The sequence below is a fragment of the Sarcophilus harrisii genome, chromosome 3 (genome assembly GCF_902635505.1).
Source record: "Sarcophilus harrisii chromosome 3, mSarHar1.11, whole genome shotgun sequence".
NCBI lineage: Eukaryota > Metazoa > Chordata > Mammalia > Dasyuromorphia > Dasyuridae > Sarcophilus > Sarcophilus harrisii.
Window position 1 is genome coordinate 282558038 of NC_045428.1, and position 72089 is coordinate 282630126.

The window sequence follows — 72089 nt, forward strand, 5'->3', positions numbered from 1 at the left end:
CTGTTGAAAGAAGGTTTGAACTCCCGATCTTTCTGACTCCACACGCAACACTCTACCTGCTGTGATATATACATGTCAAAAGGATTTCCAGAGATGAATTTATTTCCTAAGAAGCACAGTTGTGGCAAGGCTGCCCATCAACTGCAGACCCACTTAAAGTATTAGGAGACTAAATAGGGCAAATAAGTATCTAATTAGTTTATCACTTCAGATCACTAGCGTGCTCACATCTGTCTATCTCCCTATTTCTTTAACATAATCATTTGAAATGAGATCAGACTGAGCATAGGATGAAGTCAGAGAAAGAGGCAGAAAAACAGACACAGAAACAGACACAGAAAAAAGAGACAGAGACAGAGACAGAGAAAGAGAAGGAGGGAGAAGGAAGGAGAAAGGAGTAGAGACAGAGATAGGGACAGACATACAGAGACAGAGATATTTTATCTATTTCAACTAGACTGAGAAAAGAATTTTATTTTGGTGATTTTATCAATCCAAATTGCCCAGTGTACCAGAGATATAGATTTATAGTAGGAACTCTATTATTCTGCAGCTAGAGAACTTCCGCATGATTATATCCTTCAAGAAGTTTCAGTAAATAATAACTGTAATTCTTTCCCAGTTGGCCTATTCTATAAGTTTCTCACCAACTCTATTAGAACTTGGGCATGGATTACCCTAAGAACTATGAGTCATAATGTCATGTTTTTAGAAGAGTGGGAAAATGAAATGAGAGAAGACTGGATTTATAGATATGTGAATCGTCAGCATAGAGGTGATAAATAAATCCATGGAAGCTGATGAAATTAGAGAGAGGTGAAAGGCCATGAGCAAGTCTTCATGCACATGCCAAGTAGGTAAAGTATAGGTAAAGATGCAGCAAAGGACACTGAAAAGAACAATTATATAGTTTTTTTTTTCTTTTTTTCCCATCTGTAAATCTTTTGGGGATATAAGCCCAGTAGTGACACTGCTGGATCAAAGGATATGCACAATTTGATAAATTCTTGAGCATAGTTCCAAATCACTCTCCACAATGGCTGGATGTATTCAAAATATCACCAACGATGTATCAGTGTCCTAGTTTTCCCACATCCCCTCCAACATTCTGCATTATCTTTCTTTCCCTGTCATTCTAGCTAATCTGAGAAGTATGTAGTGGTATCTCAGAGTTATCTTAATTTGCATTTCTCTGATTAATAATGACTTGGAGCATCTTTTCATATGGCTACAAATAGTTTCAATTTCTTCATCTCAAAGTTATTCATATCCTTTGACCATTTATCAATTGGAGAATGGCTTGATTTCTTATAAATTAGAGTCAATTCTATATATATATATATATATATATATTGAAATGAGGTCTTTATCGGAACCTTTGATTATAAAAATGTTTTTCCCAGTTTATTGTTTCCCCTCTAATATTGTACGCATTAGTTTTTGTTTATCAAATTTTTCTATTTTGTGATCAATAATGATCTCTAGTTTTTCTTTGGTCACAAATTACTTCCTCCTCCACAAGTCTGAGAGGTAAACTATCCTATGTCCTTCTAATTTATTTATAATCTCATTCCTTATACCTAGATCATGAATCCATTTTGACCTTATCTTGTTGTACAGTGTTAAGTGTGAGTCAATGCCCAGTTTCTGCCATACGAATTTCCAGTTTTTCCAGCAGTTTTTGTCAAACAGTGAATTCTTATCCCAAAAGCTGGGGTCTTTGGGTTTGTCAAACACTAGATTATTAAAGTTATTGATTGTTTTGTCCTTTGAACTTAACCTATTCCACTAATCAACTAGTTTATTGCTTAGTCAATACGAAATGGTTTTGGTAATCACTGCTTTATAATATACTTTTAGATCTGGAGCAGCAAGGCCACCTTCATTTGATTTTTTTTTTCACTAGTTCCCTTGAAAATCTTGAATTTTTGTTCTTCCAGATGACTTTTGTTGTTATTTTTTCTAGGTCATTAAAATAGTTTTTTGGGAGTCTGGTTGATATAGCACTAAATAAATACATTAGTTTATGTAGTATTGTCATCTTTATTATATTTGCTCGCTCTATCCAAGAGCACTTAATATTTTTCCACTAGTTAGATCTGACTTTATTTGTATGGAAAGTGTTTTGTAGTTTTGCTCATAATTCCTGACTTTCCCTTGGCAGATAGATTCCCAAATATTTTATACTATCAGCAGTTACTTTAAATGGAATTTCTCTTGGTAACTCTGTTGTATTTTGTTAGTTATATATATGAATGCTGATGACATGTAGGTTTATTTTGTATCCTGCAACTTTGCTAAAGGTGTGGATTATTTCTAATAGCTTTTTAGTAGAATCTCTGGGATTCTCTAAGTATACCATCATATCATCTGCAAAGAGTGGTAATTTGGTTTCCTCATTACCTCCTCTAATTCCTTTAATCTCTTTCTCAACTCTTACTGCTGAAGCTAGCATTTCCAATTCAATATTGAATAGTAATGGTGATAGTGGGCAACCTTATTTCACTCCTGATCTTACTGAGAATGATTCCAGTTTATCCCCATTACATATGATACTTACTGATGGTTTTGAATGGATGCTACTCATTATTTTAAGGAAAAGTCCATTTATTCTTATACTCTCAAGAGTTTTTAATAGAAATGGATTTTGGATTTTATCAAATGCTTTTTCTGCATCTATTGAGATGATCATATGGTTTTTGTTAATTTGGTTATTGATATAGTCAATTATACTAATAGTTTTCCTATTATTGAACCAGCCCTGCATTCCTGGTATAAATCCTTCTTGGTCATGGTGTATTATCCTGGGAATGATTTTCTGTAATCTTTTTGCTAATATTTTAAGATTTTAGCATCTGAATAAGAAATACCTTCTTATTAGTAAGTTCATTTCAAATCATTTCAAGAACAAGACTTTCTCCATGGGAACTTAGCCTTTCTTTAACCCTATGAGACCGGGAACATGCCACATGTGTTTGGCTTCACCTCTACAATCCCAGGAACTAGCCACTCCTTGGGACACAATGGATGCTAGTGAGGGTTGGCCCCCTCCCTGACATTCTACATTTATCAAGTCATATCTTGGAAGCCCATCGGGCATTTCCTTCTCTGATACTTAACTTTCTATATATAAGCAAGTTAGCTCTGTGCTTTCTTTGTTTTCAAGCCCTATAAATTCAGTCCCATTTTAATCCTCATTGGGCTTCACCCATGGAGAGACTATTCTGCCTGGGCTAACACTTTTCCCGATCAAGCTGTGCTCCTAGATCGGTGATGTATATTACCCCCCCCCTCCTATTTTAATCATAGTTTTCCTTATTCTTTGTCTTTTATGTATTATTTACTGTATTGGTTGTTATTGTAGGCAATCTATTCCATGTATTGTATAATTAAATTTTACTTTCACTTTAATTGAGTTAAAATTTTACTTTCAATTTAATTGAGTTAAAAAAAAAGTGTCATTCATAGGAGCGTTCCGAACCTATCCTTAAATTAACAGAACAGCATCAATATTTATTAGGGAGATTGGTCTATAATTTTCTTTCTCTATTTTCAGCCTACCTGGTTTAGGTATCAGGACCATGTCTGTGTCATAAAAGGAATTTGGTAGGAGTCCTTCATTCCTATTTTTTTCAAATAGTTTATATAACATTGGAGTTAATTCTTCTTTAAATGTTTGGTAGAATTCAGATGTAAATCCCGGTCCTAAGGATTTTTTCTTAGGGAGTTGATTAATAACTTGTTCTATTTCTTTTTCCAAAATGGGACTTTCTAAGCAATTTACTTCCTCCTCTGTTAATTTGGGAAGCCTATATATTTTTTAAATTTATTTATTTATTTGTTTATTTTTTTTTTATAACTTTTTATTGACAGAATCCATGCCAGGGTAATTTTTTTACAACATTATCCCTTGCACTCACTTCTGTTCCGATTTTTCACTCCCACCCTTTACCCCCTCCCCTAGATGGCAAGCAGTCCTATATATGTTGAATATGTCCTAGTATATCCAAGATATAATGTATGTGTGCAGATCTAAACAGTTTTCTTGTTGCACAGGGAGAATTGGATTCAGAGGGTAAAAATAACCCGGGAAGAAAAACAAAAATGCAAAGTTTACATTCATTTCCCAGTGTTTTTTCTTTGGGTGTAGCTGCTTCTGTCCAGCATTGATCAATTGAAACTGAATTAGGTCTCTTTGTCAAAGAAATCCACTTCCATCAGATTACATCTTCATACAGTATCATTGTAGAAGTATATAATGATCTGGTTCTGCTCATTTCACTTAGCATCAGTTCATGTAAGTCTCTCCAAGCTTCTCTGTATTCATCCTGCTGGTCATTTCTTACAGAACAATAATATTCCATAACATTCATATACCACAATTTACCCAACCATTCTCCAATTGATGGGCATCCATTCATTTTCCAGTTTCTGGCTACTACAAACAGGGCTGCCACAAACATTTTGGCACATACAGGTCCCTTTCCCTTCTTTAGTATCTCCTTGGGGTATAAGCCCAGTAGTAGCACTGCTGGGTCAAAGGGTATGCACCGTCTGATAACTTTTTGGGCATAATTCTAGATTGCTCTCCAGAATGGTTGGATTTGTTCCCAACTCCACCAACAATGTATCAGTGTCCCAGTTTTCCCGCATCCCCTCCAACAATCATCATTATTTTTTCCTGTCATCTTAGCCAATCTGACGGGTGTGTAGTGGTATCTCAGAGTTGTCTTAATTTGCATTTCTCTGATTAATAATGATTTAGAACACTCTTTCATATGAGTGGTAATAGTTCCAATTTCATCATCTGAAAATTGTCTGTTCATATCCTTTGACCATTTGTCAATTGGAGAATGGCTTGGTTTCTTATAAATTAGAGTCAGTTCTCTATATATTTTGGAAATGAGAAGCCTATATTTTTGGAGGTAGTCATCCATTTCACTTAAGTTATCAAATTTATTGGCATAAAATTGAGCAAAGTAAGTCCTAATTGTTGTTCTAATTTCCTCTTCATTGGTGGAAAGTTCTCCCTTTTCATTTTTAAGACTAACAATTTGATTTTCCTCTTTCCTTTTTCTAATCAGATTTACTAAAGGTTTATTTTATTTTTTTTTATAAAACCAACTCTTTGTTTTCTTTATTAGTTCAATAGTTTTTTATTTTAATTTTATCAATTTCTCCTTTAAATTTTAGAATTTCAAGTTTAGTATTTGATTGGTTTTTTTTTTTTAATTTGTCTTTTTCTAGGTTTTTAAGTTGTAAGCCCAATTCACTGATTTTCTCTTTTTTAAATTTTATTCAAGTAAGCCTCAATAGATATAAAATTTCCCCTTATTACCATTTTGGCTTACACCACAAATTTTGGTATGTTGTCTCATTGTTATCATTCTCTTGGGTGAAATTATTAATTGTGTCTATGATTTTCTGTTTCACCCATTCATTCTTTAGGATAAGATTATTTAGTTTCAAATTATTTTAGGTCTATTTATTTCCAGCTTTTTTGTTGAATGTAGTTTTTATTGTATCCTGATCTGAAAAGAATGCATTTACTATGTCTGCCTTTCTGCATTTAATTTTGAGGTCTTTATGTACTAATATATGTTCAATTTTTGTATAGGTTCCCACTGCTGAGAAGAAAGTGTACTTCTTTCTGTCTTTGTTCAATTTTTTTTTACGAAGATCTATCATACATAACTTTTCTAATATACTATTTTCCTCTTTAACTTCTTCTTTATTTGTTTTATGGTTTGATTTACCTAATTCTGAGAATGCAAGGTTGATCTCTCCCACGCTCAAAGTTTTGCTGTCTATTTCTTTTTGCAACTCTCAACTTCTCCTTTAGGAAGTTAGATACTATACCACTTGTTGCATATATGTTTAATATTGATATTGATTCATTATCTATGCTACCCTTTAGTAAGATATAGTTTCCTTCCTTATCTCTTTTAATTAGATCACCTTTTGCTTTTTCTTGATCTGAGATAAGGATGGCTATCCCTGCTTTTTTGACTTCACCTGAAACATAATACATTCTGCTCCAGCATTTTACCTTTACTCTGTATGTATCTCCCTGCTTTAAATGTGTTTCTTGTAAACAACATATTATAGGATTCTGACTTTTGATCCAGTCTGCTATCCACCTCTGCTTTATCAGAGAGTTCATCCCATTCACATTTATGCTTAAAATTACTAATTCTGTATTTCATGCCATCTTATTATCCCCAGATTATGCTTTTCTTTTTCTTACCCTCCTTTCCCCCTCCCTAGTATTACACTTGTGTGCAACACTTGCCTCACACAGCTCTCCCTCTTTAGAATCCCTCCCACCCCCTTTGACTCCCGTCCCTTTTCTTATACTTTTCCTTTATTACTCTTTTCCCTTTTGCTTGCTCACTTTTTAATGAGGTGAAAGAAGTTTTTGTGTAAACCAAATATGTCAATTATTTTCTCTTTGGGCCAGATATGATGAGAGTAAGATTCACACAATGTTCTTCCACCTCCCTAAATTCCCTCAGATATGATAGATTTCCTTTGCCTTTTTATGGGATGTAGTTTCTCTCTTTTTATCTCTCCTTTTCCCTTTTTCTGATATTATCCCCTTTCCATTTCTACTTCCCTTTTTTATATATTATCAGTAAAATCAAATTATATGTGCACTCTTTATATATGTCCATAACAGAAATACAGTTCTCAAGAGTTCTTTTTACCTTTTTCTGTTTCTCTTGAGTCCTATAGGTGGAGGTCAAATTTTTTTCTTTAGCTCTGTTTTTTTTTCATTAGAAACAAATGGAATTCACCTGTTTCATTAAATGTCCATCTTTTTCCCTGGAAGAAAATGCTCAGCTTAGCTGGATAGTTTATTCTTGGCTGCATTCTAAGTTCTTTTGTCTTTTGCAATATCAGATTCCAGGACCTTTGATCCTTTAATATGGAATCAGCTAGATCTTGAGTAATCCTTCTTGTAACTCCTCAGTATTTGAATTGTTTTTTCCCCCCCCAGCTACTTGTAATAATTTTTTTCCTTAGTCTGATAGTTCTGAAACTTAGCCACAATATTCCTTGGAGTTTTTATTTTAGGGTTCCTTTCAGAAGATGTTCAATGAATTCTTTCAATGACTATTTTGCCTTCTGAGTCTATTACATCTTTGCAGTTCTCTTTGATGATTTCTTGTAAAATAGTTTGTAGGCTCTTTTTTTACCATAATTTTCAAGAAGTTCAATAATCCTCAAATTATCTCTCTTAGATCTATTTTCCAGGTCTGTTGTTTTGTCAAGGACATATTGAACATTTTTTTTCTATTTTTTTCATTTTTTTGGGCTTTGCTTGACTGATTCTTGATGTCTCAACAAATCATTCATTTCTATTTGTTCATTTTTGATTTTTAATGAGTTATTTTCTTCATTTGCTTTTTTTAAATGAGTTGTTTTGCTCTATGGAATTTTTTTTTTTTTCCATTTCACTTATTTTTTTTTTTTAACTGAGTTACTTTCTTTTTCCAATTCACAAATCCTACTTTTCTGGGAGTTCTTTACCTTTTCCAATTCACATTTCAGGAAATTGTTTTCTTTTTCCACTTTATCAAATTTTTCTTTTAGTGAATTATATATCTCTTACTGAGTTTCTCTTTCCTTTCCCCATTTTTCTTTTTACTCTTTTTTAACATCCTTTATAATTTCTTGTAGGAGAGCCTTGTTTGGGGACCAGATTACATCCCCCTTTGGGGCTTTGTCTGGAAACTGTCTGCTATTAGTCTCCTTGGGGTTGAAAACCAGCTCTCTTTTTGTATAGAAGCTATTGATAGAGTATGCTTGGCTTTTTTTATTTTTTTTTAAAGACCTTAGGGTCTGCCTTCAGGGCAAGGAGATTACCAGCTTCCTATACAGAACAATGATAGATAGATGGACAGCAGTTGTCCTGAAAATGGATTGCTAAGAGCGGTGGAGCTACAGAAGTGATCTGGGAATAGTTCCACATCAGAAGTGTCTCTGCCCTGGGAAGCACAGCCATGCTGTGGAAGTTCTGTTGCCCCAGCCAGAACCCTCCTGCCATGCAGATTTGTGGCTGTCTTGGGCAGAGCCCTGTGCTGCAGAATGTAACTGTACAGCTGTGCTGTGGTCTTGCTGAGTCACTTCTGGTGCTGGCTGAGTGTAGCCAGATCCTGTTAGTTTCTGGTGTCTTTTGGGGTATATGCTACTTTTGGTTTTAACTTTTCTGCTGATCTACTGCTTTGAAACTAAAGCTAAGCAACCAACTTATGGTAGATTCCTCCCTGCAAATTTTCCACCTGCAGAGACCATCCCTACCCCTGTTTGCTCAGTGTGCTTGCCTCTGTGTTATACCTCCCTGCTTGTATTGTTCTTCTCCTGCTGATCAGGGCAAACCTTTTCTGGAGATCTTCCAGATTATCTTCAGCTGGTAATCTGTTGTACTCCGAATACTTGTGGATTTCGCTAGTCAAGCACTATTTCTGAGGCTGAGTTTATTAATTAGTAGTGAGAATAGAAAGGAAGTTTAGAATAAAGAGTGTGTCTTCTCCAGCATCATGGCTTCGCCCCTCCATTTTGGGATTTCTTTCAGCAGGTGATCAATGAATTCTTTCAAAGGCTATTTTACTCTCTGGTTCTAGGACATTTGGGTATGTTTCCTCCATGATTTCCTGAAAGTTAATGTCTAGGCTCTTTTTGCCATCATGGTTTTCAGAAAGTCCAATAATTTTAAAAATTTCTAGACTTATTTTCCATGTCAGTTGTTTTTCCAATGAGGTATTTGACATTTTCTTCTATTTTTTATTTTTTGGTTTTGTTTGACTAATTCTTGAAGTCTCAATAAGTCTTCACTTCCATTTGTTCAAATCTATTTTTTAGTGAATTATTTTCTTTTTTAAAATCTCTTTTTGCATTTGGCCAATTGAACTTTTAAATGAAGTGTTTTTTTCATTGCATTGTTTCCATTTCACAGATTTTGTTTTTAAATGAATTGGTATCTTTTACATATCTGTTTTGTAAGGATATATATGTATAATTGTATTTTAACAAGTCTATTTTTAAAGAGTTTTCTTTAGATAATTTCTAGTTTTCTTTTTCCATACGCTCTTGCAAAGATCTCATTCCCCATTTTTCTTCTAAATCTCTTTTAAGATCCTTTTTGAATTCTTCTAAGAGGCCCTTGTGAAATGGGTACCAACTCATATCACCCTTTGGAGCTTCATTAGGAGCTTATTTGCCTTTGGAATTCTCAGAGTTCGAGGTCTGTTCTTCTCTTTCTCCATAAAAACTGTCCATGGTCAGAGTTCTTGTTGCTTTATTGCTTTTTTTGTTAAGGTTGAGGTCTGCTCTTAAGGCAAAGGGGCAACTATCCCACAAATATTAAGTGACTTAATCTACTGTTGATCTGAGGAACACTAGGAGGAGCTCAGATAGAGACATGCCTACTCTCTGCCATTTGGGCTTCACCCCCAGGATGTAAAATTTTTAACTTTTAAAAGACACAGTTGTTTTTTTTTTCTTTCCTCATTGCTTTTTTATGTTTCTCTTGAGTTGTGTATTTGAAGATCAAATTTTCTGTACCATTCTGTTTTTTTCACCAGAAATTAATGAAATTCACCTGTTTCATGGGATGTCCATATTTTTCCCTGAAAGATAATGCTTAATTTTTCTGGATAATTGATTATGAACTGCAGTCCAAGCTCCTTTGCCCTTATCATATCATGTTCTTGTCATTTCAGTCCTTTAAAATGGAAGCTGCTAGGTCTTGGGGTAATTCTGATTGTTGCTCCTCAATATTTGAATTGTTTCTTTCTGGCTGCTTATAATAGTTTCTCCTTGATCTGATAATTCTGAAATTTAATTATGATATTCCTTGCAGTTTTCTTTTTGAAGTCTGTTTCAGGAGGTGACTGATAAATTCTTTCAATGGCTATTTTATTCTGTGGTTCTAGGATATCAAAACAGTTTCTTTGATTATTTCCTGAAAGAAATGGTCTAGGCTCTATTTTTCATCATTTTAAATAATTTTTAAATTTTTTAAATAATTAAAAATTTTAAATTGAATTTTTAAATTAATTTAATGAATTAATTTTAATTATTTTTTAATTAAAAGTTTTAAATAATTCCAGTCATTCTTAGATTGTCTCTCCTAAATCTATTTTCCAGGTCAGTTGTTTGTCCAAGGAGATATTTTACCTTTTCTTCTATTTTTTTTTCCATTTTTCTTTATTACTTGGTTTTATTTGACTGATTCTTTTCTTGATATCTCATTGAATCATTTACTTGCATTTGCTCAATTTTTATTTTTAGTGAATTATTTTCTTCAGTTACCTTTTTAATCTCCTTTTTCATTTGGCCAATTGAACTTTTAAATGAGTTGTTTTGTTAATTGGGTTTTTTTTTTCCATTTCACAAATTCTGTTTTTTGACAAGTTGGTTTCTTTTTCCATTTCATAAAATCTATTTTGTTAGGAGTTATATGCTTTTCCCATTTCTTTAAATCTATTTTAAGGAGTTTTTTTTTAAATAACTTGTTACCTTTTCTAAACCCTCCTGCAAATTTTACAATTCCCTTACCCATTTTTCTTTCAACTCTCCTATAAGATCCATTTTGAATTCCTCAAAGAGAGCCTTGTGAGTGTGAGACCAACTTATATTATCCTTTGAGGTTTCAATTAGAGATGAATTGTCTTTAGAATCCTTAGGGTTTTAGGTCTGTCCTTCTCTGTCTCCATAAAGCTTTGGTCAGAGTTCTTTATGCTTTATTGCTCATATTTAAAGATTGAGGTTTGCTCTTAGGGCAAATGGCAGAGGTAACAGTGACTTCACACTGTTCTGGGGCTGATGCTGCTGACTTCTTTCCTATACTGGCTGGGTGTGGTCAATTCGCAAGTTATTCTGGAGTTGAGGTGCTCACTATTTGACTTTTGTATTTTCATTGCATGTCTCACAGCTAATCTGCTGATCCACTGGATTCTGAGCTAGGATAAGAACAGTCAACACTGCTGTCACAGTAGATTCACTTGGTTCTCTGACAACACAACACACTGGATCCTTGTGTTCAGCTGCCTCCCCCTGTGCTGATTGGAACAGGCTTTTTCTAAAGTTTTTTTTTTCCCCAAAAAATATCTTCTGCTGGACATTTGTTACACTCCAAATATTTGTGGGTTTTGTCATTCTAAAGCCAGTTCAGAAGTATGATCTTTTGTTGATCAGAAGGAAGCCAAGAAGAGCTCAGAAAAAGACCTCTCTACTTTCTACCATCTTGGCTCCAGCCCTCAAATAAATTCTCATTCCAATAACTTAAGCCTTATATCTGTCAAATACAAGATCTCTACATTTATTTACTGCTATTAATAATATGTCCACTTTGTTCCACTGATGTATTCTTTATGCCTTTCTCAATGCCAGATAGTTTTGAAAATTAAAAGCTTATACTATAGTCTAAGATCTGGTACTTTTAAACCTCCTTCTTTAACTTTTTAAATTGTTTTTTAATTTAGCAAATTTATATTCTAGATTTTTTGTTCTTCCAAGTGTATTTTGTTGTTTGTTTTTTGTTATTTAATTGAAATGACATTGAAGATATAAATTAGTTTAGTCAAAATAGTAATTTTTTATTTTATTAGTCCTGTCTTCCTATGTATATCTTTCCAATTATTTGATTTGATTTTTTTTAAGGAGAGAGAGAGAAAAACAGAGAGAGAGAGAGAGAGAGAGAGAGAGAGAGATTTTGTTTCTATAACTCATAGGTTTGTTTTGACGGGTACACTCCCAGATATTTTATAATTTCTAGAATTATTTTAAATAGGATATCTCTTATCTTGTCTTGCAGGGTTTTGTGTATGAGATATAGGAATGCATATGATTTAAGTGAATCTACTTTATATATTGCTACTTTGTTAAAATTAATAATTGTTTCAACTAACATTTTGGTTGTCTTTGGGATTTTTCAAGTATATTATCTGCAATAAAGATACATTTTTATTCTCATCTTCTATTATAAATCCCATTACTTCTTTTTCCTCTCTTATTGTTGTTGCTAGAATTTATAAGACAAAATTGAATAATATTGATAATGGGGGACATCCTTGTTTCATATCCGATCATACTAGAAAGGCTTCTAGCTCATTATCATTACAAATCATTCTTGCTAATGGTTTTAGATTTTTTTATCAATTTGAGGAAAAAAACAATTTATACTAACACTTTCAAGTGTTTTTAATGATAGTCAGTGTTGTAATTTATCAAAAACTTTTCCTGGATATATTGCTATAATTACATAATTTCTTTTTAAAATCTTTTTATTCATATTATCACTTATTCTCTGACTTCAAGTAAAACTCTCTCGAGCTCCCAGGAAAAACTCTCCCAAGAAACCTCTCTCAAGTAACTAACTCCAGTAACTAAGTCCAAGCTCTAAGAGCTTCCTGTTATATATGATCTCCCAAAGGTTAACTCCGCCTTCTGGAGGGAGAGGGGTTCTGGGTTATCTCCCAGAGTGCTCTCTGGCCCTAAGGGAGGTGTGAATTCGGTGTTTCTTTCTAAACCCTGAACTCTCCCAAACATGTGAACTCCATTGAGTACTTAGATACTTATGAGCTCTCTAAAGGTGTGAACACAAGCATTGTTTCTATTATTCCACTTAGTACCTTGTTTCAAGTTCTGTCCCAAAATATCTCTTTCTAAGATCAAATCAACTCCAATGGCTTAAGAGTTTGTTAAGATTCCAACTACTTATGTCAATAGTTTTCTTTACGTTAAAAGATCCTTAAAATACTGATATAAATCCCATTTGGTCATAATGTACAATCTTGTAATCTTTTAGCATTATTTTATATAATATTTTTGCATCATACATTGTGACTTGTCTATAATTTTCTTTTTCTGTTTTTTACTGTACTTTTGCTTTTTATATATTTTTTGATTTATTTTGTTTTAATTTTAGTTTTACAGTGCTTTTTGTATAGTGCTTTACTAAATGGAAAGACTGTCAAAAGAACAACATAATTTCAACTTTAGGAATATTAGATTCTATTTTCTCTTTGTATTTCCTTCTTCATTGAGTCCTTGTCTCTATTGCCATTGGGGACAAATAAAATATAACTTGGAGTATAGATATCTTATCCCCTAGCCATCAGAAAGGTCCATTCTGGATAATGTCAAAGATTCTAATCACCATTTCCTATTTAAAAAACTTCTCCACATTCAGCAGTCCCCTGTATATTTATCTTCCTTTATTATATAGGTTTCTTCAGAAAACTTTTTTGTGCATGTATTTGTATTCCTAGCATTTAGTACAGTGCCCGGCATTTTCTATGTGCTTATAAATGCTTTTTCATTAATTTGTTGCTTAGTATACCTTTTATCTTTCCTCTCATGATCACCATACTTAGGAATGAGATCAGATTTGACTAGACAATGACATTAGCTCAACATGTCAGTCAATCACAGTCTCACCAGAACAAAGCTCGGCCCTGTGTTTATATTTCTTTATCTTATTCACACTGCTTAGTACATCATCTCTTATACTGAACTCCCTAAAAGTCTTAATGCAGTTTTAACCTTTATGACACAAGATCTTAATGTGTTAAGATCTTTGAGACATAAAAAACACCAAACTTTTTTCTACTCCTCTTTAGAAAAAAAAAAAAAGAAAATCAATGTCGAAATTATAGATACAAAGAAAAAAATTGACCCTTTTCAGCCTTTTCATGTTATATTCCATTCAGATATATGTCTCATGGCAATTTCATTAACTTTATTAAAAAGTACCCTAATGCCAATTCCTATTAAATTATAATTCTGTATATTCCTCAGCTTTTTTTCTTCTTCTGTGTCTGTGCCCTTCTTCTCATTGCTGTTTTTTCATCTGTAGAGTTTGTGTTTGTATCTGGAAATGCCCATCATGTGGGTAGATTGCAATAGTGACAATTAACAAGATCTTACATGTTTAAGCCTTCAAAGCAACATAGTTATTGGGCTTAAAGGGAATCAAAAAATGGGCCAATGTTTTTATAAACATCAAAAGTTGCTTGGAACTGCTTTTATGTTCTTAAATGTCTACATTGTGAAATTGCTGTCTTGCATAATGTAGACACTTAAGAAATATGTGTTGAATTGACATGAATTAGATTTGTGTATTAAATGTTCTTATAACCCATAATGATCTTTATCTCTTTTATGTATAATACTACCATAGCTTCTGAACTATGAAGAACCTTAAGCTGTACAAAGTTAGGGGAAATGAGTAGAGGCAGAAGCTTATCTTGAACCAATGTCACCATTACATATTGTCATTAAATAACTATAAACAGCCTTTACTCATTAGACAAGTGACTCCAGGGAACCAAATCATTTATTATAATGTTTTTTGTTTGTTTATATGTTTGTTTGAGAATGAGTCATATTGTAGCAATATAGTACAGGAAAGAAGTCTAGATTTGGAGCCAGAGTATCCAGAGAAAAAGCCTATCTCTGATACTAACTTTATAATCTTGGGCAAGTCATTTATTTCCTATGTTTCTCAGCTTTTCTTTTTAAAAAGAGGAAGTTGGACTTTCCAAGTCCCTCCCATATCTATAACCAGAATTCCCTATTATTTTCCTCATCAAACAAATGAAGCTTGATTTAAGATACTTGGGCAGGGGTGCTTGTTGATGGTTCCCCAAGATTATCAAAGCCATGGGCTCTGTTTTGATCTTATATTAAGGGGATCTGTAGGAACAAGAAAGAGAAAGACATTGTTCTAGTGGATTCTAGTGGTGCTGAAAAGAGACCAAATGGATAGACAGATGAGCTTGAAGAAGGCAGCGTAGACATAATCAGGCTATAGTCTGCAATAAAACTACATCATTGATTAAAGCTATACAGAAAATAAAAAATAGTAATTCCCTCTAATATTTACCTTTCTCCTTCACACGGGAGAAGCTTAACATCTTTGCTATTTATTCATTTCTACTTCTGACTAGGGTTTCTTTTAGATTTTTTTTGAAAGAAGTAGCCAGAGTTTTTGGGAGTTTTTTCTGAAGGTACAGTCTCTTTTCTACAAAGTAAAAATGTGATAAAAACTCCGGGGCATATTTATTACATTTTATGAAGGTACTGTTACAGATATGAAAGGAGTAAGAGGTAGTAGAGGAGGAATTATCTTTTCAGAGGCAAGAGACATTGTCCTGGAAAGCTTGGCTTCTAAGCAAGTAGAACTAAATAGCAACAGTGCCAAAGTAATGCTATTTTCCATTAGCATTACAGAAGCATACAGGACAAAAAATTCAAATATATCGCTTATATTGTTTTCCTTTCCATTGTATAAAATAAATCATAATCTCAAAAAATTGGCAGCCTAGGAGTTTTCTTTATACTACTCTTTGGGTGGATCTTTTAGTAGATCTTTTCACTCAGCCCATCAATTCATGACCCCTTCAAAAGAAGGAGGGAGAGAGAGAGAGAGAGAGAGAGAGAGAGAGAGAGAGAGAGAGGAGGGAAGAAGAAAGGGAGGAAGCGAGGGAGAGAGGGAGAGAGGGAGGGAGAGAGGTAGAGAGGGAAGGAGGAAGAGAGAGAAGAGGTGAAGAATATGGGGGAGAGAAACAGAAACAGAGAGACAGAGACACAGATAGACAGTGACAAAAAAATAAAACTACTTGGATTTATAGAGTTAGTGGCAGTAAAAGTCAGGATTCAAACTTGGCTATTCAGATGTGGAACCAGTGATTTTTAGTTTTTCCTTTATGTTTGTTCTCCTCATTATATTATGTAGCCTTTCTTTACATGCACAGACTATGAAAACTGGAATAACTAAATAATATTATGTCAATTCCTTGCTTTTATGTAAACATTCAAGAAACTGACCCATTGACTAAAAGTAACTTCTACAAGATCATATTATAATCATGGTGCCAAAATTTAAAAAAAAAAACCCTCATTTGTAGGCAAAGTTCTTATCTTAGCCATACCTGATTCAGCTTTAATAAACAATTGTGGAAGTAAACAGAATTTGGGGTGCCTTCACCTTCAGACTGAAAGAAGCCCTTTCTGAATTAGTATTATTTTAAAAAATGATAGTATCCCTGGAGATAGTAGACAAAGATTGAGAAAAGAAGACTTTTGATGAAAATAATTCTCAAAGTTAAAGTAAAAGACCAACACTGAACATAAAAGACTGAAAAGGGGGTGAAAAAGCAACTACAAAAATATCATCAAAGATGAGGAATGCCATTAAAGAAAATATCATCAAAGGGGAGAATAGAGATTAATGTAAAGAAAGGAAGACATCATCAAAAGGGAGAAGATGTGCTGCAAAAGGTAAATTCAGTTCACAACAAATGACTGAAGGAAGTCCAAAAACAACTATCAACAGAGGAGTGAAGCAGTAAAAGCCAATAGGCTATTTTAGAATTTGCATTAAAATTAAAATCAGTCACCAGAAAGGAAGAAATGCCCAATATAAAGTAAAGGAGCAGCATCAGTGGAAAGTGAAAAGGGAAGACAACAACGACAGGAAAAATGAAAAATGGGCCTTGGTTAAGGAAATAAAAGAAAGTTTTATTTTATTTTTATTTATTTATTAGAAAATGTTCAATAGAGCAGTTATAATTTATAAACAAATAAAAGAAACAGATATAATGGTGTAGTAGGAGGAATGTTCATAATACAGAATAGTAATGGCATGTTTGTATGTGTATGTGAATATGTATTTTTGTGGTTTTAAAGACAAACCAAAAACGTCTAACTCTCTCTCTGTCATCTTTCTCATCTCGTTCTCATCTCTCTCCTTCTCCTCCTCTTTTTTCCTTTTGCTCCTTCTCCTGTTTCTTCTTCTTCTTCTTATAATAATAATAATAATTATTATTATATAATACTACCAGTCATTCTTTATATCAGTAACACTCACAGAATAGTCGACAAAGTTAATCATTCCTTATAAATGGCATTCTTTATTTTATCAAAGTCTTTTTGATATGAATCAGATCTATAACTAGGCTATGAGGCCTGTCTTTGATATTTCACTTTCAAAAAATTATGTTAACAAAGGCCAACTTTATTAACAAGTTCATTTTTGCGTGTGAGCCTAATAAACATTAACTTATTGGATATTAGAGAAACAATTGGTATAAATTTCTGTATTTAGGAGTCAAAAAGTAGCCCTTTTCAGTGGGTACAAACTCAGAGGAGAAGGTACCAGGCATATCTGCCAAAGACAAACTAACAAATAAAAAAGCAAGTCACTCATTGAAGAGAAAAATTGGCAAATGCATGCAAGTGAAATAAGCATTTGGAATGCAAGGTTTGATGAATATTGAAAACAATCTTTGCATGTATTTTGAAAAATAAAAAGCTATTATTATTATTTAAAAATAAATATTTCATTGCTTAATTAAAAATGCTGTATGATATATGTTCTACTTAACTGCTGTCTTCTTAAATCAAAAACAGTGCCCTTGTCTTTCAAAAACTTGTCATGTTAACTAGACAAGATAATTACAACATGTAGTAGATACATGCAAACCTTAATGGTTCAGTTTGCTTGATGGAGCTAGGGGAGAAAGGTGCTTTGAGTTAAAGGCATGAAATATGACAACAAATAATGACTAATTACATTGAACTCAAAACTAACATCAGTCTCATAGTTCTATCCAATATCTGTTTTTGTCTTAATCAGGGAGGACTGAGAGTAGATACCATTCTAAAGAGAGCACTTAGACATAATTTTTGATGTCTCACATAAAATTACTTTTTATAGAATATGATAGGGATGAATTTGAAACATATGGATAATATTACTTGTATGTTATAATAAATACCCAGAAAAGAAGAGAGGAAACTCCCTGTCAAAATTAATTTGGGCTTTGCTAAACCACAAAATGCTGAAAAATAATTCCAGATGTTAGAGCAGCAAGGATATGTCACCAGATTTCCCATTTCCAAGTTGTCAAAATTTCTCTTCTGGATTAGCAATATCCATCAATAGAGTTTAATCCCTACTCTTCCTGACATTCTTTACTATTATTGATTTTATTCCTTTAGTAATGATGAACATCTACCATTAGTTAATATTTTATTTAAATTTCTTGCTCATTGTGGAAGACAAGAAATTCAACACATTGTTTCTATTCAATAAAACTGTCATTTGGTATTGAACACCAAGACCATTAGTATTTTACTCTCCTTTTGTTTTTCTTAGTTCAGTTCTTAGAATCCTCATTTCTCACTTAGTTGAGATTGGAATCCCAGAAAAGGAAATGCCTCAACCACTTATAAAATATTTATTTTGGATTTGGCTAAAATGTAGCTTGATGAATTATGAAATAATCTTTCTTTTTAGTCCCTCTCACTATGCATTTTTCACTTCAGTTTTTAATGGAACTACATGGTCTTCACTTAGGTAAAGTGGGAGAGGACAGAATCTTGTTTATAGCCTGTGAATACATTTTCATGTTCGAAGTAGTAAATGGAACATCCAAGCTCAGAAAATGTTTAGTCTTCTTAAAAAGTTGTCATGCCAAAAGACTACCATATTTAGCTGATCAACCATAGGATTGAAAATCCAACAGAGAAATCAATTTAAAATCCCACAAGGTTATTTGAATGGCAGCTAGGTGGTGCAGTGGAGTCTAAGATATGGAATCAGGAAGATTCATTTTCTTGAATTTAAATCTGGCCTCAGACACTTATTAACTGTGTGAGCCCAGGCAAGTCTCTTAACCCTATTTGCCACTGTTTCTTCATCTGTAAATGAAGTCACAAAGGATATGGCAAATTGCTCCAGTACCTTTGTTAAGAAAACTCCAAATTGTGATCATGAAGAGTCAGACACAGCTGAAAATCAAATACCACCAACGACAACAATAATGATATTGAGCCTTTGAGTGTTATGGAAAAATAAAAAAGTTCTCAGAAATATGGAATATAAAATTTGAATTAGGCTGAGAAAAGAAAAAGGGAATATAAGAGGAAGGGAATGTAGGACAGAAAAGCAAGAATATCAAAGAAAGAAGAAATGGAAGAATCTAGTAATTAAATATGGAAGTCAGTTTGAATTTTTTTTTTTTTGCATGACTATAGAGAATTTTGATTACTTAGTCCGAAAAATGCTTGTTTTATCCTTTGACTTTCTGACAATTGGAGAATGTATATATCCATACATATCCATATTTACAATAGTGTCCAGAGTCACACACTAGTAAGGCTTTAGGGTCAGATCTGAAACAAGGTCTTCCTCACTTCAGGCACAAGGTTCTGTCCACTGTGCCACCAGATTCTTTTGTCACTTCTAAGGACAAATGAGATAACATTCATAAAAACTGTTTAACAAAAAGTGTGATACATAATAGGTACTATATAAATGTTTATTCCCTAATCTTTAGGCAGGAGCAGTGAGGCAAAGAAAAAAATGACCCACCTATGTGTTCAATTCCCCAGATTGTATCAGGTCTATTCTGAATCATAGGTAATATTTATAAACTATGAGACAATGTTGCAAATCATAAATTTAGAGATAACAAGAATTTCAAAGTAATACAAGAAAGCTCTTTACAGGCTGGTAAATTGACAAAATGTTCAGGTTTGCTGAAAATGTAAGGCCCTTTAATCATACCTGGCATTTAAATGATACTTAAAATACATTATATTACTTTTTATTATAGCTTTTTATTAACAGAACATATGCATGGATAATTTTTCAACATTGACCTTTGCAAACATTTCTGTTCCAACTTTTTCCCTTCCTTCCCTCCACCCCCATCCCTAAATGGCAGGCAGTATCATACATGTTAAACATGTTAAAGTATATCTTAAATACAATATATGTGTACATATTTATACAGTTTTCTTGTTGCACAAGAAAAATCGGATTTAGAAAGGTAAAAATAACCTGGGAAGAAAAACAAAAATTTAAGCAGTCCACACTTGTTTCCCAGAGTTCTTTCACTGAGTATAGCTGGTTCTGTTCATCACTGATCAATTGGAACTGAATTGGATCCTCTCATTGCTGAAGATAGCCACTTCCATCAGAATCGATCCTCATATAGTATTGTTATTCCTGTGTATAATGATCTCCTGGTTCTGCTCATTTCACTCAGCATCAGTTCATGTAGGTCTCTCCAAGCCTCTCTATAATCATCCTTCTGGTCATTTCTTACAGAACAATAATATTCCATAACATTCATATACCATAATTTACTCAGTCATTCTCCAATTGATGGGCATCCATTCAATTTCCAGTTTCTAGCCACTACAAAAAGGGCTGCCACAAACATTTTTGAACATACAGGTCCCTTTCCCTTCTTTAATATCTCTTTGGAATATAAGCCCAGTAGTAACACAGCTGGATCAAAGGGTATGCACAGTTTGATAACGTTTTGAGCATAGTTCCATACTGCTCACCAACAATGCATCAGTGTCCCATTTTTCCCACATTCCCTCCAACATTCGTCAATATCTATCCCTGTCATTCTAGCCAATTTGACAGATGTGTAGTGGTATCTCAGAGTTGTCTTAATTTGCATTTCTTTGATCAGTAATGATTTGGAACACCTTCTCATATGAGTAGAAATAGTTTCAATTTCATCATCTGAACAAGAGAGATTTCTAAGAGAGACTAATTAAAAAACATTTCCCTTTTAACAAAATTCAAAATAGAATTTTAGTTTTTATCTATTAGGATTGGCATTTTAGATACAAATCAATTTCCTTTCCCATGTTAATTAGAAAGACTAGTTAACTAGATGGCATTGTGGAGAGCTAACTAAATTTAGAATCATTAGATATGAATTCAAATCATTCTTCAGATATTTCCAGGATTGTTAGAAGGACTAAATGAGATAACGTTTATAAGGGGCTTAAAATGGTTTGTGGTATGTAGTAAGTGCCTAAAAAAATCTTTTTTTAATATTACCAATGAAGTCTAATGAGAAGATATAGAAACAGAAATTCTATTTAAAATAAATGCAGACAGTATAAAATAGTCAGGAATTTACCATCAAGATAAACACAGAAATAATATGAATTATTTTTCATGTTTTTGCTGAAATACACATCTAAATAATTGGAGAAATATTATTAATAGCTAGACCAAAACAATATAACAAAATGACAATTCTATCTAAATTAATTTACTTATTCAATGTCATATCAAGCAAACTAACCCCCAAAATTATAGAGCTAAAAATGAATAACAAAATTGATCTGGAAGAATCAATGGAAAATAAAATGTTAAGGAAAGTGGAATAGCGCTACCAGATCTCAAACTATATTACCAAGTGGTAATCATGAAAACAATCTGGTACTGGCTGAGAAATTGAGTGGTGAATCAGTGAAATAGATTGGGCACATAATACATAATAATATATTACCATAGTAAGTTAGTGATTGATAAATCCAAAGAACCAAGCTTTTGAGAAAAGAACAACAAATTACAAAACTTTTTGGAAAAACTGGAAAGCAATTTTGTAATAGGTACAGACCAATATCTTACACTGTATATAAAGATAAGTTCAAAATGGGGACAGGATTTAGACATAAAAATGTCATCAACAAATTAGGGAAGCATGGAAATATTTACCCATAAGATATATGAATAGGGGAAGGATTTATGTGCAAATAAGAAATAGGATCAAACTCTCAATGTATAGTTTTGGTTACATTAAATTTAAAAAGTTTTACACATATATAAATACACACTGCAAATATTAAAGAGCTATATAGATGCTAACTATTATACTTTAACATCACATTAACTTTCACTCAGTAGAACCAATGGTATTTGTTTTTCTAAAGGCTCTCCAAGTAGACAACTTGGCAAATAGATCTATTTATTAAATAACTAGTGACCTAGAAACAATAGACTTTCCTGCCAATGATCAATTCCCAGAGCTATCCATTCTCTTTATGGGCTTTTGGAAATCTATGAAACTCGTTTTTCTTAGCCACAACTTGTCTGAATACATAGGTCATATCACAAAAACTTACAGGGAATTTTAATTAAAATGAAGTCAGATTAGTCTCAATGATATAACTAAGTCCTTGATTATTTTTTTTTTCTTATAGGACACTCCTTTGTAGTTATGGGAGCAACTAGGCAAAATGATCTCTACTAAAGATGATGGTAAGTTGGGAGAAAGGGTGGAGAAATGATAAAGGATTTTTTAAAAATCTTTTGAAAATAGAAAGCACATTATTGAAGCTCACATGCATTGTAAAGTCAGATTCAAGACAGATGTCTCAGAAAAGTGGATTGTTTGACATGGTGTAACACCTTTTTAAAAAGCTGCCTGACAATTCCAGTAGACTTGGGATGGAAAATGAAATCCAAATTCTGAAAGAGAATTATGGAGACTGAATGTGGCAATTCATATAGTATTTTAACCTTTTTGTCTGACTCTTTCTCGTGTTTTTTTTTCCCCTTTTGTTCTGATTTTTCTTGCATAACATGACAAATATGGAAATATATTGGAAGACTTGTATATATTTAACCTATATCAGAATGCTTGCTGTCTTGGGGAGTAGGGACATGAAGGAAAAAAACTGAAACACAAAGTCTTACAAAATTGAATATTTAAAGCTTATCAACATGTATTTTGAAAAATAAAATACTATTTAAAATTTAAAAAATAAATAAAATAAAAAGCTTCCTGACCAAGACAGCATTTTCTCACCTCCTCCTAAGGAAAACAGGGTCAGCCAAGAAACTATTTAATTTAAATCAATTTCTGTGGAATAGAAGAGTTCATTTGACTGACTCTTACTATGATGAGGCCAGCGCTCAGACAAATGTCCAAAATATGTACCTGTAAATTAGAAATCATTTTTATAGATCAGGAAAGAAGGTATTTAATTATACAGAACAAATCATCTTTGTTCTAATGATTTTTAAAACTATCACTTTCTAAGCAGCTGCCTTATATATAATAATAGCTTAGTTTCCTTGACACATTCCCTACTCCCTTTACTTAAAAAAAATAACAAAAGGCTGATCTCTCTGTCTGTTGACATGTTCATTAAGATAATTTCTTTTCTTCAGAACCCTTTTTCCTCTGCTGATTTGGGGTTTCCCATTACATACCACCCAATTACATCTCAACACTACATTTCTTTCATCCCTAATATATTTGGTTCATCTTTGTCAGTTTTATTGTTTAAGAATTCTCAGTGTTTCAGTGGCAGCTGTTCTATCTAAAAAGAGAAAAAGGAAAAATTAGGCTTCTTTCGAATTATGTTTATCTGCCATTTTAAGTCTCATCCTGAATGACCTGAGTTAGTCTTGGTAATAGAGAAGACTGACAACTGCACAAAGTAAGAGGATAGTGTTTGCAGTATAAGCAAACTACGACTGAGTCGGAATTTATAGATTTTTCAAATGTAGGATATATGTGGGGAATAGGGGGGAAGGAGATTAGGAGAAAGTATAATCAAATATAATCAACAAGCAAAAAAGGAAGAAAAGTTTGGTTCCTTTGCTCTTCCTCTCTTTTTTTTACCTAGCTATACTTCTCTCTTCCTTCTTTATCCTTATTTATTTCCTCTTTTCACCTCCATATTCTGTTCTTCCTGCACCTCGCCTATCTTTTCTTTCTCTACTCTTCTTCTGCATTCTTCCATATTCCCTCTTTATCTGCCTTTACCTTCAATCTTTCTCCCTTAGTCTTCTCTCCTTCTCTCCCCTCCTATCTCATCTTTTTCCTTTCCATTTCTTCTCTCTTTTTTCTTTTCTCCCCTCTCTGTTCCTTCTGCTTTCTCCTTACCCACTCTCACCTCTTTTGTTCCCAATCTTATTTTTCCTTCTCCTTCTGTCTCCCTTTTTCTCTCCCTTTTCATTCTGCCTCCTTATCCTTTTTCCTTAGCTTCTCTCTTTCTTTCCTTCTCTCTCTCTTCTCACTTTCTTCTCATCCTATCTTCATGTCTTTTCTCTTACTGTTTTTCATTCCCCTTCTATAAATTTTCAGCATTCAGCAATGGTTGAACAATGACATAATCTCAGTATATAACATAATAGCAAGCTGGTAGAGAACTCATAGAATGAACGTTTAGACTTTTATGACTGGAATTGAGTTAACAGTGTCCAAAATAAAATTATCTATCCTGCCATAAGTGCCAAATCTGTTCTGGGATGCTTCTTCTATATTGAGTATCAACTGTAAGATCATCTTTCATCTATTGCTATTCCTATGGCCAAAGAAATATTTCTCAAAGAGAGATTTCTAGACACAGATTATATCTCTCCTCAGTCAGATGATATCCTATTTAATTCTATTTTCAGCAAAACTTCCTAATGCCAAAGAGAACCTCAAATTTCCTGAAAAGGGAAACAATCTAAGGGTTTAAACAAGTCAATGTTTAATTGACTTTATCCTCTGATAAATTTAGTCTAGCAAAGATGGAAAAACAAAAGTAACCTTGATTCTATTTTTATGATCATTGACCCCCATGAGAACAAATAGTAGTTGTCTATTATTGTTATTGCTAGCTTTTGTCTTTTATATTTCCAGAATTTCTTCTAATATCCCTGTTCCTCACCATGGCCAGAGAGCCATCACATGTGGAAAATAGTATTAGGGAGAGAGAAAGAAAGAGAGAGAGAGAGAGAGAGAGAGAGAGAGAGAGAGAGAGAGAGTTCAAAACAATATACTAAAAAACTTTTAAAATATATACAGTATTCCATACTTTAGCATTTATTTTCTTTATCTTTTTTCCTTCCTTCCTTCCTTCCTTCCTTCCTTCCTTCCTTCCTTCCTTCCTTCCTTCCTTCCTTCTTTCTTCCTTCCTTCCTCCCTCCCTTCCTTTTGTTACTAGTGCCTTACAAATTAGGGATAGAGACTAAACATGTCATTTCATTGCTACTGAAACTCCTACATGAGGAAACTTCTTCTACTAAAACAGAACAGAAGCTTCCCTGTAATTTATAATCTTAGAGAATTGCCTAAGACATGAAGAGATGAAATGATTTGTCCAGAGCCACACAGTATGTATATATCAGAAGTGCAATGTGATCAGAGTGCATCTTGGTTCCAAGGTCAACTTTCTGTCCACTATTTACAAAACTGCCTTTGCTGCCTTATACATAGTAGGCACTTAATAAATATTTATTGAATTGAATTCAAACATTCATTTTGTGCTTCCCACACAGAATAATTGGTCATAAATCTTCTAGTGATAAAAAGTAAATAGGAGATAGCAGTTGGTCTTTAGGAATTTAGTTAATAGCCTCTGTCTCTGTCATAGAAACCTAAGAAAGGCTTAGGACTCAGAGGATTTTCAGGGACATTACTTCAGCCAATCCTGATCACATATCTTATTTTTGAAAAGTTTGTGATAATTTATCAGATTAATCCTTATGAGATGAGAGTTCCTCTCATCCTCCTACCATCTGAGAAATTAAAAACAAATACCTCAACCGATAGTTACATAATCTGGCAAAACAGATTCCCTATTAGAAATAACTGGGGTGGGGGGAATGTATATCTTTCTGTATTTTAAGTTCATCACTTAGTCAGGAGGTGAATAGTAAGTTTCATCTTCATTCTTATTTATGATTTAGAATTGCATTGTTTAGATCTTTAAAATCTATCAAAGTTATTTTTCTCTATAATCTTGTGAACATGTTTTCCTGGTTCTTACTTTACTTTGCATCAGTTCATAAAATGTCTTCCCAGTTTCTTCTGAAATACTTATTTCATCATTTCTTCTGGAATAAAAAACATTCCACTATATTCATATACTCCATTAATCACACAATCCAACCCAGTTGGTAAAAAATGTGCTGAGCACTAGAGCAGGGCAAAATCCTGCCACAAAAAGGAAAGCCTTGAGTCACACATACCATTTTGCCTGATTGCCCTTCCCATGGAGAGTGAGATTAGCAGAGATCAACAAAGAAAAGGAGGGGAACATGCCCTCAGCTCTATACCACTGTCAGTATGTTGAGGCCACTTTCACAAACTTTTTTTTTCTTAAAATTCACTAGTTATATTGACTCTCAGTACTTTCCCTTAACTATGGTGATTATTATAGCTCTGGTAAGCAAGGGTCATGTAATTAAGCTATAATACTCTTCCCCTTACCAGCTGTTCTCCACAATCTGGGGATAGAAGGGAGTATCTCCCATTTACATTTCCATTGCTCACCTAGCTATGCTTTTCTCTGTCACTCTATTGACAACAGTGGGAGAGATAGGGCAAATACAGAAATAACTCTAATTCAAGATAAAATATGGAGCATTTAAGATGTTACAACAAAATTTTATATGGGGTCCCTCCATTGAAGAAGAAATCAAATCCAAAAGAGGTATTTAGGAAAGGTAAGAGATGAATCCTAAAGAGGGATAGGATTTTTACACCCAAAAGAGAAAATTGATATAGCATGAACAGAGATAAAAAGAAGAGTTAAAATTTATTTAGATATATGGAGTACTGAGTGGTAACAGTATGAGTCTAGATCATGGTGGGCTTTAAGGACCAGACTAAAGAGTTTATATTTAAGCAATTTTATAATTATATAAGTTTATATGTAAGCAATAAGGAAGCTTTGCACAGACTTTCTGAATCATTTATTTTATATTGTTTTCTATAAAAATATGGTTAATTTGAGGTAAGCAGGAAATTTTGCACCAAATTTTATACCTGATACTAGGAATGCATAAAGTGCTTAAGTTGGATTTTACCTGTGGCATAATATTTAGTATAGTATTAGGGGAAATAAAGAAATTTATCCTATGTTAACAAAAGGTTTCTATGTTGCTCAAAGCCTAGCTATTGCTGGATAGAGTGATGACTAGAGAGTCTAGTAAGGGATAGTCCATAGGAAGAGTGACCCAGATTAATGCAGCTACTGCCAAATTTAGGGTCATTTGGGAAGGCTATGTGGAAAGGAGGGGAAAGAAACATATTTTGAGACAATGCTATCAGAATCCTCTAATTTTCTCCATCTTTGGGCAAAACTCCAGCTATCTCTAGAGCCTAGTTAAGGCTCTGGAAGAATAACAGAAAAGAAGTCATGCTATTAAACACCATTTAGTAGAGGTGGCTTAGAAACCAGTATTCTTAATCAACAGGTGTGGTCTTCTAGGTCTGTTCTTACATGATTTACTGGCAGCTATTCAAATTACTCATAGTCTGCACCTGTGAGTATCAAAATGCCTTCTCTCATGAGTGGTGGGGAGTTTTTTGATAGTTTTTTTTTCTGTTTATACATTTTATTTTAAGTTGTTTTCCTTATGCACCCAACAACCTAGCAGTCCTTTGGAGAACACTCTCATTAATGTCAAATTTGCAAAAGCTGTTCTGAGAATAAAGCCTATACAACATTTGCATTCAACGTCAAAATACATCCTTATCTCTTCCCCTACTTCCATCATCATCTAACCTGCTTCCAAAACACATTCAAACTCCTAGAAATTCTGGAGAAGCATGCTTTCTATTTTGCTATAGTTCAAACACAGGAAGATAATAACAGAAAATATTTTCCCACACACTATCACCTATGAGAAAAAAGGTGCCCCAAATGGCATACCCAAGTACCAGAAGGTTAATTCTATCTGAAGTCCTCCAGCTAAGGATTTAATCTCTGCAGATAAGAAGGAAGAATCACTAGAGCAGATGAATTGATGCTTTAAAATCCATGACACCAGCCACAGTATTTTTAAAATCTTCCCTCTGCTATTGAATAATTTTCTGTCTTGGTTAACCTGCTCTCAGTTCTGGGACCTTTCCATGACATTGCAAAGAAGCATGAGCCCAGAGCAGGGTTGCGGTCAGGTTAACCATGACAAGGACACTAAAAATATAGAATTTATTTTTTATGAGCACAGATCCTTAATTTTACTTTTCATCTATGACCTCAAAGAAGCAAACTACAGCTCCATAGAGTGAGAGATAATACAAAGTTTAGGTATTTTTGATATCTAATACAAACTAGATTAATTATGGCAGAATTTATCTTTAGAGCCTCTAGATAAAACTGATCATTATAGTTTTTCTATTTTTCTTTCTTTCCTTTTTTTTTTTTTTTTTTTAAATTCTGGTGATCCCACAACTTAAAAAAAAATGTATTTGGTTTCTGACAATGTTTGAATTCCACTTGAAAACAGCTTCAGGCAAATTCATCTGTTACATAAACTGAAAGATTTTCAGGTCTTGTCATCAATGAAATATGACACCAGGGTCGTGGCACCATGTCATGTACCCAGGTTTTTGCTCACTTTTAAGTCCCTACAATTGGACAGGTGCTCCCAATTCAACAGGTGATCCAATTAGCAAGAGACATGACTGCCTTTCCTTGTTGTGGGTAGTTCCCTACACAAGCCATTCAATTAACTCATTCCTAAACAAACAAGATAATTATAACTAACTTCTGTAGAGGATTTAGCCATCACCTTTTATCTAAGAGTTGTTTCCCCCAGGAGCTTTGCAGATAGTGTGAGAGCATGTAGTTACATATCATCTTGTCTGTCTGCCTTTCACTCCTAAATCTGTGGGTTTGATATGTTATAGCTGCTCATTATAAAATACATCTGAAAACACCTAATCCCATCTTAAAACCATTAAACTCAAGTGACCCTTTTGACCAAATTCATATACAAAGAGCTCTCCCAATTAGAAACAAAAGTTCCATTAATACTGAGACATTAATGGAGCAAGCAGGTCAGTGTGGTCATTAGTGACACATAGTTTCTCTCTAGTCAAATGGCATCCAGACAAAGGGAAAATTGTCTTTTTTTCTTGCAGGGTTGCAGGGAAAACTAAATGAAATCACTTTCATTCTAATCCTTCTAAGTTCCCTAAAACATTTTAAGTAAGGGGTGAATACATCAGAACCAGTGGGCAATGGCTTTTGGCAATCATCATGGGATCCAAAGTAGACAAATGATCTTTGAAAGCCAAGTAAAGTGCTTTCTCACTAATCTATATGTTTTTTTTTCCTATTTTTTCCACCAATCTATATGTAAGGAGGAAAGAAGTTAGAATGATTATATGATAAAAATGAAAGGTTCGTGCTCAGGATTCCTGAAGATGTAGGTATAAGTGCCTGGAGAGACTGACAGGGAACAAGAAATGCAAACTTCATATATGCTAAGTGCATAAGGATTTACTAAGAGTCTGCTGTACATTGTAAGCACCATGCTAAGCTTTTTTATAAATATTATCTCATTGATCCTCACAACAACCTTGGGCTTATGTGTTAGTGTTATCCCCATTTTTCAGATGAGGAAGCTGAGACAAAATAGAGCATTAATTGGTAAATGACTGAGGGCAACATTTAACTTAGATCTTCCAAACCCAGCACTTATATTTTATTGCTTTATGAAATAGAGAAACTCAGCTACTACTGTAATTAACTATGATCTCATTGCACCTAGAAGTGTTTTTTTTTTTAATTAATTTAGAAAAGTGAAGAGTTTACAAAACATTCTTTAAAGAATCTTTCTCAAGCAACTGAAACTGGATAATATAGGAAGGAACAAATGGCAATTGTGTCTGGTTGTTTGTTCCATTCTTCCTTTTGATGAGAAATAGTGACCAAGTAGAACCTGCAAACTCATTGAATTTAAGGAGTTTTCTAACAGCATGCACATTTTCTATTGTTCAAGGCTACTTTGTAAATATTTACTATTTGAGGGTCTTTGTAATGTGTGATACCTGCAACACTGATAGTGTTTTGTTGTTGATGGTAATGATTTTTTTAGCTGTGTGGACTGAGATTTTACTTGTTCAAAATCTCTTCCCTTTTTAAAAATCTGAGAACTGTGGTTTTCTGCTAATTTGCATACCTAGGTTACACATTGGGATACAGTATCTTAGCATCCCAAGCTGACTCACAGGGCCCACTACCTCCCTATGACCTCAATAAAACTCCATTCAGCTGATACAAAGAAAGGATTTTAAATCATATCCTTAATTCCCTAAACTAGAAAGTTCTAACCTCTCTCCATTTCTCTCCTACATAATCTATAGAAAAAAAATGTGAAGGAATTCTTTCTTTTTTTTTTTTTTTATTTTATTTTTTTTTTTTAATTTAATAGCCTTTTATTTACAGGATATATACATGGGTAACTTTACAGCATTAACAATTGCTTAAAATCTCTTGTTCAATTTTCACCTCTTACCCCCCACCTCCCTAAATGGCAGGATGACCAGTAGATGTTAAATTATTAAAATATAACTTAGATACATAATAAGTATACATGACCAAAACATTATTTTGCTGTACAAAAAGAATCAGACTCTGAATTATTGTAACAATTAGCTTGTGAAGGAAATCAAAAATGCAGGTTGTGCATAAATATAGGGATTGAATTCAATGAATGGTTTTAGATCATCCCCAGAGTTCTTTTCTGGGTATAGCTGGTTCAGTTCATTACTGCTCCATTAGAAATGATTTGGTTGATCTTGTTGCTGAGGATGGCCCTGATCCATCAGAACTGGTCATCATCTAGTATTGTTGTAAGTAGATAATGATCTCCTGGTCCTGCTCATTTCACTCACATCAGTTCTGTAAGTCTCTCCAGGCCTTTCTGAAATCATCCTGTTGGTCATTTCTTACAGAACATGTAATATTCCATAATTTTCATATACCACAATTTATTCAGCCATTTCTCCAACTGATGGACATCCATTCAGTTTCCAGTTTCTAGCCACTACAAAAAGGGCTGCTACAAACATTCGTGCACATACAGGTCCCTTTCCTTCTTTATAATTTCTTTGGGATATAATCCCAGTAGTAACACTCTGGATCAAAGGGTATGCACGTTTGATAACTTTTGAGCATAGTTCCAAACTACTCTCCAAAATGGTTGGATTCGTTCACAACTCCACCAACAATGAATCAATGTCCCAGTTTTCCCACTCCCTCCAACAATCATCATTATTTTTCCTGTCATTTTAGCCAATCTGACAGGTGTGTAGTGGTATCTTAGAGTTGTCTTAATTTGCATTTCTCTGATTAATATGACTTGAGCATCTTTTCATATGACTAGAAATAGTTTCAATTTCTTCATCTGAGAATTGTCTGTTCATATCCTTTGACCATTTTCAATTGGAGAATGGCTTGATTTTTATAAATTAGAGTTAATTCTCTATATATTTTGGAAATGAGGCGCTTTATCAGAACCTTTGACTGTAAAATATTTTTCCCAGTTTATTGCTTCCCTTCAATCTTGTCTGCATTAGATTTGTTTGTACAAAAACTTTTCAGTTTGGTATAATCAAAATTTTCTATTTTTTGTGGTCAGTAATGATCTCTAGTTCTGCTTTTGGTCATAAAGACCTTCCCTTCTCACAGGTCTGAGATGTAAACTATCCTATGTTCCTCTAATTTATTAATGATTTCATTCTTTATGCCTAGGTCATGAACCATTTTGACCTTTATCTTGGTGTCGGCGTTAAGTATGGATCAATCCTTAGTTTCTGCCATATTAGTTTCCAATTTTCCCAGCAATTTTTATCAAACAGTAAGTTCTTATCCCAAAAGCTGGGATCTTTGGGTTTGTCAAAGACTAGGTTGCTATATTTGTTGACTGTTTTATCCCTTGAACCTACTCTATTCCACTGATCAACTAATCTATTCCTTAGCCAATACCAAATAGTTTTGGTAACTGCTGCTCTATAATATAATTTTAGATCTGGTACAGCTAAGCCACCATCATTTGATTTTTTTCATTAATTCCCTTGAAGATTCTTGACCTTTTGTTTTCCATATGAACTTTGTTGTTATTTTTCTAGGTCATTAAAATAGTTTTTGGGAGTCTGATTGGTATACGCTAAATAAATAGATTAGTTTAGGTAATATTGTCATCTTTATTATATTTGCTCGCCCTATCCAAGAGCATTTAATATTTTTCCAATTGGTTAGATCAGACTTAATTTGTGTGAAAAGTGGTCTGTAATTTTGCTCATAAAGTTTCTGATTTTCCCTTGGCAGATAGATTCCTAAATATTTTATATTATCAGTAGTTACCTTTAAATGGAATTTCTCTTTGTAACTCTGACTGTTGGATTTTTGTTAGTGATATATAAGAATGCTGGATGACTTATGTGGGTTTAATTTTTAATCAGCAACTTTGCTAAAGTTGTGGATTATTTCTAATAACTTTTTAGTAGAATCTCTGGGGTTCTCTAGGTATACTCATCATGTCATCGGCAAAGAGTGATAATTTGGCTTCCTCATTTGCCTATTCTTATTCCTTTAATCTCTTTCTCAGCTCTTATTGCTATAGCTAGCGTTTCTAATACAATATTAAATGGTAACGTGTGATAGTTGGGCACCTTGTTTCACTCCAGATCTTATTGGGAATGGTTGCAGTTTGTCTCCATTACATATGATGCTTACTGATGGTTTTAAATAGATGCTGCTGATTATTTTAAGGAAAAGTCCATTTTTCCTATACTCTCAAGTGTTTTTAATAGGAATGGATGTTGGATTTTATCAAATGCTTTTTCTGCATCTATTGAGATGATCATATGGTTTTGTTAATTTGGTTATTAACATGGCCAATTATATTGATAGTTTTCCTAATATTGAACCAGCCCTGCATTCCTGGTATAAATCCTACTTGATCATAGTGTATTATCTTGAGATGATTTTCTGTAGTCTTTTGCTAATATCTTATTTAAGATTTTAGCATCAATATTCATTAGGGAGATTGGTTCTATAATTTTTCTTTCTCTGTTTTCAGCCTACCTGGTTTAGGTATCAGTACCATGTCTGTGTCATAGAAGGAATTTGGTAGGACTCCTTTCATTTCCCTATTTTATCAAATAATTTATATAGCATTGGGCCAATTGTTCTTTAAATGTTTGGTAAAATTCACATGTAAATCCATCTGGTCCTGGGGATTTTTTCTTAGGGAGTTGTTTAATTGCCTGTTCTATTTCTTTTTCTGAAATGGGACTATTCAAGACAATTTACTTCCTCCTCTGTTAGTCTGGGAAGTCTATATTTTTGGAGGTAGTCATCCATTTCACTTAGGTTATCAAATTTATTGGCATAAAGTTGAGCAAAATAACTCCTTATTTTTCCATTCCTCTTCCTTGGTGGAAAGTTCTCCCTTTTCATTTTTAAGACTACTAATTTCATTTTCCTCCTCCTTTTTCTAATCAGATTTACAAAGGCTTATCTATTTTATTGGCTTTTCATAGAACCAACTCTTAGTTTTATTAATTTAGTTCAATATATTTTTTACTTTCAATATTTTTAATTTCTCCTTTTAATTTTAGAATTTCAATTTAGTATTTGATTGGGGTTTTAATTTGGTCTTTTTAGTTTTTTAGTTGCAAGCCCAATTCATTATCTTTTCTTTCTCTGTTTTATTCAAGTAAGCCTCTAAGGATATAAAATTCCTCTTATTACCGCTTTGGCTGCATCCCACAAATTTTGGTATGATGTCTCATCATTGTCATTATCTTGAGTGAAATTATTAATTGTATCTATAATTTGCTGCTTCACCCAATCATTCTTTAAGATGAGATTGTTTAGTTTCCAATTACTTTTTGGTCTATTTCCTAATTTTTGTTGAATGTAGTTTTATTGCATCATGATCTGAAAAAAGCATTTACTATTTCTGCTTTCTTGCATTTAATTTTGAGGTCTTTATGTCCTAATATATGGTCAATTTTTGAATAGGTTCCATGAACTGCTGAGAAGAAAGTATATTCCCTTCATCTCCATTCAATTTTCTCCAAAGATCCAACATACCTAATTTTCAATATTCTGTTTACTTCTTTAATTTCTTTCTTATTTGTTTTGCGGTTTGATTTGTCTAATTCTGAGAGTGCAAGGTTGAGATCTCCTACTATTACAGTTTTGTTGTCTATTTCTTCTTGCAACTCTCTTAACTTCTCCTTTAGGAAGCTGAGGTGCCATACCATTGGTGCATATATGTTTAATATTGATATTGCTTCGTTGTTTATGTACCCTTTAGCAGGATGTAGTTTCCTTCCTTATCTCTTTTAATTAGATCATTTTTACTTTGCTTTTGATCTGAGATAAGGATGGCTACCTCTTCTTTTGACTTCACCTGAAGCATAATAGATTTTGCTCCAGCCTTTTCTTTCTCATATGTATCCCCTGCTTTAAATGTGTTTCTTGTAAACAACATATTGTAGGGTTCTGACTTTTGATCCAGTCTGCTATCTGCCTCCCTCTTTATGGAGTTCATCCCATTCACATTTCAGTTAGAATTACTAAATCTGTATTTCCTGCCATCCTAATAACCCCAGATTGTGCTTTACTTATTCTTGCCTCCCCAACCCTCTTTCCCCCTTTTAAACTTATGTACCCCTCTTGTATCACGATACTTATCCTCTTTATAATCCCTCCCTCCCCCCTTTGAGTCTTTCCCCTTCCTTCCCTTATTACTCTTTTTCTTTTCCTTTTCTCTCCCCGTTTTTAATGAGGCGGGAGAGAATTTTCTCTAAAACAAATGTCAATTATTTTCCTTTGAGCCACTCTGATGAGTAAGTTCACAATGTTCCTCCCTCTCTAAATTCCCTCAGATATGATAAGTTTCCTTAGCCTCTTTGTGGGATGTGGTTTCCCTCTTTTATCCCTCCTTCCCACCTTATTCTGCCATCATCCCTTTTCCATATCTACTTCCTTTTTATGTTATATCAATACTATCAAATTTTACATGTATTTTTTTGTATATCCACAACTGAAATACAATTCTCAGAGTTATTTTTACCTTTTTCTGCATCTCTTGAGTTCTATTCTTGGAGATCAAATTTTTGTTTAATTCTGGTTTTTCTTCAGAAACAAATGGAATTCATTTGTTTCATTAAATGTCCATCTTCTTCCCTGGAAGAAAATGCTCAGCTTAGCTGGGTAGTTTATTCTTGGCTGCATCCCAAGTTCTTGTGCCTTTTCGAATATCATGATTCCAGGCCCTTCTTTCCTTTAATGTAGAGGCAGCCAGATCCTGGATCCTTATTGTGGCACCTCGGTATTTAAATGGTTTTTTTGGCTGCTTGTAAAATTTTTTCCTTTATCTGATAGTTCTGAAATTTTTGCCACAATATTCATTTGGTTTTTATTTTAGGGTTTCTTTCAGAAGGTGTTCGATGAATTCTTTCAATGCCTATTTTACCTTCTGATTCTATTACATCTGGGCAGTTCTCTTTGATGATTTCTTGTAAAATAGTATCTAGGCTCTTTTTTCATCATGTGTTTCGGAAGAGTCCAATAATCCTCAGATTATCTCTCCTAGATCTATTTTCCAAGTCTGTCATTTTAGCAAGTAGATAATTCATGGTTTTTTCTAGTTTGTCATTTTTGGTTTTGCTTGACTGATTCTTGCTGTCTCAATGCATCGTAGTTTCAATTTGTTCAGTTCTAATTTTTAAAGAATTATTTTCTTCATTAGCTTTTTTACTTCTTTCTGTATATGTCCAATTGAGTTTTGAATGTATTGTTTTGGTCTGTGGAATTTTTTCCATTTCACTAATTTTTTTTAGTGAATTATTTTCTTTTCAATTCACGATCCTACTTTCTTGCGTGTTCTTTGTCTTTTCAATTCACGGATCCTACTTTCTAGTGAATTCTTTATTTTTCAATTCACAATTCTTACTTTCCTGTGATTTTTATTTTTTCCAATTCACCAATTTGCACTTCCTGGGAATTTTTAACTTTTCCAATTCGTATTTCAGGAAGTTGTTTGCTCTCTTGTAAGGCTTCTCTTTCCTTTCCCCATTTATCTTCTAACTCTCTTTTGAGACTTTTAATGGTCTCTTCTATGAGCATTATGTAAAGGAGGGACAGTCTGATGCATTTTTGCTGTTTGAGGTCTCTTCAGGTTTGCTGACCTGCTCTTTTTCTGCATAGAAGCTGTCGATTGTTCTTTTCATCTTTTTATTCATGTTTTAAAGCCTTTAGGGTAGGTCTCCTAGGCAAGGGGTTTCACTTCCCTCTGCAGAGCAGGGAAAGATTTAAAGCGTTTCCGGCTCTGAGGTATGGGAGTGCTCTGGGTGAGAGTTTTCCCTTCCCCCAACAGGGAAGTGGATTCAGCACTGGCCGAGCTATCAAACGGCTTATGAGGGCTGAGTGGATTATCGATTGCCCTCGGCTAGAGACTAAGTGGTGAAAGTGTCACTGCCCCAGGCCGGAGCCTCTTGTGGGACTGTGAGTATTAGCAGCTGAGCGCAGACCGCAGACCGCCCGGAACTCTGCCCCATGTCTCTGCCCAATCAAATCGGCCCTGGAAAAGCTCTATGGCCTAAGCCGAGCTCCCCACTGTGCAGATTGGGCTAACCCGGGCTGGGTCCCTCCTGCCGTGCAGGATCACAACTGCCCCAAGGAAAAGCCCTTACTGCGGGTTGGGCTGCGGCTAATGCTGAGATCTGTGCTTTCACCCTCGGTTTGAGACTCTCCTCGGAACCCTAATTTCTCTCCCCGTCTGCGCCGATCTCCCCCTGGCCTCGTAAACCAACCTTTTTTGGCGAGACTGCAGATTTTCTTTGGCAGGTGAGTTGTTCTACTTCTTATCTTTCCGAATTGTAGCAGTCAAGACTATTTTTGAGGCTCGATATAATATTGGTAACGAGGGTAAGAGAAGAGCTTAGAAAGTCGCGTGTGTCTTCTCCGCCATCTTGGCTCCGCCCCCCGAAGGAATTCTTTCTTTCTATGTTTCAGTATAAGGAAGGGAAATTATCAGACTAGACCACACCTATCCTTCCCATTGGATTCATAGAAAAGTGACAAGACTTCTTCCCTATGATTTTCCATGATTATGCTGTTCTTAATGGCCAGTATCAATAACACTGATAATAGTAATGTTCACATCTGAGAGTACCTACTTATCACACTAAGGTATTATCACACAGACACTCTAATGTGAATTGTCATGCTTTTAAGAGACCTCTTTGTCACTTTTTTTTCTTTTTGCCTCAGTGATGACATATTATAATCAGACATTAGTGTAGTATCAGCTACATAGGTGAGAAGAGGAAAGGGAAGGAAAGGAGAAGGGAAGATAAAGATAATTTGCAATGTATCCACAGACATCACAGAACAAATGGAAATGATTTTTTTTTCTGGGAACAATGTTTTGACGACTTTTTTTTTTAAATAGATGACTGTTGTACAATGAGATGGACTTGTTTAGATATTTGCTTTTAATTGATCACTTTCATCTTCATCCCTTGGCATTCTTCTATTCGGAAGAGGGATACATAAACTACCTCTGTGCCACAGATCCCTTTATTAGAGTGATCAAGCTTTTGAGTCCCTTTTTCAGAATAATGTTTCTAAATGAAGGTATAAAATATATACAAAGAAAAACAAAGTTTAGTAAAAATTAAGATGTATTTTTCCCCTATCTAGATTCATGGAATCCCTGAAACCCCTCCTTCAAGCATTTGGGAGTTAAAGATCTCTGGGTAAAAACTGCTGATTTAGTAGGTTTTAATGGAAAACAAGACAAGTCTAATGTGTTGAAAGTATATAGGGGCAGCTAGGTGGTGCAATGGATAGAGCACCAGGCCTGAAGTCAGGAGGACCTGAGTTTAGATCTAGTCTCAGACCCTTAATACTTCCTGGCTGTGTGACTCTGGGGAAGTCATTAGTGTTATCTAGTTGGTTTTACCACTGAAAGGTCTCCCCTAAAAATTCTTGTTAATTGTTTTAAAAAATTAAGGCTAAATAATGACCTTGTATTCAAGTAAAGAAAGTAGAAAGCAGTAAACCTAGAACTTTCTTCTCTATGATATTAGCTTATATTCTTGCTGATGTCAAATAGGCCCAACCCTGTCATGGTGTTAGGTAGGAAGATTGTTTTCTTTCACCCCATTTTTCTGTTCTTCCTTGGAATCAGGCCTTTATTTAGAGACTAGCCTTATATAACTACAAAGAAGCTATTGATTTGTGGCTTTTTTAATGTTGGAAAAAGAATTTTGGTGAAAGGATAAAATTTGCCATCAATTTATTCTGTGCCACCTTGTTGGGGCTGTATAAATGAAATATCACATTGATGTATGGTTGTGGGAGGAAGCAAGAAGAATGACATAATGGGCAGAACAATCAGTTTTGTCCCAGGGCCCTGAAATTTAGAAGGTACAAATAATATTTTTATTCCTTAAGCAAGTAGAAACAAATGAATTTATGACCTAGTTAGCAAGAATAATTAGGAACTAAAAGCTATCTCCAACTTCCCCTGGACATACTCAAAGTCAGCTACTTTTGTCCAACCCTAATAATATTATCTCCCCTCAGTTGCACTTCACCTTATAGAACAGAACCTCAGCATCTCTTGGATAGTAGCTTGGAGTTTCTCTTTGGGATATAGTATGTTAAAGTTAGAGTTTTTGCCTCCCTTTTGTTCCTATTCAACTTTCATGTGAAAGGCTCTTACAACATTAATTTGAAGAATTCATGGTTTTGTTCCAGGTACCAGAAGTTCTAGCTACTGTTCTGGCAGTAATCTTGTCCCTCCCTCCCAATTCTCTAATGACAATCCCATTCCAATATGGAAGCAACAAAACTTCATATTAGTTCTCTCTATTCTACTTTCATTGTGGAGCTTCTTTCAGAGGAAGTGACTTATGAGGTATGAAATCTTTAAAAAATATATTGATTGGTTCTAGGATTTTCTAGACCATGATTTCATCAAGCTAGTTTTTATATTCACTTATCATTATGCATACAAAAAATACAAATGGATCTAAGGTAGGAGAAAAAAAAGTTTTTTCCTCTTCTCCCATTAGCTCTACATATGGATCCTACTCCAGATTATCTATAAGTTTACTTAATATTGGCCTCATGTTTTGCTTAAAGCTTGGAGTAACATTTGTTTTGCAAATTATGCATGTTTTCACTTATAGAGAGGTCAGGTCAAATTTCATTGTTGTTCATTATATGTTGAGACTTTCTGCCTAGTAAACTTCCCTTGTGACAGTTTTTGTCAAGGTTGTGAAATCTAAGAATATTAAGGAAACTGAATCTCTGAGTGTTAGGCAAAACACTCAAAATACTTTGATGGTTTGCATGTTGTTCCTTTTGTTTGTTTTTAAAAACAAGCTTTCTATTAAACATTATTATTAAGGCCTTTTTTATCCTCTGTAATCCCATAATAGCAAAAAACCTCATCTTTGTCCTTTTCTTGTTAAACTTGTTAAAGGGCTCACAATTTTTTTGATTAAATTCAGTAGCAGAGAAACTGGAATCACTTGTCTTTTCCTTATCTGTAGGCAAAATTAATACAGTTACTAATTTTTTTTACTTTGAGAGTCTACAATGTCAATTTTGTATCCATTTGCCAAATAAGTTTACAAATCTCCAACTAAAAATTTAGAAAAGTTGTGAAGAAAAAAATAAATCAGAAAAAACAAAAAATAACACAAAATTGTGAAGCACAAATAGTCACTTTGTATTTTTTGTTCTTTTCTGACATTTTAGAAAAAGGCAGGTAGTTTTTGTTTATTGAAACTCCAATGGCCTTAATTGGATAAGCCCTCTAATTGGTTATCTCATATGACTTCTCCAAGCTAATCTCCTTATGTCTGCTTCCCATTCACAGGCTTTAAGCCCAGCCAGAACTTGGATAGAAAAATAGCAGACTTCTAAAAGACAAAAATCAACATGGAAGTGTTAAAACCTGTAATGTTCTTTTCTCTAAAGTATAAATGTTCTCCGGAAGCAGGTTTCTTGGGGAACTTGTGGAGGCAGCCTTAGTTTCATTTCAAAGTAATAATCACCTCAAATGCAGCCAGCTGTTAAAGTCCAGTTCTTTATTTTCTCTTCCAAAATAGCCCAGTTAGCTTTCCTTGGTTCCAAGAGCTCTTGTTGCTAGTCCTTCTTTGCCTCTTCCAGCTTCTTGCCTCTCTTCTTCCAAATGTCTCCAGCCAGCACAAAGGTCGAAGTTGGAATGAATCTGACTGTGCCTCTGAGAGTGGGATTGTGGGCTTCTGCAAATGTAGTGTTCTCTTCTCTAAAATATAATGTTCTCTGGAAGCAGGTTTCTTGGGGAGCTTCTGGAAGCTGCCTTCCTTTCAGTTCTGAGTAATAATCCCAAATGCAGCCAGCTGTTAAAGTCCAAATCCTTTTTCCCTCTGGATCTTGCTTTAATTGTTCTCCACAGGACAGCCTGACACCTCTTCTCTTCTTCCTTTGTTCTGCCCAACTGAATCCTGGCTTCTCAATCTCCCAGAGTGCTCTTTGGCCCTGAGAGCTTCGTGCTTATATGCTACACAATAAGTATACTCCAATCATTACATCACTAGGAAACCATTATTTGTTGTAGGATGAAATCAATGCTAAATTAGACTTAATCATTGTCTCCTCAATTGCACTGACTTAGACCCTTGTAAGAATTCTAGCAAAAACCTTAAAAAATATCTGAGCAAGTTTTGGGAGCCGTAATCTCTAAGCTGATTGGCAAAGCCCGGCACTGAGACCAAATGTGCACAGCTCTCATGCAGGAACAACATTTCTTACTATGATTCTCATTAGTGGACTACTATTTCCTATATTATTTATAATTGGCTTGATTATAGCACTAAAACATTATCTAAAAAAATCTGGTGACAAGGGGAATTTGGGCAAGTTTGCTAGAAATCATTCCACATGCATATTCTGTCCTAATAAAACTAATCTCTCACTGAGACAAATGATAAAGGAGAGAAAACTATGGAAAGCATTGTCACTAATGGAGAGAATCCAAAGGTCCAAGAAATAATGGTGTTTACCAACTTAGACTCAGAAAAGATCAATATAACTAGGAACCAAAAGATGGTTAAATTATAACTAGTAATTGCCCTAAATGCTTATGTACAGGGTTCCAAGTCACAGAAATAGAGGAATCAAACAATCCATAGACATGACAAAGAAGACATAAATAAACTAACAAAATTCACTGACATTTAACCTTGTATAACATTTACCTTTCATTATTGGCTTCACATAATGTAATCAATAATTAACACTCAACCATAAAAAACTTACTCAAACATTAAATGTCAAATGTAGTAATATATAAAGGTCAATAAGTCAGACACATGTCTGAATACTATGTTGACCTAAAGAAAAATATATGATCAAGGTATAGTGTAAAAATCAAGCCTGAAGGAGCCTGAGAGAAGTGTGAGCATCACTTCCATCAGTTCCTTATTCAAACTACCTCATGACTCCTGACTTCCTTTGATGCTGACCCTATTCCTCCTGCTCAGCCCCCTCTTCAAGGCCTTTATGAGACCAAATGAGAAGTTATTACATAAAGACAGAATAATAACGAGAAAAGAGCTTTTCATTTAGGGAGTTGATTGGCGTGGTAGATAGAGTGGTAGATTTGGAATCAGAAAGATTTGAATTCAAATCCTATTTCAGATACTCACTAAATTGTGATGTTGGGCAGGCCAATTATTCTCTCAAAGCCTCAGTTTCTTCATTTGTATTACAGGAATAATAATAGCAACTACTTAAAGGGTAATGGTGAGAAACACATGAGATAATATATGTGATGGATTTTAGGACTAGAAATCTATATAAATGTTAGCTGTTAAGTGTTGTCATTTATTATTGTTTAAGTTTCAGATCTTAACTTATAATCTTGAGAAAACTACTTAACTTATCTGGATATCAATTTCCTCAACTACAAATAAGGAAACTGGGTGAGATGATTTTTTAAACCTTTGAAACTATGAGTCATATCTTTACTACTTATTTTGTTGTATGTCCTCAGGTAAATCTCTTAACTCTGTGAGCCTGTGTCTATGCATTAAATAATTCTTACACTACCCATCACATAAAATTGTCACAAGGAAAATACATTTAAATTGCAAATCCCTGTGTAAATGTGTATCATTATAACTTATAAAGTTAGAGCTAAGGACCTCACAGAGATTTCTGTTCTACTTGTTTCATTCATCCTACATGCTTAGAAACTGGGATTGTATTACTTGTCCAAGGTTTGAGAACTAAGCTACAGATAAGAATAAAGAATTTCTTAGATCAACATTAAAGTCTCAATTCCAAAACAGTCTTTCTATTAGTCATTATAGTTAGTCTTGGCAGACCCAAGATGGTAGAAAGGAGACATGTTTTTATCTAAGCTCTTTCTGATTTACATCAGATCAACATCAAATCAAGACTCTGAACTGGTTTTGGAGTGACAGAAGACACAAATATTTGTAAAAATAATTTCCAACATAAGATATTTGTGGAAGAACTTCAGAAAAGATCTGTTTCAATCAGGCACAAGGGTGGCAGCCAAGGGTAGGTGGACTGCAGGGACCCAGAGTATTATGCTGTCCACACTGGGGAATGTTAACGAGAGGCTCTTAGCCAAAATACAGCAGCTTTGGCTATCTATCCTGGTTACAAGCTAGTGGATCAGCAGCATAGCTGTGAAACCTCCAACATAAATACTAAGGGCAAATAATGAACCTTTGAACCCCAGAATAACACAGGATTTGGCCACATCTACCCACCACCACAAGTCAGGAACACTGACCCAATGTAGCCAGAGGAAGCTTGGACAATGTCCCCTTTGCCTTAAGAGCAGACTTCAACCTTAAAGAAAGAGGAAAAAAGGCAAAAAGAACTCTGACCATAGATAGTTTTTATGGAGAAAGAGAAGAACAGACCTCAAACCCTAAGGACACTAAAAGCAAATGATCTCCAGATGAAGCCTTAAAGGATGATATGTGTTCATCTTCCAAAGCTCTCTTGGAAAAATTCAAAAAGAATCTTAAAAGAGAGAAGAAATATGTGAAAGGAAATGAGAATATTCTAGGAGAGTTTGGAAAAGGAAACAAATTATCTGAAGAAAACTCCTTACAAAATAGATTTAGTGAAATGGAAAAAGCATATAACTCCTAACAAAATAGATGTGACAAATGGAAAAAGAAAACAACTCCTTGAAAAACAGAATTTGTGAAATGGAAAAATTTTTTTTTGAATTAAAATAACACATTTGAAAATTCAACTGGCAAATGCAAAAGGAGTTTTAAAAAGATAATTGAAGAAAATACTTAAGTAAAAATTAGAATTGAGCAAATGGAAATCAATGACTCAATGAGACATCAACAATCAGTCAAAGAAAACTAAAACTAAAGAAAAAACAGAGGAAAAGGTATTGTTAGTCTCCAAGATTGGGCTTTTGAAGATTAATTTCCATAGTTGTTACTTGCTGTTTTCATGATGTCAAAATCATGCCTGGCTACAAATATTTTAGATCTACAAATATTTTAGAATTCTCACCCAGAAACTTCTCATAACCCTGAAGATCAGTTGAGTTTTTTCTTGGTCCCATTGACTGTTAAAAGTCACATCACTGATTGAACCATAATTGCTGTTCATCTTTCATTTTCAAAAAGAAAACTAATGACATCACAGAGTGATGTATTTTTTTTTTTTTTTGGTACATGAATTGTATTTAAGTAAGCACAAAATTGTATTTAAGTTGCACAAAGTCATCAATGAAGCTGATTTCTTCCAGAATCATCAAAGTTCAGTGGCAGGATAAAAGTCAAGATAGTTGGCTGACCCAGGATACAGTGACCTTGACATTCAGTTTCTGATCAAGCTCTAAGTGCTTCACGGTATCTGAATAGCAGTATCTATGGCTGTTGGAAAAAAATATGTTCTCATCTATCCATTCCCCTGGGACAAGTTTTCATATGCTTGAGGCAGATATCTCCCTAGCTCACTAATGGGTTTAAGGTCTGGTGGTTACTTTCAAATTAGTTTGGTCCATTTTCCAATATGGTTTTAGCAAAGTGTCCTACATATATTACAGTCATCTTTGTGTATTGTCAACATTGTCCATGGATGTAAATATGTCTTAAGTCTCCTAGGACAGCCAGCAACTTTTTGGGAGGAAGGAAAGGGAGTTTGTCTATCTGGTTTCATATATTATAATTCATAAAAACTCACCTCAGGACTTTGTTATCTAATCATACACCCTCCCCCCTTTATCTATCTATCTATCTATTTATTTTTGGTTCTCAGAGGGGAAAGACTGTTTATCATAAAAAAAAAAACATACTATTTGCATTTCAAGCACCTGAATGTTGCAAAACTCCTTTGTTAATTACAAAATTTCTAATTTAATATGACACATAGAGTAATAATGAAAGATTTTCTCAGTGGCTTATAAAGGGAGATATGTTACATTTTGGTTTGTGTCTACATGGTAAACATGCTAATCATTTTCCCTCTCCCTTCATCCCCAACAATCTTCCCTCTTCCTCTCACTTTCTCTCTCCTATCTCCTCTCCTCTCCTCTCCTTTCCTCTGCTCTTCTCTCCTCTCCTCTTCTCTTCTCTCTCTCCTCTCCTCTCCTCTCTTCTCCTTTCCTTTGTCCTCTCCTCTTCTCTCCTCTCCTCTCCTTTCCTTTCCCTTCTTTGCCTTGCCTTCCTTCTTTCCATCTTTCCTTCTTCCTCTTTTCCTTCTCTTCTCCTTCTTTCTGTCTGTATCCCTTCCACATTCATTTCATACTCTTCATTTTTCCCTCCTATTTTTAAACTACTTCCCTTTCTCTCTCCTTCCCTCATGTCTAGATATTCTACTATCTAAAAAGCTCTATGTTAAACCCAAAGACTAGAATTTTCTGTCATTGAACTTTCAATTGAATAAACATATAAGATACAAAAACAGAATTAATGTACATAAATCTGATACTTTAACTGATGACAGCAGTTGCTTTCTGGGGACTCCAGTGCAAGTGGAATTTGGAGAGTATTTTCAGATCATGTGCTACACATGAAATGTAGAAATTAAAAAAAAAATACTTACAGGATGGTTTCCAATATGTTGGAATTGACCCTATTTTGAAGAATTACAAAGGATGTGATAACATTTAGGAGTTTTGATTTATCCCTCCATATCCTCACGTATATATCAGAATTCTGTTGGCCTCTCTAAAACTTTTTGCACTATGTGTTCTGCATAGAGAGTTAGGCGATTTAGAAGTCTAGGATCTTCCACTAAATAGAATGGTAGATCTAAAGCTAAACAGGAAATCAGGGGCCATCAAAACTTATTTCCTCATTTTATAGATGAGAAAGTTAAAGCCCATTTTATAGAAATAGAAATTGACTTGTACAAGAAAACACAAGTAGCAATCAGCAGAAGTAAAGTTTGAACCCATATCCTTGCATTCTTTTTATAACTCCACAGTTATAATTATTTTGGGAAATTTTCTTCCTCGCTTTGGGCCTCAATTTTCTCACCTATAAAATAAGAAGGTTGGACTAAAAAATCTCCATATTCCCCTCTAACACTAACTTTAATGATTTTTTTTTTTTCAGGAATACATACTTTTGTCATTTCTCTGTAAAGCTTTTATTAAGGAATTATCTTTTCTATAAAAGTGAGAGAAAAGGGAGTCTAAAATTCTATAACCTCTGGACCAAGTTCATATATATGCTTCTGACTTACTATGATATGGACTCTGTGATAGCCCACTGGCAGGACTCTTTCAGGGGTAATAATACTGTTATACTTATAAATGACATTCAATTCAAATTGGATTAATATTATACAAGGATATATTATTAATAGTATTTATTTTGACTATATAGAAAACAACATTGAATAATAATGATTGTACAAATCTGAGTTATTTCCTTCTGTTATTTCAGTCTATATGAAGGCAACAGGAGAATGATAAATGGCATCCAGACTTCAAAACATATTCCGTGTGCTTTTCCTGCAGCTAACCCACATGGGGAGCTTTGTAAAACTGTTTCTGGAAATGCATGATGAAACATATTGGAAGAAACTCACCTCATATTCACAGTATCTGTAAGATATTCTCTGATCACTTCCCATCCATTTCCTGTGTGGTGAAGAAAATTATTTTAATTAATTGGCTAATGAAATGAAATGGGGGAGAAAAGAGGAGAGAGATAAAGAGATCAAACCAGGTCAGCATGTAGCAATGAAGATATGGTATCTCTATTTCTTTGACTATTTGTATTTGTTCTTACCCGTTCCTACATAAATTAGTGCTAAGATGTGATTGATTATGATGTGACTTTTGAACTTAGAAAGGTCGGATCAATGAGCATATGCCAAGAAGTCCAAATCAGAAAGGAATCAGTCCTGAAGAGTGACAAGAATGACCCATTCCAGCTGTGGATCAATGCAAATTCAAGTACCATGTCCTGAAATCAAGGGAATGACACTTCCAATAGCTATGCAGTACTAGGAAGTCAACTTAGTGGTTGAAATATTTTGTAGTCACAACTATATTTTGGTCTATATCCCTTAGGGATTAATATGCAGTGTAGAGAGGAGATAACATCCTTCATTTTTTTTTTGGGGGGGGGTGTACTTGTAGCTTTATTCTTGCTATAACTTTTTCAAGTATTCCTGTAAAAACTAAATAATTGATGTTATTTGTTTCTAATAACATCAAGTAGCTATAAATAGGTTAAGTTATATTTGGACACTGATCACTGGTAATCATATTTGGAGAAAATATACCAGATGTTTGAATCAATAGCACTAGAACTCGTCTACCTCTTATAGTGCCTCCTAGGAAATTTAGAGGTAGAAGTAGCCAGCCATTTCCCATGTTACTGACTGCTGATTTTTGCTTAGGTTAAGAGAGTAAGTTCAGGGTCTCTTTATGTCTTCCCTTAATTCAGAGGATGTTTAAAATCTATATAATGGGAATACTGTATTGTGGTCAGCAGAGTTATCAAATATTTCACAAATAATCAGTATATCTGACAAAGGTAGAAATATACCACAAAGCCAAATTTAATGACTGGTGAAGATTTAGGCATATTTGATTTGATTTCAGAAATTTTATATTTATTTCTTACCATGGAGTTATAATGATTCTACCAGCCCTGCACTCTTAAATCAAAAGTAGAGACCCAACTTTTTTGCAACCAATTTTACTCAAAAACATTTTACCAGTGAACCATCAGATAAGAAAATGTGATTGAGAATTAGATTTCGATTATCTGCATCAACTAAGGATTTAACAACCCAGATAATGGATTTTTTCTGAATAATCAATCTCATCAGATTTGAGCAGATGTATCATAAAGAAAGGGGATGGGAGGTTGGTCCTGTAAATAAACTCATAGGAATAGAAGGATGAAAGTCAAGGAGGGAAAGACCTGAGTGGTGGTAAAAGGAAAGAGAGATTCATGAAACATAGGGAGAATGGAGGGGGAAGAGAAAGTATCTCAATCTTCTAAAAAAGTAGGACTAGGATAATTGATAATTAGAAATATTCTATAGGATATTGACCAACTCTGGAGTTTATGAACATTATCTCATTTTTATATTCATAAAAGGTCATGAGATATATAGATAAAATATTACTGTGTCCATTTTAAAGAAGAATATAAGAACCATGGAGGTTAATTCTCTAATCAAGGAGATATCGTAAGTGCCAAAGCTGAAACTTAAGTCCCTATGTTCTGCCTCCAAAAGCAGTTTGCTTTTCATTTATTTTCTACTTCGTAAGTAAGCAAGAAAAAAATAATATCATGAAAGACAAATGAAGGGGGAAAACTAGTTGTTGGATTGCTTCAAGAGTGATAGTTATTTTTTAATGATCATAGATTCATGCATAGATATTCCCATGAATTTATGGTCACTAAAGAGTAACTATTGTTATGTGCTTTATTGCTATATGCATACAGATATAGGTATTTCTGTGATACTTCAAAAATATAATTCCATGCAAAGATATAAAACATCCAACAAATACGTAAGTCCATGCTATATACATATATATATATATTTACATATTTAAGTATGTATATACACATATATAATAATACTTGTAGTTCCTGTATATATACATACATACACACACACACACACACATATATATATATATATATATATATATATATATATATATATATATATACATGCACACATATATAGGTGTGGATGTGTGTGTGTGTGTCTAATTTCCCTCCTTAATGTTCAATAGTGCTGAAAAGAACATGTGGTTTCTTCCCTTTTCCTTCATAAGACATCATCTCAAGCAATTTTACTATATATCACTTAGTTGCTCAAGAGATCTAATGATGGATTGAAAGATAATTTGAAAAGAACAGAATTTAACTCTCCTCCATCACCCCTTCCTCCACTGCAACCTCACCCAACTTTCTTCTCTTGGGCCTCTAGAAGAGCTGGTTCTCTGGAAAAGGGAATGGTTGACTTCTCTGGTTGAGAAATTCAGACACCATGACTACATAGGCAAAGTAATGGCAGAATACAGGATAGAAAGAAAGAAAGATGGATTACCTTTATAAGAGCTAATTTAGCTCTTATAAATGTAATATACTATATATAGTATATATATAATATATATTATATAAAAACACTATTGCATTAAAGAAGTTAAAGAGGGGAACAGTAGCAAGTAATAAAAACTTCCAGGTATATTGTTATTTTTATGGGCTTTCTATGACTTGATGTATTTGTATTGTATTGATTGTATATATAGAGGAACTATATATAGGTGAAACCTTCACATATTTTTAAAAGTCCCAAGACTTTGTATTAAGAATCCCTGATCTAAATAAATGTATTGATATTTCAAATTTTATGAGTCTAGGATATTTTAATGCAAGTTTCCATCATTGTCAATAGTGTTGAAGTTTCTAATATATCTGAAAAGATGAAGAGAATAAACCAGAACATGTATTATAAAAGTATAATTATAAAGATATAATTATAAAATTATGAAGTAAATAACTTTTAAAGTACATTCAGTCCATGTCATCAGGGAACCTCTAACAGAAAGAGAACAATATTTATTTATTTGGTTTTTTTTATTATTATAGCTTTTTATTTACAAATTATATGCATGGATAATTTTACAACATTGACAACTGCCAAACCTTTTGTTCCAATTTTTCCCCTCCTTCCCCCCATCTCCTCCCCCAGATGGCAGGTTGACCAATACATGTTAAATATGTTAAAGCATAAATTAAATACAATATAAGTATACTTGACCAAACCATTATTTTGCTGAACAAAAAGAATCAGACTTTGAAATAGTGTACTATTAGCCTGTGAAGGAAATCAAAAATGCAGGTGGGCAAAAATATAGGGATTGGGAATTTTATGTAATAGTTCATAGTCATCTCCCAGAGTTCTTTTGCTGGGTGAAGCTAGAAAACAATATTTATATATGAAAATTTATACATCTTTAATTATATGCTTGTTTATATATATGATACACATATATATATAATCCCAGGATGGATATAAATTAAGAAGACAATATACCTTTTCAAAGGTCTAATAAATGTTCAGGAAGAATAGACTAATATTTGAATACCCCCAAAATTGTTCATTTTTGTAACTGATTATTCATTATTGTTCATGTATAACATTTCACTATTCGCAAATACTTTAGATACCAATTTACAAAAGTATAAGCCAAAATTAAGTGAAGTTAAGTGACTTGTTATTATTATTATCCCCATACTAGTTAATATTGTAGACAAAGTTCTAAAAGACATCACACATAATAGATTTAGACCTAGACAGGATCATAGAAGATCCTGTTCAATAGTCAAATTTAAACTTGAGTAAACTAAGAAAGAAAGAGATTGTAACATTCTCATGATCCAAAAGGTAGTAAGTGTCAGAGGTAAGATTTAACCCAGGTCCTCTGAGGACTGGTGTTTTTCATATTATATCATGTTTCTTCCCAGGAAACATCAAAGGATTGTAAAATACCAGGAGATCACTTTTTTAAAGACTTTTTAAATGTAGAGATGTCTCAAGGTCTAAGAACCTATCTCATTTTATGTTTCTGTGGCAATTTCTACTCAGAAGTATAACAAACCTAATCCACATGCTGCCTATCTTCTTTAACTTGGAATGTGAAAAATCAACAATGGTTTGATTTAAATAAATCTGTGGTATGTTTCTGGTCTGCATTTAAAATGTGGCAGTGAAAACAAAAGTACCTGAATAATTCACATTTCTCTCATTCCCTTTTTGATTCTGGAAAGTTATTCTCTGATTTGCTTTGTTGGCCACTATGTATAAAAACAAATCAAATGTTTGTCATCTACCATCTAACTCAAAGCCACCTGACTGGAGTTTTGAAAGTTCTTTATATTACACATTTCCTTTAGCAACAAAGAGCATCTCACTCCACATCAGAAGCACAATGATCACCAAACATAGTTAGTTGAACACTAAAAGGATTGAGTACAATAGAGGAACATACTGTTATCAGCAGGTTTTCACCCAAGTTAGGTATACACAATTAGAATAATTCTCTAAGGTCAGTAACTAGCTTTTCTTTCCATTTTCCAGAAATTGTGCTTGTGCTAAAGCATCCTGTTTCCTGTTTGATGATTTCAGAATTGCCTTCTGTTGTTATTAACATGAAATATTTGTCAGGGTTTCCATTTCGAATTCCATTGTGTTAAGTATATATATAAATGTATGTGTGTACACACACACACACACAGATTTTATATATATATATATATATATATATATACATAAATATATACATATATACACATATGTTTATATAATACACATACATATATAGAAACATGCATATACATGTATCCACATCTATGTGTACATACATGTATACATAAATATACATTAACTATATATATATATATATATATACATATACATGAATATGTTTAACTGTGTCAACTTAAAATACTGTGCTGCATATTTTCTCCTATAATTTTTTTTAAAGACACTAAGTGGTCAAAAATAATTTCTGTATTTTTAAGCAATAAGTTAAGGTAGCATTAATATATGTATAAACATATATGATGATCCTATATATCAGAGGATATATATATATAAACTATTTTATAATTATATATTATATATATTATTTTTCTATTATATATTCTATCATATATAATAATTACATATAATTCTATATATATCATTGCATTTTCCCTGCATTTTCTTTAAATTTAAATCCCCACATATACTTTGTTTAAAATGAAATCTTCCTTTTGGGAGAGAAAGAAGAGATAGTTTACTGGTAGTTAAGAAATCATTCCTTTTAGTCTTAAGGGGAACTGAGCCATCTATCACATGTGAACCATGAAAATGTTTGCTTAGTGACAATAAATTTTTTATTGAGAGCATAAGTCATGAAAAAGTACCAACAAAATCTGATGCTATAAATATTTATTAACAATGTGTTCTCTAATACTATTCATTGTCATTTAATTATTTAGGGTTTCATCAGTGTTCCTTGTGGCAAGGAATGCCATGACACCAGTACAGACCTTTCTTTTAATTATTAACCTATTCCACCTGCCCTATTTTCTGGCTTCTCCTCTACTCAGTCCTCTCAACTGAAGACATATTTGCCTGTTACTAGAGAGGCTAAGTTGTCCAAAGTTATACAAGTAACAGAGTGGGGAGTTGAATCTACATCTTCTGACACCAAAGGCAGGCCTTTTCCATATAATTATTTCTTTGATTCACTGGGGAAAGTCTTTTAACTTTGAAGTCAGAGACCTGAGTTCAAATCCCAGCTTCATTACTTGTATGACTTTGGACAAATCATTTAACCTTACAAAGATTTCATCTGTAAAACAAGATGTTTGCATTAAATTAAGTCTAAGTGTTTTTTTTCTAATTTTTTTCTATGTTTTTCTAATTTTAAATAAGTTGCTAAAATACTTTTGATTGGTATCTTTAATTTTTATATCAACAACATCTCTCCTAATTTACCTTCTTTTTCAACCACACCTGAGCTATCACATATAACAAATAATAATTCTCTGATGATTTTTAAAAGAAAATTTAGTTAACTTTGTTTATACATACATATATATACACACAATACACAAATATATACATATAAACACATATGTTTATATAATACATATATATATATAATATATATATCATCCTGAGTATCATCCATGCTACAGGACCCCAGAAAGACTCTGTTTTACATAGATACAGTGTTTGAACTTGAAGGATCCCCAAAAGGGTCCAAGGTCTCCCTTAGCCAAATGCCTCTATGTTAGAGATTGCTCTGGGGGGAAATATCCAAAATAATGCTAAAGTAGAACTTATGTCTACATTTTAATACATGTGGTCTCATTCATAGTTATTCTTTTTTTTTAAGTTTTATTTTCATTTTAAAATTCTCTCCCTCTTGCAAGCTCCTTCTTCATCAATTAAGATTGTAATAAATATAATGCCCATTATACATTCAAAGTATGTAAAACATATTTCTCCATTTGCTATATGTAAAGGTGGGGAGAAAGTAAGAAAAATAAAAGAAGAAAATGCTTCCGTTTGTATTCCAAATCCATCAGTTCTCTGTCTGGAAGTAGATAGTATTTTATATCATGAGTCTATTTGGTAGATCATTGCATTAATCAGAATTATAGTCTGTCAGAGCCGATTATCTTTATAATAGTAATATTAGTATGTAGAATATTTTGTTCTCCTGTTCATTTCATTTTCCACAACTTCATATACATCTTCTCAGGTTTTCTAAAAGCATTGCCTTGATCATTTTATATAGCACAATAGCATTCTATAACATTCATATATCATAACTTCTTCAGACATTCCCTAAGTCATAGGCATTTCCCCAGTTTCCAATTTTTTGCCATCACAAAAAGATATGCTTGAAATAATTTATAGATATGTATTTTTTTCCCTTTTTTCTTTGATATGCTTAGACTATAGACCTGATAGTGGTATTTCTGGGTCAAAGAATGAGAACAGTTTTATAACTCTGTGGACATAGTACCAAATTATTCTCCAGAATGGATGAACAATAACCATGAATAGTTATATAACAGTCTTAGTTTCACCCACCACAAAAAAAAAAAAAAAAAGGTATGCTAGTCAAAGGATATGAGTTTACACTGTGTTGTGATTGTAGTATTAAAACTGAGTGCAGGAAGACCTGATTTCCAAAAACACTCAAGGTACTAGCCAGATGATAATAGAAAGTCACTTAACATATCTGGGTCTCATTTTCCTCATCTGTAAGATGAGATTTTTTAGAATGAATGGACTCTAACTTCTTGTCCAGTTTTCAATCCAGTCTATACTTCTATATCTCATAGGAGTTTATGAGCAAATAAAAAGATATAAAGCACTCAAATAGCTTATTAGACTCTACTTAGAAACTAAAGATATCTTGAGATGACAGTTGAACAAATACTTTTACATTCATCTATTGTTTGTACCATCAGAGAAAGTCACAATGTTAGTTAACTTGACAAGTTCAAGTTTTCCTGCTGATGCCTTGACATTGAGTCTTCAACTTTGGAGTTATTCCCTATTGAAATTCTTCCTACTTTCGATAAACCAGCCATTGAAAATGTCAGTCTTACTAAGTAACCTGTTCTCAAATTTCAAACTAAGGACTTCTTGATGTTTTGGAAACTCTAGAAATCATAGGATGTCTATTTATAAAAATCCTAGCCTATTAATTATTTTGTTAAAAAATATGGGGGGGTGGGACATCAAAGTATGAGGATAAGAAAAACAGAAGACAGGAATTCCTTGTATGTGCCCTTTTTGTGCCCTTTGGTTTGGATGGCTAAGGGAGAGAGAATACAAAAAGATTGCACCCTCCTCCATAGGCCCCACCAAAACAAAACGAAAACAAAAACTTCAATCTATATACCATAGTTTGTTGACCCTTGATTAAGGCATCAAAAATACAAAGTATTCAACTATAGCGTTCTCTTTCATTTAATATTGTTGACCAATGAACTGGTTTGATGCATATGTCCTTGGATCCTCAGAATATATGTATACTAAAACTAATACTCCCAGAGCTTAAGTACTAATTACTCTCAAACCTTTTTCTGGATAGCAAAGTTCCATTTAAGTTCATGCTTCCCTTCCCCTCATTCTTCATTGTACAATCTTGTAAATACTCTTGGTCTGATCACTGGGCCTGGCTGTATTAGTTTTCCCAATGGGTGATGCTGTAGGCTTTTATTGGTGTCAGGCTGCATCTGAAACTCTATGTAAGATCGAGTACTGAGGGGTTCTAGGCCTTCAATCACAATGAAGAGACATTTACACAGTTGCACATCTACAGATTCCCGCCTCCACAAAGCAATGGGGGTCATACACTGAGGTCATTTCCCATTTGCATCTGTCCTCCACCTCCCCTTATAAGTAGTAATAAAGTTTTGTTAACTATTTCATCAGTGTGGCATTACTCCTTTTCATTTCAATTCTCTTATATTACAAATTGATATCAAAAGTGGAAAGAAAAATACAATTAACTAAACACCTTTTTGTAGGGAAAACTCCTAGGAAAGAGAACTACTAAAGAGATAAAATTCTCACAAAGAGCCATATACGTCAGTGATTAATGCAAAACAGAATACTTAGACATTATTTAAGTTTTCTAGACAATGGAGTTCAAGTTACCATAATACCATGATATCTACACATGTGGGGTAAGCAAATTCCCCTCAGCCAGTTCAGCTTATATGATGGAGAAGTTCTAAAGATGGTATTGGTAGGACTTGGTAACAAATTGTATATGGAGAATCAGTGATGAGACAAAGTAATGAGCTAAGAGTGGCATCTATATTTTAACTCAACTAATTGGGAAGATGGTAATGTTCTTATTGGAAATAAGAGAATTAGGGAAGAGAGAAGAGTTTGGGGGAGGAAAGTGTTAATAATTCAATCTGGGACATGTAGAGTTAAAGTGTTTACTGTATATCCAATTTGAGATGTTCAATAGGCAGTTGAAGATGAGAGACTAATGTTAAGGAAAGAGTTTAAGATAGCATAAACACTACTGAGAAGTATCTGCATAGAGACATTTGAATCCATAGGAGCTGATGGAATCACCAAGTGAAACTGTATAAGGGAGAAGTTCTAGGATAGAGTCTTCAGAGTCATTTATGTTTAATGGAGCACAACTTAGATGAAAGTCTGGAAAAGGAGACTGAGGGGTAAGTAGATAATCAGGAGAAGAACCTGGAGAGAGTGGTGTTACAAAAACTTTAAGAAAAGAGTTATCAATAAGAGAGTTATTGATAGTTTCAGACTGTATTGGGGACAGAGAAAAGACAATTGTAGTTATCAATTAAAAAATTATTGAGGGCAGTAAGTTGAATGGAGCATCAGTTACAGAGCCAGGAAGATCTGAGTTCAAATCCAGTATCAGATATTTACTCTATGTGACATTAGGCAAGTCTCTTAACCCTGTTTGTTTCCAAAACAATTATTGAAAACATTGGAAAGGGAAATTTCATTTGAATAAGACCAGAAACTATAATGTAGAGAGTTAAAAATAGAATATAGTTCTGTCTTTCTTTAATACTTGTGATTTCTCCATTTTCACCCGCATTTTCCCTTTCAAAATAAATTTTAGGGTTGGAAAAGACATTAAATCAATAAGTTAATGAGTATTTATTAACTATCTGATATGTGCTAAGCACTAAAGGTACTGATACAATGAATGAAAAAGTTTCTACTAGTAAGACTAGAAATAGAAGCTAGATTCTTGATTACATTAGTATAAGTAATTCCTGGTTGATTAAACTCTCTATCCCAATGCAAATGAACATGTTCTTTGTCACTTATGTTATCAACAAAACTTCAAGATTAATTGAGTTGCTTAGGGCCATATATTTGAGTATATGTTTGAGGCAGGGCTTAAACTTGGGTCTTGCTATCTTTCTACAACTTTATCTACTCTACCATGGTGCCTCAAAAGGCAATTATCTTAAGGTCATCTATTACAAATATTCTATAGAATAAGAAACTAAAGCAGGAAAATGTCAATCTTTATAGCAAGACTAGTACATTATAGGTTTAAATTTGGTCACAGACCTACCACTTCCAAACCTAATACTATTTCCAGGATTCCATCTCTATTATGTTCTATCTGCATTAATCACTTTTCTTCCTCCCCACCACCACGGACCATTGATACTACACACTCTAACAATTTTAACCAAATATTTTATCTAGGAAGGATGACCCCAGAATCCTGTAAACTTTACACTGAAGATGTAGTTTGACTTGAGCTGCATATTCAGAGTAGATACTCCTTGGGCAGGGAAATGTGTTAAGTATTCTTTTAGCAGTCTATAAAATAGATTCAGTTGAAAGTTTTGTAACATTAGTCATCTATTTACCTAAATTAAAATGGATCAACTAATCATCTATAATTAGCATTGGGGGTATAGCAAGCACACTTTCAAATCTAACTGTTGAATTGAATTGAACAATCTCAATTGACAGTCAATATGACCAGATATGCCCCCAGCAGAAAAGAACAACTAAGATTTAATCTGTAGAACCTTCAGAAAGAAGCTTGTTTCCTGACTTTGAACCCCCTTTCCTTCAACATTCCTCCTTAAGTATACATTTAATGACCTTTTTTCTCTATACTTCAGCTAAAGCTTCCTTATTCTATATTATCTGATTAAAACTAATATATCTATTAACTAATATGGCTGTTGTGTTACTGGACTAAAAAAAATGTTCACAGGTAATTTGTTCATTTTTATTGAAGCTTTAACCACCATAATGCATATACTTATATATGTATATGTTATTTTCCCTAAAATAATGTCGGTTCCTTGAGGACAGGTAATGTTTGTTTATTTGTTTATTCATTTCTTTTCCTTTCTTTCTTCCTTTCTTTTTCTTTCTTTGTTTCTTTCTCTCTCTCTCTTCCTTCCTTCCTTCCTTTCTTTCTTTGTTTCTTTCTCTCTTTCTTTCTCTTTCTCTTCCCTCTTTCCTTCCTTCCTTCCTTCCTTCCTTCCTTTCTCTCAGCCAAGTAGATTAGTAATCCATCCAGATCCTTAGTAATTACAGGTAGTACTGATGTATGTCAAAATAGAAGATAGTAAATTTTATTTGCATGTTCTTTGTGTCCTAACCCCCATTTAGAAATCTTTTCTTTAATATTCTCCACAAATGATATCCAAATTCTGCTTGAAAGCTTGCATTGAACAGCATCATAGAATTGGAATTGACTTTGGAAGTCATCAATTCAACTTCTACACAAATCAATAAATCCTCTCTATAATAGCTATAGCTGGTGGCCATCAAGCATCCAGTTGAAATGTCTGATTATTGAAATTATTATTTGACTATATCCATTAGGGTACTTTACTTTACTTTAAAGGAGAGCATATCTTGGTTTTCTGTGTGTATTGCTACCACTAGTAGAGTAGCTGACATAGAGTAGGTATTTACTGCATAATTATTCCACTTAGTTTATATTCTTAAAACAACCCATTCTGCTATTGAATAGTTCTACTTTTAAAATAAATAAATAAAAGTTTTTCTTAAATGGAATGTTCTTCTATGCTCAAAAAGCTATCAAACTGTGCATACCCTTTGGCCCAGCAGTGTTAACTACTGGGTCAATCCCAAAGAGACTTTAAAGAAGGGAAAGGGACCTGTATGTGTAAGAATGTTTGTGGCAGCCCTCTTTGTAATGGCCAGAAACTGGAAACTGAGTGGATGCCCATCAATTAGAGAATGGCTGAATAAATTGTGGTATATGAATATTATGGAATATTATTGTTCTGTAAAAAATGACCAGCAGGATGGAAAGGTCTGGAGAGACTTACGTGAACTGATGCCAGGTGAAATGAGCAGGACCAGGAGATTATTATATACTTCAACAACAATGCTATATGATGATCAATTCTGATGGACCTGGCCCTCTTCAATAATGAGATGAACCAAATCAGTTCCAATAGAGCAGTCATGAACTGAACCAGCTACACCCAGGGAAAGAACTCTAGCAGATGACTATGAACCACTACATAGAATTTCAAATCCCTCTATTTTTGTCTGCCTGCTTTTTGATTTCCTTCACAGGCTAATTCAGGCTATTTAGCAAATTAACTGTTTGGACATGTATACATATATTGTATTTAACTTATACTTTAACATATTTAACATGTATTGGTCAACCTGCCATCTGGAGGAAGGGGTGGGGGGAAGGAGGGGAAAAGTTGGAACAAAAGGATATGCAACTGTCAATGCTGAAAAATTACCTATGCATATATCTTGTAAATAAAAAGCTATAATTTAAAAAAAAAAATGGAATGTTCTCTCCAGTCATTTCAATCCCTGTGTCCTATTTCTTTTGTCTGAATAGTGGTTCTTAACTTGAGTACATGAACCAAAAAGTGTATGTAGATTTGGGGGAAAGAAGGTTCATGATTTTAAGGGAGAAAAAAATTTAGGGACTTCAAACAAAAATTTAACATTTTCTTTAGTTATGAATGGAGCCCACAATACATTCTGAACAAAGTTCTTAATGTTCACAAGGATGTCACAGAGGTTCATGCTACATAAAAGACTAAAAACCTTTGCTTGGGAACAATAGTGAAAAATTAATTCACTTTTACCTTTAGAATCTTTCAAATATTTGTAAGGGATACTTAAACTCTATGTTACTGACACAAGATTAATGCATACAAAGGAATGCAATCCTACAGTAAGGTTTTACTTTGGTGTCATATCTTAATCAAACTTTTCTCAAATTCATGCATTAACCAGCTGCTTAGTTAAGTTAAATGCTTCAATACCCTCTTCCCTTTCCATCAAAAGCTACTCTCAGTTAAAGATCTAAGATTAGGAAGTTATAGTTCATATATATGGAGATTTTTATGTTTACCTCTCTTGGTATATTTGCACTTTAAGTATTTTCTCTGATCACTGACTTTTCTTTTTTTTTTTTGTCACTATTTAAATAATTTCCCAAATATCATCATAATGATGAGATTTAAAAGGGGGGGAAATGGCTTTCTTTTCTGGCTGCACTCTAGGTTAAATAAATCAAAGCTAATCTAAGTTTGTGATAGTACCATGTGTGTCCTAACCTTGGTTCTAATAATAATTACTTAGCAGCAAGAAATAGAAATAAGTAATACTACAAAAAATTATATGGAAATATGTACAAGGGAATTGCACATGTTTAACATATATTGGATTACTTACCAATGGGGGAAAGGAGGAAAGACAAGGGAGGGAGAAAAAATTGGAACACAAGGTTTTTTTAAGAGTAAATGTGAAAAACTATCTATGCATATGTTCTGAAAATGAAAAGCTTTTAAAAAAACATTAAAAGTCTAAAGTTTACTGGAAACTGAGTAGATGCCAATTACTTGGGGCATGGCTGAATAAATTATGGTATGTGAAGATTATGGAATATTATTTTTCTATAAGAAACAATCAGCAGGATGATTGCAGAAAGACCTGGGAAGACTTACATGAATTGATGCCAAGTGAAATGAGTAGAAACAAGAAAATATGTGTACACAACAAGATTATATGTTGATCAATTGTTATAAATGGCTTTTCAACAACGAGATAACTCAGGCCAATTCCAATACAATTGTTTTGCAGAAAGCCATCTTCACGCATAAAGAGGATTTGGGGACTGAATGTGGATCATAACATAGTATTTTCACCTTTTTTGAGTAAAAGTGAAAGGTCAAAAGCACCTTTTTTGCTTTTTTTTTTTCTTTCTATTGCCCCACCCCCTTTTGGTCTGTTTTTTCTTGTGCAGCATGATAAATATGGAAATATATATAGACTAATTACACATGTTTAACACATATTGGATTATTTGCCCTCTGGAAGGAGGAGGCAGGAAGGGAGGGAAAAATTTGGGAACACATTTTGCAAAATTGAATATTGAAAACTATCTATGAAAATAAAAGGCTATTATTTAAAAAATAATTAGTGAGACAACTAAAAGCCTACTACCTAAAACAGAAATAAGATTAATACAAATCTATTTAAGTAAAATTCTTGCAAAAAGACTATAACAACATATCAAAAGTCATTTTATGTGATGAAATTGTATTAAGGGATGTGAAAATGATTTAAAATTGGGATAGTAATGAACATAAATAACTAAATTAAAAACCCATGATATTCATAACCACATGATGATATCAATGCATGTAGAAAAAGAGGTGGGTATTGCATCAATACTCATTTGTTCTAAAAATCTTTCTTTAAAAATGGGCAAAAGAGTGGATTTTAACATGATGGAATTCCCATTTAAAATGTGAGACATTGTGGTGATGTGCATAATGCACTAGATTTGGAGTTACATATTCCTGTGTTCAGCTCTTTCCTCAGATATATACTAGCTATGTAACTTGGTAATTCACTTATCCTTTCTAAGCTTCAGTTTTGTTATTTGCAAAATGTTATGGTTGGAGTTGAGATGCTTCTAAGATCTGTTCTATAGCTAAATTTCTGTTTCTGTTTTGTTTCATCTATGAGAAACAATGTATAGGAAGACATGATCAAATAGTTCTCTAAGACTTGTAAGCTACTAACAAATATAAAAGATTGCTTCAAGTGACTAATACTGAAAATGTAATCAAAATATCACTGAATTTTAAACTAATAGCCAACAAATTGGCAACAGTTTAAAGAAAGAGAGAGGGAGAAGTAAAGGAAAGGGGGAGCGAAAAAGAGAGAGAGAGAGAGAGAGAGAGAGAGAGAGAAGATTCAAACACTGGAGTACAAGCAGAAAAACAGACTTATTATTGGTGGAATTATTGATTGTTAGATTTATTTTCTAGATAATTTGAAATTTTGTCCCAACCAGAAAAATAATTTAAAGATTTTTTTGCTAGATAATTACCCAAATTAGATCAGTAACAGTAAAATATCATGTACAATAAAATTTTCATTGCAGCATTTTTTTTGTTGTTGTTCCTCTTTTAGCAAAAGATCAGAAACAATGTAGTTATCCATTAATTGGACAGTAGCTAAACAAAACATGATACATGAATGTATTGTATTATTATTACACTGTAAGAAATGACAAATATAAAGAATGTATAGAAACATGTGAAGACTAAAATGAACTAATTTTATGTGTTTTTATATATATATATATATATATATATATATATATATATGCATTTTCAGTAAATGATCTCTGAAAGCATCCATATATCAGCACAGCAAAATTTCAATATTAGAGATTTTTCATATACTTTTCATTACTTCTCCCCATCCAAATATAGACTGAGTCTTTAACTTAGGAGGCATTACTGTGTTCTACGATTTAATATAATCAGTGTTATATCATTTACCTCCAGAAGCAACTGAAAAACATCTTAATCTATAGAGAAGCTCTCTTCCATTTTCACTTTGTATTTTAATTTCCCTATGAGAGTCATAAATGGTGAGTGTTAATGTATATGCCTGAGTGTAGATTTGTATCTATAACTTTTTAATATCATGCTTTATGTCGCTTTAACCACCAGGTGGCACTGTTAGGCACTAACCTGATTGGGTTCAAGCAGAAGTATGATGATCTAGAAGCTCCATTTAAACCCTAATAATTATTTACCACACTATATATAAGTTCTAAAGAAGTGCCAGACTCTGTTTTTCAAAGAAAAATGGCCTGTTCAAGTTCTCAAGATCCAGTGTTCTTCTACTTGTCATTTTATCTACCTTTAATTGCTTCTCATATTGGTTGTTTTATTATCCATAGATACAGTGGAGTAGAATCATTTATATTCCCCAAGAAGGATAAATCTTCCATTGACATCCTTCCATGATGCTTTTGCTATGACATCTCTATCTGTAATTATATCTTTTCACTTTCTGTTATACTCATTCTCTCTTAATATGTTTTTTCCCCCATTCTTTATACCTTCTTCCTCATCATGCACTTTTTAATCCAATGACACTAGCCCTCTTATTATACTATAAACAAAAGATTTCATCTCTCAAGTCTGTACATTTTATCTAGTTGTCCCTCATACCTGTAAATATCATCATCTCATCCTATTGACTTTTTTTAAGCTGCACCTAAAATTCTAATTTCTGTAGGAAGTCTACTCTAACCCCCTTTATTTTATTTAATATTTACTTTCATTTTATCCTATATATAATTTTTGTTTCTTGGTTCCTCTATTAGATTTTAAGATCTTTGAGGATAAGGACTATTTTTTTAAATTATTAATATCCCCAATATTTTGCACAGTTCCTGTAACATAGTAGGCATGTATAAATGTTTGTTGACTGACTGATTATCAGAAGTATAGCCAAAGTTTTGTTGTTCTATACATTGAGGGAATGGCAGATAAATCAAGATGGATGATACCTCACATCAGAAGTATATTAAATATAAAAAAATTGTATAGATAATAAAGTGAACATATGAGTTGATATCCTAATATTATTATAGTTAATGTATGTACATGTTAACAAAATCTGAGTTTTGAATCTTTTTGTTTTTTCCTTCAAAAATTTTCATTTTTTCCCGACAATTTCTAGTATCAATTTGCTCTCTGTTTTCTTTGTCTTTTTCAACTGATTTTCCTATCTTTGATTTCTTCAGTACTATTTTTACCTAATCAAGCAAGATATCTTGGACTGCATTGTTAGAATCAAAATGTGATAGTTCCAGAATTTTTGATTGGAAAATGTTCTTTCATAATACTTAGAGATTATTTCCATTGTTTCTCAAGTTAGTAAACATTTATTAATTGCCTACGGTGTGCTAAGAACTGGAGATTTAAAAAAAGGACTGAAAAACAGTTCTTGTTCTCAAGAAACTCACAATTTAGCAGAAAGTAAACAATTATGTACAACTATATGCCAACAAGAAGTAATTAGGTAAATTTAAAAGGAAAGTACTAGGATTATAGAGGAAAAACTTCTTAGAGAATATGGGACTATAAAGTAATACACAGAAGCCAGGGAAGTAGAAATGAGGTGGAAAAACATTCTAGGCATGAGTGGAAACATGCCTAGAGTAGCATGATTAAGGGTTGTGTTTGAGGAATGGCAAGGAGAAGAGTGACAATGTGTACTAGGGAATAGGAAATAAATAAGGGGCAAATATTTTTTTTGGGGGGTGGCCAAGTTGAGGTAATAAAAGTCATTAAAAGCCAAGTGTTTTTGTATTTGTTCCTTGGCATAATAGAGACCCATTGGACTTTACTGAACTGGTGTGGGTAGCTGAGGGTAAATGGCCAGAGGTATATTTGAGAAATCCACCTAACAGCTGAGTACAGTTTAGATTGGGATACAAAGATACTTGAGAGAGAGACCAGACATTTATTACCTTAACTTAATGAGAGATGAGCTTATTCTTTATTTTTATTAGAGTTTGATCCTTGAATCTTGAAGGATCACATATTGTAACAAAAAAATATCATTCAAAACCAGAATATAAGGCTTCTAGTCCTGCTTCTGGTGCTTGTTAGCTGCTCTAGTAAGAGTATTGAATATAGGAATGAAGTATATGGACTAGATCTGTGATTTCATTCTTTTCAGAAATTCTTAAGAACAGAAACTTCCTCTACCCTGGCACTACCTTTTAAATTATAATTTTAAATAATTACCCAGAAGCCTAAGAAACACATTGCCTTGCCTAGTATTACAAGGTTATTTTATGTCAAATGTGCATCTTTTTGGCTACTAGGACAACTTTGTATCTATAATACCATAATGTTTCTCTTCAGGTCACACATTGATCTCTGATTGAATCCCCCAATCAACTTGATAAGATTATAAGATGTGTACTTCTTTGAGACAAGTCCCCTAGAAATACTCATGTATCCTAGACCTGTATGTGATAACTATGATTAATTATCAGAAACTGTGGCTATTTTAAAGTTATTTGCAACTGAATTAGGAGGGATGTCCTCTGGTGAGAGAAGCTTCCTCCTCTACAAATACTATAAAAGCAGTCAAACAGCATTTCTCTTTTATTCTTCCCTACCTCTGTTTTTGCTTATTTTCTTTCAGGAGAACATTAAAACTAGACTGAAAGAATTTTTTCCTCTCCCCCATCAAGGAGCTCCAAATTATGACTTGAAAGAGACTTAAATGACAAGAACCTTCTGTTTGCCTTAGATACTTGCCTGAGATGTGAATTAAAATATCTTTACTCTCTGGAAGTCTTTTTTTCAGCCTTTTTGTTTCCTTTTAAGATGGGAGTGAAGTGATATAGTGGATATAGTACTGTACCTAGGAAGTCCTGAATTTAAATCCAGTATCAGAAAAATACCTCAAAAGGCAATTGTGAGAATCAAATGAATTAATTCTAAAACTTAAAATGGCATATAAATATTAGTTGTTTATCATTATTGTTGATGAGATTAGCAGTACTAAAGATAGTATTTTAAATTCAAGAGTTTCTGAGTTTAAGTATTAGGTTTCCTACATAGGAGTCCACATAGTGAAAAAGAGGACTGCAGAAGTGACCTAGAAACATCAAATATTTAGGCATAAAACAAATAAGAAATTTAAAATTTCAACAAAAGGGTCTCGACCTTTTAGCAAGGAGTTTTATTTTAATATTCTATCAAATGTTTTCTATCTTCGTACATGCTTGTGATCTCTTTGTGTCTTGTGTATTATCTGTGGTGCAAAGATTTAAAACAACTAGACATTACACATCAAATTGCATCATGCAAGGAAATAAAGCTATTACCCACTTTGAGGAAAATCTGAAAATGAGTTATAACTAAATATCTTTATAGATATTTCCCTGAAGTTTCTGGCTTAGAAACATGAGCCAAATTCCAATGGGTCAGATAAATAGAAGTTGATCATATCCTTATGAGCCAGGTATCCTTGGTAGTTCTTAGGTTGTGAGTCAGAGTATAATCATGAGCAAACAATTTTATCTCCATGAACTTCAGTTTTCTCATTTATAAAATAAATATTCTAACAATTGCACTGTCTGAATCACTGAGTCATTGTGAGAAATCATTTTATAAGTCTTAAAGTACTCTACAAACCTGTATTATTATTATTACTGAACTTACTGGGGAAAGGGTTGTTTTGTTTTGTTCAGCTTTTTTCTTTTTTCTTTTTCTTTTCTTTTCTTTCATTTTTTTACTTATTAGTCCTGTAAAGTTCAGTGTCTCTTCATCAATCAAGGCTACATTGATTGAAGTTGGCATAGACAGCTGAGCCCCGGAAAAAAAATGTTCCATATTCTTTGATTGTGTGCTGCACTTTAGACAGTCTAAGGATTTAAGATGCAATAATTCATGGAAAGAAAAGTGGAGTGAGAGAGTAAAAAGGGGGAAGGGAGATCTAGACAGAGAAAGAGACAGAAATAGAGACAGGTTTGAAAGCCAATGTATGAAGCACATTATTTGAAATGTTTGAAAGCAGCTTCTCAGTGAAACCATAGCCCCAGTCTTAGACTAACCAATTGTAGTCTCAAGTTTTATCACTTAAAGTATAATATGTAAAAAATCCTAAAATAATGTTGTAGACTAGTTACTTTGCTCACAAGAATTATACAGCTAGAAAATATATTTGTATCTGGTACTTAACAATGGAAATTCTCATAAGCTCATACCCATGTTTTCCTGGGGTATTGGTAATTCTTAATAAATATGGTCTGACAGACTCAAGAAAAAAGAACTTCAAAATTCTTCCCATGCTTCATTCACTCTGCTTGCTTCCTTTTAAACCAGTACCCCTGAATGTCTATACTTATTGGTAATAGCTCTATCTTTACATTTTTGTTCTGAACCCCAGATAGGAGCTTAGCAAAGTATATAGTTCCCTTTGTCCTTCTCTATGTACCTGATAATTTATTTTGTTGGGCACATGAATACAATGGGGAACAATTAGACAATACTTCCTGCTCGGTCTGGCTTTTCTGAATTCCATTGAAATTTCAAGAGCAATTCTGTGTCCAAACACTTGTAGATGGACATGGGAGATGTTAAGCCAATCATTTATCCCAACTATATATCTTCCCATTTATAGAAGAAAGATCTTTTCCACCTCAAGGCTTCATTATAAAGCAATTCTACATTTAGGATAGCCAATACTGTTAAAGAGCTCTTTCCTATTTTTCTAGCTTAACAATACCAATGTGAGGAAAATCAGAAGGGCAAGAGGGAGAAAAGGAGTACCTGCTTTTGAAGAGCTAAATGATGTCACCAGGACATCACAGAACTCAAAGAGCCACCAGAAGAAAATCATGGGCAGTCAACCCTCCAGACCTGTTGTTCTCTAAGCCCAACCTCCTTAAATTATGGGTTGCAATCTCATATGAGGTCAAGTAAATGAATGTGGGGATCACAATTATTATTTATTATCAGCAATGTTTGATTTGTATATCCATTTTATGCATCTATATGTCTAGTATCTCATGAAAATTCTCGGGGGAAAAGGGGATTGAGTGGAAAAAGTCTAAGAAACTTTGCTTTAAGCCACTTAATATTCCCTACCCTCACTCCCAACAATTTCCTTCTTGATATAGCTCCATCCAAATTCAGGACATTTTGCTTCCCTTTGATTATGTTTTTCTAAAATTTTCTTTATCTGACTCATGATTACAGAAAACTTGAAAAGCTATATCTATCCACAAAAAAAATAAAATAAATAAACTGACCAATTGGAATTTCATGAAGACCACACAAAGCATTTTGTCAGAACCTCTCAAATAGCCAGCAGATGCTAATAAGTATCAGCCTCTACTTTCCTCCCTTCTTAAGGATCTGTGGTTTGTTGAGGGTAGAGGAACCACTTTAATCTCCAAAGGAAATAAGCTTACTTTGCTTGCTGAATAATCACAGACAATATCTAGAAATTAGAGAAAGCATACAGCTCCAGAATTTACTTTTTACTTGACTGAAGAGCAAATTTGTGAACAAGGGACATTGTGTCACATGAGCAAACAAGTTAGGTTAACAAAGAACAGTAATTGAATAAATAATGGAATATTTAATAATAATAAATATTAAATATTAAATAATAAATAATAATTATTAAATAATAATAAATATTAAATAATAAATAATGGAATTGAATAAGAATGGAATATCATAGTCACAGTCTACTTTGTTCTTGTACTCTGTGTTGTACATAACAATTCTAATGTGATTGCATTGGGAAGATACAAATACTGAGGATAAATCTTTATAATCCTTTTTATTCTTATTGAAGTAGTTGTACTTTGTGTATTTGAGCACTCGATTCCCTCACCTATTTGATCCCAATTTAACTAGAATCAATGGGATTTCCAGGATTTTCTCCTGAAATACTAGTTTGACTAAAAAAAAAAAATTACTATTTCTATAAAATAACAATTAAAATTTGAAAAATAGTCAATGCAATATTTTGGTGATCTTCACAACTAAATAAGTTTGACAAGATGATCAATCAATCTATTCAGTTACACAAAAACTGGTTCTTAAAATGGTACAATACCCAATATTAATGTGATACTTCATAGTTCAATGCTCTGTTTTCTGCTTCCTTTCTATTCTTGTCTGCATTGCCTTTGTACAAAAACTTTTTTTTCATAGCTTTTTATTTACAGGTTATATGTATGGGTAATTTTACAGCATTGACAATTGCAAAATCTTTTGTTCCAATTTTTCCCCTCCTTCCCTCCATCTCCTCCCCTAGATACCAGGATGACCAGTAGATGTTAAATATATTAAAGTATAAATTAGATACACAATAAGTATACATGACCAAACCGTTATTTTCCTTTACAAAAAGAATTGGACTCTGAAATATTGTACAATTTAGCCTGTGAAGGAAATCCAAAATGCAGTCAGGCAAAAATAGAGGGATTAGGAATTCAATGTAATGGTTCTTAGTCATCTCCCAGATTTTTTTCGCTGGGCGTAGCTGGGTCAATTCATTATTGCTCCATTGGAACTGATTTGGTTCATTTCATTGCTGAAGATGGCAAGGTCCATTAGAATTGATCATCATATAGTATTGTTGTTGAAGTATATAAGGATCTCCTGTCCCTGCTCGTTTCACTCAGCATCAGTTTGTGTAAGTCTCTCCAGGCCTTTCTGAAATCATCCTTGTAAAAAAACTTAATATAATTAAAATTATTCATTTTGTATTTCATAATGTACTGGAGCTCTTCTGTGGCCACAAATTTCTTACTTCATCACAGATCTGAGAGGTAGACTATCCTTTGTTCTTCTAATTTGCTTATAGTATCATTCTTTATGATAAAAACCATTTTGACTTTATCCTGGATGTTAGGTCAATGCCTAGTTTCTGCCATACTATTTTCTGATCTTCCCAGCAACTTTTGCCAAAGAATGAGTTCTTATCTCAAAAGCTGGGGTCTTTCAGTTTCTCAAAGACAAAATTACTATAATTATTGACTATTGTGTCTTTTGAACCTAACCTATACTAATAAGGTACTCTATTTCTTAGCCAGTACCAAATGGCTTTGATGACTGCTACTTTATAATATAATTTTAGATCTGGCATAGCTAAGCCACTTTCATTTGTACTTTTTTCATTAATTCCGTTGAAATTTTTGACCTTTTTTTTCCTTCCAGATGAATACTATTATTACTTTTTCTATCTCTGTGAAGTCATTTCTTGGCAGTTTGATTGGCAGGCCACTGAATAAGTAAATTAACTTAGGTAGTATTGTCGTTTTTATTATATTACCTCAGCCTACCCATGAGCATTTGATATTCTTCCAATTGTTAGATATGATTTTATTTGTGTGGAAAGTGTTTTGTAATTGTGTTCATATAGTTCCTGACTTTGTCTTGGCAGATAGACCCCCAAATATTTTATATTACGTCCAATTATTTTAAATGGAATTTCTCCTTGTATCACTTGCTGCTGGATTGTGTTGGTAACATATAGAAAGGCTGATAATTTATCTGAATTCATTTTTTATCCTGCAATTTTGCTAATGTTTTGAATTGTTTCTAGCAGTTTTTAGTTGATTCTTTAGGATTCACTAAGTATCCCATCACATCATTTGCAAAGAGTGATAATTTGGTTTATTACCTACTCTAAGTCATTTGGTTTCTTTTTCTTACCTTATTGCTAAAGCTAACTTTTCTAATACAATATTGAATAGTAATGATAATAGTAAGCAACTTATTTCACCCTAATCTTTTTGGGAATGCTTCTAGTTTATTCCTATTACATATGATACATGCTGATAGTCTTGATAGATACTACTGATCATTTTAAGAAAAAGCTCTATTTATTCCTATTCCTATATATTTTAATAGGAATGGGTGTTGGATTTTGTCAAATGCTTTTTATGCATCTATCGCGATAATCATATGATTTCTGTTAATTTGGTTATTGATATGGTCAATTATGCTAGTAGTTTTCTTAATATTGAACCAGCCCTACATTACTGGTATAAATCCTACTTGGTCATGGCAGATTATCCTGGTGATAATTTGCTGTAATTTCTTTGCTAATATTTTATTTACAATTTTTACATCAATATTCATTAGGAAAATTGGTCTAAAATGTTCTTTCTATGTTTTGACCCTATCTGGTTTAGGTATCAGCACCATATCAGTGTCATAAAAGGAATTTTGTAGGAATCCTTCTTTCCTATTTTTTCAAATAATTTGGATAGTGTTGGAATTAATTGTTGTTTAAAATTTTTTTTGGAATTCACTTGTAAATTCATCTGGTCCAGGAGATTTTTCTAGGAACTTGAGTAATAGGTTGTTTAATTTCTTTTTTCTAAAATGGGACTATTTAAATTATTTATTTCCTCCCCTATTAATTTGGGCAATCTATAGTTTCTAAGTATTCATCTATTTCACTTAGATTACCAGATTTATTGGCATACAGTTGAACAAAGTAGCTCCTAATTATTGTCCTAATTTCCTCCTCTTTGGTGGAAAATTCACCCTTTTCATTTTTGATACTAGCAATATAATTTTCTCCTTTCCTTTTTCTAATCAAATTAACTAAAGGATTATCTATTTTGTTGTTGTTGTTGTTGTTTGTTTGTTTGTTTGTTTGTTTTTTTATAAAGCCAACTCTTATTAGCTCAACAAGATCTTAAAGGAGACAAAAATTGTTTTGATTTATAGTGAAATGTGACTTGAGAGAAAGACCTGTCCTTGGCTGTTTTTTGTTTTTGTTGTTTGTTTTGTTTTGTTTTGTTTTGTATCCCTAACTTAATAAAATGAGTGGTACATAACAGGTGTTTAATAAATATACATTGACAGATGGTGTCATAATTTTGGTGTTTTCTGTCCATATTTGCTTTTCTGATATATGAACAAAGAAATGGATATTTCCTTATAATCTCTGTTCAGTTGGTCATACATCATGTATAATTTTTCTAATGGCACTTCATAGGCCTTGTACTTTAAAATGGATTCTATTTAAACATTACAGACATACTTAGCATTGTTATAATTACACTGATATTTCTGCTAGAATCAATATTAAATAGTAGCCCAAACCATTGAATTTGACTTGATTAATGATTGCAATAGATTGTTGTGAATTAAGAATGGCAGAACATTTAGAAACAGTGCAATGATTAGCTTTATTTCATTTTTACAGAAATCTCAACATTTTCAGAATTATCTCATGTAGAACTTTCTCCATGATCCATTGACCTTGGAGTTATAAGCTAGGTGTCTGAAGTGTTGTTCAAAGCTAGCCATTGAGGCAGATTTGTTCTCTCTGTGATTAAGATGTTCAAACGAATGAATACAAATTTCCTAAGAATGATTTAACTTATTAAACAAATATCACAATGTATCCTCCTATTTCTAGTCTTCTAACATTTCATTTGTTCATCATGCTCATTATGAGGATGTAGTCCATAAGAATGTATGCATTCACCTAAATGTTGATATAAAATATGCAATACATATTCATAGTTCTATTGCCATAAAGATGAAATGTAATCCAACTCCCTCATTTTAGTGATGAGGAAACTGAGCCCCAGAAAAGGTGAAAAATAAAAAATATATAATGGTTATATAATATTTAGCATCTACTATGGGATCAAGTATTATCTCCTTTGATTCTCACAACAGCTTAGGATATAGATGCTATTATTATCACCATTTTACAAAATAAAGAAACTGAGATAAATCCAGAGAAGTTACTAAAATAGAAGTTGACTTGCCCAAAGTCACACTGATAAACAATGCTCAAAGGCAATTTTTGAACCCAGTTTCTCAGAAATTTAACATTCTTTCCAGTACTTTCCATATTCTAAAGGCAGAGGTTAGAAATAAGTTTTATTGCTTAGCTGTCCTTAGATAAATTCAAAATAATTTTAAAGCTGTAAACTAAAATTTCAGCAGCACTTACCTTGTCTAATAAAAGCAGAACAGGGCTGAAAGTGTGCTCTTTGCCAGTCTCTAGCTTTGAGAGCTGGCATGGCACAGAGATACACAACGGTGTGTGTATTTGACTTGGACAATTACATTTGGCCTTTCTTTCTCAAAGACTAGGAGACAGGGTGGTTGCTTGATTACAGTGGCTAATTAAATAGATTCGAGGTTTGATTCAATCTTTTTTTCTGAGCTGAACAATTTTTTCTAGAAAAAGGAAAATATACGAAAGGAAATCTACGTGTTATCTTAAAAACAAGATGAACTGCAGACTTGACATATTACAGACATAACCAACATTACCTTGTAGAGACAAGCACTTTTCAGGAGATGTAAACCATTCTGTTTGGTGCTGTTACAAACCCCATTTTCTTCTGACACTCACCATGAAAGAAATAGGAAGTATTCAGTTGTGAAGTAAAGGTTGATTGATAAACAAGATATGCAGAGGTAATTTAAATCAGATCCATGTACAAATATCATCAAATTTTTCCCATGCCAAAATGAACAAACATTCCATTGAACTTAAGTTCACCTTAGAGCCACTGAATCACTGGGGCAAGAAAGGAAGGAGTTCTAGATGATACCTGTAAAAATTTTACTGTGGGAATTCACTAAAAGCTTATTACTCCAAACCTACTTGGTCTAGATTTTATAATGATTATGAGATCTTAAAGGTACTTTTTCATTATCTTCTACTCCTTTATTGAATCAATGATCTCTCTGATCTTAAAAATGGCTATGAATACATTTTATCTTTTGTGATTCTTTCCTGTCTTTTTGTAAACCTTCTCCAGAGGATCTATACATTTTCTGAGGCTTTCTTTTAGATATTTTGTATTATCTCTTGAAAACAGTTATTAAACAAATTAATAGAACAATCAGAATAATAGAGAGCTAACTTTTATTTGTCACTTCAAGATTTACCAAGCACTTTACACATATTATTTCTTTCTCAGAACAACTTTATAATATGGGAAATATAATTTTCATTTTATGTTTAAGGAAACTGAAACTGAAAGAGTTAAGTTGTTGTGATACGGGAGTCCTGCCAGTGGCTGCTGGAGGTCTAACTCAGACCAGCAGAAT